Source organism: Pinus tabuliformis, chromosome 1_2, assembly GCF_031772625.1.
Source record: "Pinus tabuliformis cultivar Carrire ecotype Pingquan chromosome 1_2, CPIR1, whole genome shotgun sequence".
In the NCBI taxonomy this organism is placed as follows: Eukaryota; Viridiplantae; Streptophyta; class Pinopsida; order Pinales; family Pinaceae; genus Pinus; species Pinus tabuliformis.
The window spans coordinates 786,894,566-786,966,654 of NC_142298.1; the positions used below are offsets into that span (position 1 = coordinate 786,894,566).

Below are 72,089 nucleotides of genomic sequence, written 5' to 3' on the forward strand. Positions count from 1 at the left end.
ACAAATGTTTTGAAGGATAAGTAGGGGCAGCCTCCAAAGAAGGAGACTATATTGTTGTGACAAGGGGTAACCATCTTTGAGTAAACCCAACGATAGACATCGCCGAAGAAAGAGATTGATTTGTGGCAGCGAATAGAACCCTCTTCGGATAATAAGAAAGAAGCAAGCCTCCCTCAAATATACCAATGTTTTATCTTTGAGTAGTGTTCTTCTCTTGTCACAAATAGCTGTTCGTTAAAAGTTGGGCCGACGGGAAGACTGAGTACCGCGTAAGACCCCTTAAAATAACGAGAAGACTGAGTATCGTTAACATTAGATTAGCAAGATGACAAGTAGCTGTGAACACCCAAAGAGAAGCAGAGGTGGGGGAGAGGAGGGGCAGCCTCGAAATCCTATCCTATACCTGGGGGCATGCAAACCTTTTGGAGTGTAAGCTAGGGGCGGTTATTTATCTGGTTTTAAGATTAACCCTTTTCCGAACTTACATAAAGGAAGGATGAGTTGGAGCATAGCTTCGTGAGATAAAGCTCCTTAAAAAATAGCTATCTCACAGGAGGCATTCTTATTTTATGACTGGTATATCGAGCAGTTTTATCACATAGTTCATGCTCGTTAAAAAATAAACGCAAGATCCGAGCAGTTTTAGCGCATAGTTCATGCTCGTTAAAAAATAAACATAAGTTTATGAGCAGGCTTTCCTTTAGAGTTCAAGCTCATTCAGAAAAAATGAACCGGTAAATACCCTTTTGAGATCGTAAATTCATCAGCCATAAAAGCCTTGGTCGTGTTTGTGCACCGTCACCTCCACCGTCGTTTGGCCGATCATTCACTTCCATTTGTGTGTTTACCCATTTTGAGGAACAGCTGCGAGGAGTGATTTCACTAAGCCATCCTTGTGACACTGTCGTGATTGGAATATTCCAACCTATACCTGGAATCTGCTGCTACCCTGTTTATCACTCGTTCCTCAAAAGACGAGTCTTCTTTGAGCTCTTTTCACTGACTCGTAAAATATGAAAAGTTTGCCGAGTTTTGGCCTTCCAGCTCGTTAAAGCGACCGGAAAGCTATCCCTCCTCTATATTTTAATCTTTTCGGACCTGAGGGATTATTGCACAAAAAGATCGAGCGCTTGTTTTGTTCGGCTCGTTAAAACAATCGAAAATTCATCCCTTCTGTATTGTTTTATACTTTTTCGGACTTAAGGGATTAGATGACGAAAAAGGAATTATGGAGTTAACTTTCTGTACCTTTTCAGACTCTCTAAAAATGAAAAGGACCGAGTTATCCTTGTCGTTAGACTCGTTAAATTCATCAAATAGCGACAAACTTGTCTTTAGACGAGAACGAGTTTCCCTATCGCTAGGCTCGTTAAATCATAGCGATGGGCTTGCCCGAAGGGCAGGTTATAGAACAAGCATATGTTATCCTCCTCAAGCTTGACAAAAATAAAGAGGTACTGGTCAGAAATGACTGGGGAAAAATTGGGAGAACATCAAAGTTTAATGGTAGCAAGTCACTCTTGAACATGACACTTTTCCTCCGTACCACATCGGGTTGGGTTGTTTCATTCACCGGTCTCATCACCATGGTCCTCATCAAACCATCCACATTTGGGGTAATGCTACTGATCCATCGCATCGGTGTCGTTATATGTTCAAGAGGGGTTATTCTGAAAGTGTCAACCGTGTCCCATCCACTGCCATACATTATCCTTCATCCATTCATGATCGCCACCCTGAATCATATGTCACAGTTTGTTTTCACCTCCACTAAAATCATTAGCTCCGTTCCGTGTCATTGATGTGGGATTCATTAAGGCCCTCCTTTGACAGATCGCTTCTTGTCGACTTCAGCTCATTATCCAAGAAGTTGATCTAGGAACAACCCCATCAGTACTTTGAAGCTTGCATGCCTCAATGGCAAGTTTCTCACTTCCGGCGACAGGTATACATCAATGACCTTCGACCAGAAGATTTTGCGTGGCGTTCGACGCCAAGTCCTTTATTCACGCCACGTGAATTGTACTGCAGTACCTTGAGGGTCATTATCATTATCGGTGATTCCTCTCGCGCTTGTTAACGGTTTTCATTATTGACCGGTAATCAAGCGATGTCTTTCCATGTTCGACTTCAGCGCAATTCTCACATGGATCGACTTGTACTTAGAGTGAAGATCGAACGAGTTTGAAGACCCCGGATCTAGTTTCATCCATCCGGGCTGCGATATATATTCAGGAAATATAAAAGCATTTGTCATGTACATCATTGCAGCAGATGATCATCCTATTCAAAGGATGATAATTTCAGCAGAAAATTATCAGTCTACCATCAAACGATCGTCTGTCATATGTACCAAAATGTATTTATAAAGCTGAGCATGGGAATACCCGCCTCAGCTAGATCATGAAAACAGAATGAAAAATAATGTATTGTATTGTATTGTATTACAGGGCGCCTCCTCAGCACTGGAATGAACTTCGGACCCTCTAGATAAAGCATTTCACCCGATAAACGGCCTCATACTTTAGGGGGCAACTGTTATAGACATTTTTGTGCCTCGCGACATGGAGCATGAAATGTCAATAATTACAGGGATCCTCAGTCCCTAAACATGTTGTTCTTACCCCTAGAAGAACAAGGTCAGCAAACCACAGCACTTCAAATCAGTTCTCCACCTGAAAACACTCAAAAACAGGCTATTTTTGGATCATGTCAGCTGCTCCACTGAGCAACTGCGCTGAATGTCAACTGCTCCTCCTTGTACCTGCGCTGAAAGTCAACTCCAATGAAGGCTACCTGCGCTGGGCGAGATTGGCCAAGTGGCACAGTCATTCTGCAAGGTGTCAATTGCCCAGGAAGCTTCCAAACTGACACTTGGTTCAAGGGATTCGCCCTGTGATGAGTAAGAGGTACTTGATCTCCATGTGTAAGCAAGGATCTCCAAGTGGACTTAAGAACTGAAGATTAACTGAAGAGGGAAAGGACACAAGGCAGCTTTATGTCAGTCTCAAGCTGACTCATCCTTTCTTCTTCTATCCTATATATAGAGCTCTTCTATGAGGTCTAATCAGGCTGGAATTTTGTGCAAAGCAAGGAAGTGCTGTTGGTTTACAGTTAGAACTATTGGGTGATTGCTTTTATAGAGGTGAAGAGGAGACTTCTTGCTGCTGGGGAGGTGCTGCTGGATTGGAGCCATTGATGGTTGTAACCTTCTCAGAACCCTGTTATTTTTATCAATAAAGCTTTGAATGTTCTCCTATATACTTGTATTGCATTGATGTATTGTATTTACTTGTATATCTGATTCACTCTAATCCATGCATCAGTTATGAGTACATGTTTCTTGTAGTTTTCCTCTCTTGTTTGTGCAGGATCTGTGTGTAGCTGGACCGGCAAAGGGAGCAAGGAGCTGGGAACAAGAGACAAAGAGAGAGAGGATAAGGATCGACAAAAGCGAAAGACACCGGTTGGTCAATCTTTTCTTCCTTCTCTGTACTTTCATAAAGGAAAATATCATAGCTTTACTTTCAGTTGTTGCTAAAGACTATCACCTTTAGAGTAGGGATAGGGTCATCCGAGTCGGATACTTTTCCCCACAACAAGCCCCACATACCATCATTTCTTTCATCATTAAACAATGCAGTAAGATCATCTCCCAGACCATGAAATTTGTTTTCTTTCTGATTCACTCTCAAAGTAAGGGGAAGATTGTGGCCATATTCATGGACCATGGGAAGGGTTCCTCCACACATCAGAAGCAGGTGGATAAGGTCATGTAAGAATATAGGGACATCTTCTCCTCATCCATAGGGGTACCTTTGCATTGTCAGGTCAAGCATTCAATCGATATGACTCTGGAAGAACCTCTAACCAATGGGTTGATATACCATCGCTCTCTTCTAGAAAATGAAGAAATCAAACAACAAATATAGTAGTTTCTACAAAAAGGGAACATTTGACCTATTTCCTCACCTTGTGGGAGCCCAATTATACTCATATAGAAGAAGGATGGAATCTAAAGACTCTATATTGATTATCATCCACTAAATAAAATTACTGTCAGGAATAGGTATCTATTCCCACGGTTTGATGATGTTCTTGACCAACTTAAGGGGTCCAAGTACTTCAACAAGATTGATTTGAAGTATAGCTATCAACAGGTTCCAATAGTACCCATAGATGTATGGAAGATCGCCTCCAAATCCAAGAAGAGCCTTTTTGAGTGGTTGGTCATGCCCTCCGGGTTAAAAATGCCACTACAACTTTTATGAGGCTAATGGATGACATAGTGTAGCCCTTCACCAACTCATTCATGGTTGTCTATCTTGATGACATCCTCATCTTTTTTAAGAGTTGGGAAGAGAACTTACCACATATTCGACGGGTCCTTCAAACCCTGTGACAACACAAACTATGTGCCAACTTGGAGAAATGCACCTTTGGCATGAACTAGGTCCAATATCTAGGTTACATCATTGATGAGAAAGGTGTGCATGTGGATCTGGCTAAGATACAAGTCATTCACAATTGGCCAACCCCCACCACTGTAATAGAGCTTCACACTTTTTAGGCCTTACTAATTTCTATCAAAGGTTCATGTTGGGATTCTCTCATATCACTTGGACATTGAGTCAAGTTACTAAGGATAGAGAAAAAACAAAATTTTTCTAGTCTGAGTCCCAACATAAGGCATTCGTTGTGTTGAAGCATTGCCTTTTCTCTACAACAGTACTCACCTTGCCAGAATTGCAACAACTATTTTAAATTGAGACACATGCCTCTGACTACACCATTGGTGCAATTCTCACCCAACAAGGGCATCCGGTGGCCTATCACAATGAGACACTCTCTGATACAATTTGGAAACACCCCTCCTATGATAAAGAAATGTATTCATCATGCATGCTTGCCGAAAATGCAAACATTACATTTTAGGGAAGGAGATGATCATCCACATAGATCACCAACCTCTTCAGTTTATACAGACACAAGGGAAGTTATAGAAAAACTACCATAAAAAATGGTCCACATGCATGCAAAAATTTCGTCTAAACATTAAGTATAAGAAGGGTAACACCAATAATGTTGCATATTGCCTTAGTGGGCCACCAGTTGTGGTGCTAACCACCATTCTCGACTCTTGTGGGAATGATACTTCTATATGGCTACAACTTTACAAAAATGATCCAAAATTCGTCACCATATACCAGATGCTAATGGATGGCAAGCAAGTTCCAAAATTCCACCTCCAAAACGTACTATTATGCCACCTAAGACACCTTTGTGTTCCTTCGAGTTAGTGAGCCAAGATTATTTTGGAGGCGCATTATAATCGGGTTGCAAGACACTTTGGCATAAAGAAGACAATTTAAGTATTGTATAAGTATTTTTATTGGCAAAATATCTTACTGGACGTTGGAAAATATATCAAATCATGCATTGCCTAGGTCATCGCCAAGCCGACCATTAGGGGAATTTTGAGGTCTAAAATGGGCCTCCTAAGGAAATTATAAAATAATAGTGGAAATAATCAAATAACATCATATTACATCATCAAAATTTAGAGGGAAAAAAGAAAAAACTACTTTTTCAACTCGTATTTTCAACTTATCTCCCTATAAGTTTACTTAAATTTTGAGCAGGAACACTCGTTGGATGCAAAATTTGATTCCTCATCCAAGGGCTACCCATGTTGCATACTTTGATGGACCTTTCTATATGAAAATGAGAAATACATGAAAAATGTGATTTTAATCATGTTTTTTCATGTATCTCTCATTTTTCGTGTAGCAGGGTCCATCGAAAGTATGCAACATGGGTACTCTTTCGATGAGGAATTAAATTTTGCATCCAATGAGTACTCCCACTTGAAATTTGAGTAAAACATTAGGGAGATAAGTTGAAAATATGAGTGGAAAAAGTAGTTTTATTATTTTATTAACTTTTACATTTTTTTTACTTTTTTACTCCAAAAATGGTGAATCATCCCCCATGGTTGACATCATCATCTTGAATCCTATTGGTTCTTATAAAATTTATTTTGGTTGTACATTTTTCTTAGGAGGCCCATTTTAGACCTCAAATGTCCTCTAATGCATTAAGAAGGAAGGCTTGTATACTCCTTTGCCTACTCCTAGCCGACCCTCGGAATCCATCTCCATGAACTATATGTCTAGCCTTCCTTCTACCAAGGATGGTAAAGACTATGTATTTGCGGTCGTCGACATATTTTCTAAGATGGAAATATTGGTTGCCTACAAGAAGGGTATCATAGCAGAAGCCATTGCCAAACTCTTCTTTGAATGAGTGTGAGCACATTTTGGGATCCCATAGACCATTATATTATATTAGGATAACAAGTTCCTAAGTGCTTTCTAGTTGAGGCTTTGGTCAATTTTGGACACCAAACTCACCAAGTCAACTGCATTCCACCCCCAGACTGATGGCAAGACAAAGGTCATTAACAAGATGATAAAGCACATACTACACATGTAGAACTCTAAGAATACACAAACATGAGATGAGAGTCTTCCCTATGTGCAACATAGTTATAATAGAGCTCTCCATAGCTTGACTAATTGTAATCCCTTTCAAGTGGGCCTAGGATTTCAACCATTATATCCCATTGACATTGCATTGTCTCTTGCAACTACATAGGAAGAATATGCACATGTTCAGTCTTAAGCTGATAAAGCCACTAGGTTTATTGAACACATTTATCACATCCACCAACAGGTTCATGACATCTTGGATGAAGTCAATGCTAAGTACAACCAACAACATGATCGGCCTTAGGTGCCACATAAGTTTCAGGTAGGTGAAAATTTTTGGTTGCATTTGCAGAAATAATGGCTTACCGAAGCCCATCAAAAGCTTCAGCCACTCCAATACGAGCCTAACACCATCACCAAGGTTGTGGGAGACAACACTTTCGAGCTTCGTATCCCCCCATTCCTTGGCTTTCACCCATTTTTTCAATTTGGACAACCTTTGTCCATAGTTTCCACCATTGTTGGAAACACCGGACATTATTGAGCAATTGACACCAACAATTGCAACCCAGACTACATGGAACATGCCACAACTAATTGAATCATGGATACACAGATCAAGAAAAATCACCAACAGAGGATCCAACTATATCGGATTGTAAAATTTCGCTAGTTCCCGCACCAAGGCAAGTGGCTCACCAGGGACCAAGTTCAACAAAATTTTCCCTATCTCATGGAGGAACTCAATGCAATGGGGACCATTACTTCCTAAGGGAGAAGGACTAATCCAGGTGGATATTGGTGGCCACTCGCTTATTCAACTTGGAGCCCCAACATTGTTTCATTTCAATTTCTTTAATTCTAGCACAACTTTCTATTTTTTGTAGTTTTTTGGGTCCAGAATTTCTAGAGCCATTTTAAGGCCCTAAATGACATTTTTTTTGGAAAACATGCCAAGTTTGTAGCCCATTGGACAAGGGATTTTTGGTTAGATATTTTTTCCTTAGATAGATATTTTTGACGAGGTATCGTGCATGCCAAAATAGAGATCATATGCCCAAATTACGACCCCAGGAAGTTGGTGTTCCAACTAATCCCAACGGGGCACACAAAATTTTGGTGCTTCATATCCTAGTGTTAGGTTTTTGGATGTTTATAGTTTTCCGTTGTTTCTCAATAATAAAAATTCCCTTGATCCTCATTGTAACATAGTTAAGAAGGAATTTAGTCCTCATATCTCTTCTCAGAGATATGCTACCATCACCCAAGATAGTTTACAGGGATCAAATCTCTTGAGGTGCAAACCTTTCCTAAAGTTTTGAACTCAGAAAAAGAGTTTGCACCTTGAGATATTTGATCCCTCTTGCTTGATAGATCTGGATTTAAGATGGATCTAGGTTGGTGCTATGTTATGTTATGTTAAACAACACAAAAATAATGGCCAAAATTTAGGATAAACATGGAATACACTTTATTCACAATGATATACATATTTATTCAATGTCTTATCTTATGCTCCTTGGTTTTCATATTCCAAGTGGTCTCTTGGACTCCAATGATTGTTCACATTTCACACTATAAAGATTAGTAGATTAGGTGTCCAACATTCCCCCCAAATCTGAAGGGGTGTATATGAGTCCAAGAAGAGATCTGAAATACAAAAATGAAAAAATGCATGGCAACAATTGGCTAAATGTGCTCTCTGAAATGATTGTATAAAGTGGGAGAACTCAAGGTCTCAATCGATGATGGTTTAAGGTTGACCACCAACACTGGAATGTTTGGTGCAGTTCTTGGAATAGTTCCAAATATAACTAGAGGCTAAAGTCTTCTACTAGAGGAAGTGCTCCCTAATGATTTGAAAAGGGAGACCATTGAGGTCTCAACCTGGAATGCTTGATGCAATTCCTAGAATAGTTCTGAATCTGGTTAGAAGTTGAAGTCTTTTGCTAGAGAAAGTGCTCCTTAATGTTCTAGAAAGGGAGTCCATTGAGGTCTCAACCTATGGTGGTTTAAGGAAGGCCACCAACCAAAGGCATGCTCATGGGGTATTTCTTTGTCTCTGGCTACAACTTAAATCTTAGTATGGATAACTATGGCTTTAGACTCAAGCAATAGGCCCAGGCTCACTTGATTTATGTTTTAAGCTTATATATGATTATAAATTCCTCCATATCAGATACAAGGTGAGAAAACCCTTTTGGGAGAAAACCCCATGTTCTGTCATTAAGGTGTTATTCAAAAACTAAATGGTTATAATATATTTAGTGTTCTCAAAAAGAGTGTTCAACAATAACATATGGTCTTCAAATATATTTTGGTGTTCCTCCAACCTTAACACTCAATGAATAGGCATAACAAACCATAAGTCATTTATGGTTTTCCAATTCTCCATGTTGGAAACCACTGACAATGGTGAATTGTTGTTGCTTAACATTCATTGCATGCTAGTGATTTGCATTTATTATTATCCTCTAGTTTACTTAATATTTATTTGGTATTATTACATTGTACTTTTTTCATACTATTACTTAACAATCATTACTCACTCTATATGATAAATACAAAATGTATAACACACTCATCTAACACAATTTAATATAAACTAATTTTCAAAATAATGTAAAAGTTAATTATATTTCTTCTCTAAATAATTCACATAACAAAGTTATGTCGCATCATTCTAATAACTTTGTAACTGGTTTAAAAACTTATTATTAAATAAAATCAACTTTGTAATTAATCTCAAAACCTTATCACTAAATCAATTCATCATCAATTAATTATAGTTTATAGAAACATTATGAGATTTGAAGACCCTCACTATACCCAATTATCAATCAACTTAAAATCCAAATTTACAAGGAAAACAACTTTTTCTATGAAAAATATTAGCCATAGATTTATCTTGATAAAAATCCCCCAACTTCTTTGAAAATGTTGGTGTGTTTTTTTCTTAAAAAATGTTCAATACTATCAAATAATCTAAATCGCACCTGAAAAGGCTTCTCACTTTTCTCTCCAACACGACCCACTCTTCATCTTTCATACTAGTAGATTTGGTTTTAGATATTGCAACCCACATATCTCGATCTACAAGAAGATCCTTCATTTTAAGGTTCCTTGGCTCGAAGTTAGTGCCATTAAACTTCCGCATTCCTAATCTTGATGTGCTCACCATTTCTATGTGACAGGGTTTCATTTTTTGTAAGCTTCCACTCAAACCAAGATTTAAAAACCTTGTTACTAACACCTTGGATCTAGGGTGATCAAATTCTAATACTAACCAAAAGGAAGTAGAAGTGTGGAAGATGCTTCCTACACTAATCAAAGAGAGAAGAATGTGTAGAAATTAAATAAACATAGTTGTAGTAATAAACAACATATAGATATACAATTGACACTGGACCATGATTTCCATGGAAAAACCCTTTTGGGAGAAAACCCCACACTCTAACATTAAGGTATTATTCAACAACTAAATGGCTATAATACATTTAGTTCTCTCAAAAAGAGTGTTCAACAACAACATATGGTATTCAGTGATATTTTGGTGTTCCTCAAACCTTAACACTCAATAAATAGATATAACAAAACCATAAGCCATTTATGGTTTTCAATTCTGCATGTCGGAAACCACCAACAATTAATTAGTGAATTGTTATTGCTTAGCATTCATTGCATGATAGTAATTTGCATTTATTCTTTGCCTCTACTTTACTTATTATTTATTTGGTATTATTACTTTGTACTTTTTTCATACTATTACTTAACAATCATTACTTACTCTATATGCTAAGTACAAAATGTATAATACAATTAAACACAATTTAATATAAAATCATTTTCAAAATAATGTAAAACTTAATCATATTTCTTCTCTACTTAATTTACACAACAAAGTTATGTCACATCTTTCTAATAACTTTGTAATTAGTTTAAAAACTTAATATTAAATCAAATCAACTTTGTAATTTATCTCAAAACCTTATCATTAATTAATTAAAATTTAAATCAATTCATCACCCATTAATTATACCCATTAATTATAGTTTATATAAACATTATGAGATTTGAAAACACTCACTAAACCCCATTATCAATCAACTTAAACTCCATTTCTATACTCACTATCAGCCAACTTAAACCCTCATTATCAACCAACTTAAGCTCCATTTATATACTCATTATCAACCAACTTAAACCCCATTATCGACCAACTTAATCTCCATTTCTATACTCATTATCAACCAACTTAATCTCCATTTCTATACTCATTATCAACCAACTTAAACTGCATTTCTATACCCATTATCAACCAACTTAAACTGCATTTCTATACCCATTATCAGCTCACTTAAAACCCCATTATCATTATCACCCAACTTAAGCTCCATTTCTATACCCATTATCAACCAACTTAACCTCCAATTCTATACTCGTTAAATGTGGTTTGTAAAGCATTACAAAACATACCACCTTCGGATACATCACTATACCATTTAATTTATCAACCAAACTGGAAGTGACTTTACATTAAAATTAATGAGAGGTTGTCCAAAATCACGTGTCATCTGGAGACATCAGGCTAAGAATAATCGTACTGCTTTCAGAGACCGTGGGAAACATGTAATTTAATTGTGTTAAATTATGGTTCCATTACAAGCATTTCAACACATTCGATTCCCTACAACTATACAAACTTCGAGATAAGTTCGATTCCATTTCAAGGATTTCAGCACATTCGATTCCCTACAACTATACAAACTCGGAGATAAGTTCGATTCCATTTCAAGCATTTCACCACGTTCGATCGCCACAGCTGTAGAAACTTAAACGGAGTTCAAAATCGGCAAAGCATTTCAGCACATTCGATTCCCTACAACTATACAAACTTCGAGATAAGTTCGATTCCATTTCAAGCATTTCACCACGTTCGATCGCCACAGCTGTAGAGACTTAATCGGAGTTCAAAATCGACAAAGAATTTCAGCACATTCGATTCCCTACAACTATACAAACTTCGAGATAAGTTCGATTCCATTTCAAGCATTTCACCACGTTCGATCGCCACAGCTGTAGAGACTTAATCGGAGTTCAAAATCGACAAAGCATTTCAGCACATTCGATTCCCTACAGCTATACAAACTTCGAGATAAGTTCGATTCCATTTCAAGCATTTCACCACGTTCGATCGCCACAGCTGTAGAGACTTAATCGGAGTTCAAAATCGACAAAGCATTTCAGCACATTCGATTCCCTACAACTATACAAACTTCGAGATAAGTTCGATTCCATTTCAAGCATTTCACCACGTTCGATCGCCACAGCTGTAGAGACTTAATCGGAGTTCAAAATCGACAAAGCATTTCAGCACATTCGATTCCCTACAAATATACAAACTTCGAGATAAGTTCGATTCCATTTCAAGCATTTCACCACGTTCGATCGCCACAGCTGTAGAGACTTAATCGGAGTTCAAAATCGACAAAGCATTTCAGCACATTCGATTCCCTACCACTATACAAACTTCGAGATAAGTTCGACTCCATTTCAAGCATTTCACCACGTTCGATCGCCACAGCTGTAGAGATTTAATTGGAGTTCAAAATCGACAAAATTCTAAACACGCTAGAAGGAGGGCTTGAACCTCCGACCTTGTGGTAAAAAGCCACACGCTCTAACCAACTGAGCTATTCCAGCTATGTTATCACCGCTGAATTTTTCCGATCAGTATTTGAAGTCCTTACACCATAGATGATTTCCACATGGGCATACACGGTGGTTAGATGGATGCTTTGTACGATTTAAGGGTATTATTTCATGATATCTAAAACGTAGTGAAATAAATTTCACAAAATCGTTGGAGTTAGAGTTGGTGAAACCAAATTAGTAGTGGCGAAGTTTCAATGTCCTTGCCAGCCCCCCATATATATATATTTCAAATAATTTTAATTGTGTTACATATAAAATAGTTTTATTTATTGTTTGTTGTCATTAAGTTTATTGTTGTATAATTTATGAGGTGTAAATTAGTTAATTTGAGTGGAGTTTAGTAATTATTAAATTTCAAGTTCAAATTTTTTGGGAGGGGTCGAGGATGGAAACCACTTTCGAAGGAATTAAACTAATTTTTTTGTGGGATAAACATTGTATTTCCTTAAAAAATAAGATTTGCATGGATGTTCCAGATATGATAGGTTAGTGTTTCACTAGGGAGATCGAAGCATAGCCAAAATTGAATTCTTGACAGAGAGGCAAGTGAGATCATGCTTTACAAAAAAAATAGCAAGTATTTATGTTAAACAAATGGGTCAGATTAGCCTAAAGATAGAGCTATATAGTCCAAAAACAAAATAGCCATGAGCATACCAAAGCTAAGCCTAAGAATTAGATTCAACAGCGGCCACCTGAACAGGATCTTCAGTGTTGTCGGGGGTGCTACTTATTGGAGGAAAAATGTTGGGGTGTTGCTCAATATGACCCATACACTAATCTTCCCTTAAGATAACAATCGAGTTGCTCCAGGAAGTGTAAGATAACAACCCTGTGCTTGAAATGGTCCATTAGAACTTTTCCTAAGAGAAAATTCAAATGTCAATACAAATCAATGGTGTACATGTACTAATTAAACTAGCCACGGGCGTGCCCAATATCTGGCATGTAGTTAGCCAAATCTTTCAGGACTTTTGTATTTGAAAGTTGTTGCCGATGGGAAGCCCCTTCTCATTCCATGGAAGCAAGATCTTCCTAGATGGATCCTGGGGTGAGGTCCAGAAACCTAGCAGTGGATTCTTGAAGTCTGTGGTGTGCACATGTGTGTCCCTAAGAGGCTCACTCTTGATAGTATACAGCCCCTAGGTGGATGTTTGGTCATTGTCAGGGCATGACGAGGGACTAGACGCATATTTTGAGAGGAACTGAAGAGAAGACAAACAAGTGGGCAATGGCCTCAGGGGAAAGAGCCATGTAAGGATGGGGGGCACGAAAGTAATAAAACATAGTGAAATAGAAGAAGGTGAAGTAAAAACTCGTCAACCATCCACAAGAAAATGAAGAGGGGGAGGGGATGGGCGCGAGTATAAAGAGAGTCTACAAGGGAAGCTGGAAACAAGAGGTGAGTGCCCATTGACCAAGGCATAAAGGAGGGGATTCAGTGTTGTTGATAGAGGTGGAGAGGGGGATATAGATTAAAAATGAACAGTGTTAGGAGTACAAAAATCAGAGAGAGAGAAAGCCAATAAGGATTGGACTACAATTCTGAAATCAAAGATAGTAATTGAAAAAGAAAACATACATAGACCAGAAAAATTTAGACTAGGAGATGTTGCATGATTCCAAATTCCACAAAGGGTAATTTCAAATGAGTTGTTGCCACCTATGTGTGACCCAACATTCCAACCTGCATGCAAGGTTGATAAGCCAAGAAGCAGAAACAACAAGCTTGGACCTGCAAACTAGGGAGTGGTAGGGAAATCATTATTGTAATGTCGATGATGGTGAATAATTCGAATAAGACCGCAACTACTGAGAACGATAGTGGTAAATGTGATAGGGCCTCACCATAGTTCACTAACGTGACTCGTCCAGAGCCCCCCATTCTAAAAGCTTTGAGTTGTGGAAGGAGCGACAGACAACAAAGGGGTCTTTCTAGTGTTGGAATTCATATAGACTCACACTAGAATTAGAATGTGATAGGGCCTCACCAGGGTTCATTAAGGTGAGTCGTCCAGAGCCCCCCGTTCTAAAAGATTTGAGTTCTGGAAGGAGCGATAGACCACAGAGGGGTCTGTCACTATTTGAATTCATATAGACTCACACCATAATTAGAATCGATAATATAAGTAATGTTAGCTATGTTCATCTCCCACACGAGGGTAGGACCGTCCTGGAAAAATGACAACTCATCAAGGCATTTGTGGTGCATGGTCTTGGGATCAAGGATTCAATGTACCATTAGCCTCAAGGGAAGTGTTATTACTAGGATAAACATTCATTTTACTATGAGTGCATGCTTGCAGGTCCCACAACCACTTGACAGGGAGCAGTAGCCGTAGCTTTTCATCCCCCACCCTTTTTCCTTAAAAGCACACCATTCAAGACACCAATGTATTTTTTTATCAACTTCTAGCATTCATGTTTGAGGGGATACTTTGGAAAGATATTATGAGGGGATGAGACCATTGCCAAAGAGTCTAAGCATCCATGATTTTCTAATAAATCTGCCACTTTGTTTCGTATGCATCGAACATGGGAGGGGATGGTGACCAGAATGTGGACCATAAGGGTTGAGGCTTTGTAGATGAGTGGTTCTAATCTCAATCTCCTGGATACTTTGTGAACATGAGTACCACTCTATATTTTTTTTATCATGGTGATGATGATTTGAGAATTTCTCTCCACAAAGAGTTTGGAGTACCCCTGAGATTGTGCAATTTCCAAACTAGTGACAAGGTTGGTGAGCTTCATTGTATTATTGGTGTTTATACCCATAGAACTAGAATAAAGATAGAGTGGATTTCGTTTTTGGTCTCTAATGAGACCTTCAAAGCTGGATGGGTATGGGTTTCCTTTTGTTGCTTGATAAAAGTTGAGTTTGAAGAAGTCAGAGGGGGAAGGGGACAAGATTGAAGGGTTGACAATAGAAAGGGTAGGGGGAGAGGGTGGAGAGGGAAGGAGATTGGAAAGGAGGAGATGCCAACAACAGAGTAGTTGGGCTTCAAATCCGTGGGATTTCTAGTCAGAGGGGGACCATGGGAAGGCAAAGATGGTTTCTTTGATGTTAATCAAGATAAAGTACCAAAGAGAGTTAGCATACATAGAGAAGTTTTTAAATATTCTATGATTTCTCTCTTTCCAAATTTCCCAAAGTATAAAAATAGGGGCGAGCATCCATATATGGCTGAGAACTAAGTTGGAGAAATCACCTTTATGCCAATTGGAAATGATATTTGGGATACTGAGGGGGTCACTGTCAGTACAAGAGAGACTATTCTCAAGCCATTTCCATACATCAGAAGCATGGGGACAAGTGTTGAACATATGTTCCATGTTTTCTAAATGTTGAAGACATAAAGGGAATATGGATGGTCCTTGATAACTCTACTTTAATAAGTTATCACTAGTTAATGTTTTGTTTTACAACAACAACCATAAAAACAAGGCTATTTTTTGCCAAGAATGTTGCTTCCAAATCTTTTCCCATACCTCTTCTACAGGTATTGAGTAGTGGTTTGCTTCCAATTGGTAAGCCTCTTGTATAGTGAAGGTGCCATTTACAGTATATCCCCATCCAAGTTTATCCGCTTGATTGGATATATGAATTTTTCTTAGTTGGAGACTACCCTAGAATTATTGCTAGTGGTCTTCCTCTAGTTTAGATTACCAGAAGTTAGGTGGCAGCCATTGGCGCCATTGAGATGAGGGTTCAACATTATACCAATAGTAAACAAGTTCGGTATAGACTTAAGCTATCATTTTCCCTCTCATACCATTAAGCTGTTGGTTTTCTTTGAGTTTTGGGAGTTGTTTCCAGGAGTCGTTGTAGAACATGGCATAGTTTCCATCTTTGACTTCCCAAAAACAATGTTGTTGGGTTAAAATCATGCCTTTCTTGGCTAAGGAACATATATATGAGCCAGCAATTGAAGAGTTTACATAGATCAAATTATATGGGGAGTATGACGAGTGTATTTACGGTTCCAAATGAATGTCTATAGATCAGAGCCACCTTGAATCCATTTCCACTAGATTTTGGTTCCTAAGATTGTTGCCATGATTGTAGGGTCAAGTAGTTCGGGACCTTCTTTGAGTTTTGGTTTGTAAATATTATCCCATGCCACCAGGGCCCACTTGCGCTCTAGATTGGAGATCCCCCAGAGAAATTTACGCTAAATTTGCTTGAGCTCTCGAAGGATTGATGATGGTTCCACGAGTGTTGAGGATAAATAAATGGGAAGGGCTTGAAGTATGACTTTTAATAGGATCAATATTTTTCTATGGTATATTAAATAAAATGTATTAGTCACATATAATCAATTTATTAACAAAAGGCATATGCTCAAATAGATATAGAAACAAAATTTGATAAAATAAGGAAACACATTCACATTGTTGAAGAATCTAGGGCAAAGTAGTGTAAAGTGATTCTTCACTACTTGATAACAATTTGTGAATGTACTTTTACAATTTATATTCTTCTTCTTATTAGTGTGTGTGTTTCATCAAACTGCTACCAAAACAAAATAACAATAACACAAAGTTTGGCTCTTTGCCAGGGACAAAACCTCTCCACTATTGAGAGGAAAACCCTTTGTAAGTTTTCTCTTATTGAAGCTTCTTATTTGAACAACTACCAAACCATAGACCCTTGACTAGGATATCCTCCAAGAATGAGTCAAATCCTTCCTCTTTCTGCACTATAACTTCCGACACATGGACCTCTATCTTCCAATAACTGTAGACACATTATATTTTGTGTTCTAGTATGGTCTTTGATCTTTTCTTCCTTTGTTGAAGTTGGAGTCTTTATATTATAGAGTAATGACATTCTAGCCTTGCAACCGAATCCTTTTCTCTTGACAACTATAACAGACCTAGGGCAGCTGTAATGTAGCCCTAATTCTTCGTACGTGTGGTAGATTATCTTCATTAAACCAAGTCAGAATTGCCTTCTATCCTTTGCGTATTTACCTTTCTTCCACGCTTGAGAGAGGGGCTTGTAGGTCTAGTTTACACCCAAAATAGTGAGGAATGATGAACTATTCTTTTCTACTACTATGGCTATAGGAAGACCCTGTCCATTTTGCATGTGTGGCTGTAAGTTTACCCCAGGAATAGTCCTTAATCTTCGGCTTCTTTCTCCCTTCCTTTGCTGCCCTAGGAGGCTTTCTTTCATCCTTTTGTTGACCTCTTTTCCTTGTGTTGTACCCTCGCTGATTTCAGAGGAATGCGTTGTCCTTTTGAGGAGTGGACAACCTCTATAAATAGAGGTTTGTCCCTCCTCTTCAAGCTGACTTGATTGTCCATTAGGCCGACTTGACAATTTCACTATAATTCATCTTTTATACATTATTATGCTGCTTAGAGACTTCGTTGATGCTAGGAGATGATTTGACTATGCTTGGAGGTGTTCGCATGACCTTGTACATGATATAACATGTCCTCAAAGGGTCTCATCATAATTACATTTCGACTTTGACTTTATGGAAGAAATTTAAAATGTGATTGACCTATTTTCAATGAGCAAGAAGATCATTGACAAATACTATAAAAAATAATTTATCTTTTATTGAATAAATACAAATATCAAAATTACATTTATGAAGACCGAACCTAGTTACATTTCCTTCAATACACCCTCTTAACTAGGGAGGTATTCATACAACATTACAAGGTGTTTGACAATTTTCAACTTGAATAATTCACATAAGAGAAACTATATTAGAAATCCATGTCTTATAACATCATATCCATCAACATTGTCATAGTGCAAGACCTTGACTAATAGCTCCATCTATTTACGAGACCATGAGCTACAATGTTGGCTAGACCAATGATTTATAGACACCTTCATCATTGTCTCTCAAGGTACATACCCACTCGGGTGTTCACCGAGTATGACCTTATAGGACAATTCTTATCTTGGGTTCCTAGCCCTCAAAGAATATTAGTCCTCTTGCCTACTCTTGTCTTGGATGCCCTACACATCCTCAAATAGTATCAAATTCCAGATGATTACCCAATCCTCCCATTCTTTCTTCCCAAGTGAAGACAATAATTTTGTGTCTATCTTGTGTCTTCATTTCCATTCATGCCCTTCATCTAGACTTATGGGCATTAGTCCTGGTCTAGTGCATGACCCATGAAATGGAAAACACAATTGTCACTCCTTTGTAGTCAGGGGTGATCCAAAACTCCCTCTTGATCAGGAATTTTCAGAGCTCCCTATTAACTGGAGATTGTTTCCTTCATCAACAACTTCTTCTTCGTGGTTCCTTCAGCTGCTTGATCTCCTTCCTTTCTTGATGTCATGAAGTCTTTGTTTGAACTTCTTCTAGGTAGGGCAACATCCATTGATCACTTTCCTTCTTGGTTTGTCATGTCATTGCTTTGTGGAATGTGACTATCAGGTTTTTATTTTCATCTTGGCTACTCCTTTGTCATCTTTGTCCATGCTTTGGAATACTCTCCTCATGGATGATTCATAGTAGTTGCTAGGTTACATGCTTTGACCTAGTAGCCTATCATGACTTCATCCTGATATGGACTCAACATTGCATTTTCTCTTGTTGGAAGGCTTCCTCATCACAACATCTCTGTAGAGTAGAATCAGTTATTTGTACCTTTATATCTCCAAGGCCTTCATAGGTGTCAAGGGTCCTTTCTTTCTTTATCAGAGTTGTCCTGACTTCTTTTGGGAGATATCTTCAATGCATTTTGTCAGATATTGATTCTTAGTAATCATGGTGGTCTTCACATACTTGATATCTTTCTTCATGTGCTTCTACCCAAATAGATAGGTCAACCATCTAATGCTTATTGTGAGAGCATTCCTTCATTGCTTGATTTTTTTACTTGTCAACATTTCTTCTTGCTTCTTAGTCAGCAATCTTATGCTCCTTATTTGAGCATATTATTTTGTTGACCTTCATTACATTTTGGTACATGCCTTCAAGCATGTTCTTGGTGAAAGAGATTCATTCATTCTTGATCATGTTATAGAACTATACCCATGACTCAATAATATACGAATAATAACATGACTTAAAATTTAAAGCATACATACCTCATCTTGCTTCTCCTTTGATCATACTTTGGTGTGGCCCTTCTTGCTTCATCTTAGCTTGCCTAAATATCATCATTTTCTTGAATAACATGAATGGGATTTCCAATGAGACATCTGCCTTGGTTCATGAACCTTCTTTTGAAGATTCCATCATAGAATCTTAAAGATCCTAGCCTTGCAAATGTTTCCTTTCTTTTGATGATGTAGGTCTTCTAAGATTCTAATCTTGATCAATTTTTATTTCATCATGTATGAGGTCTATACTAGGTATGCTTCTTCTACATGAATATCTTGAGATATATCTGCGATGCTCTTATATTCTAGAAGATATTTATACTTATGCATTTGTGTTCTTATCATAAATGATACATCTACATGAGTGTCTAGAACTCTATGTATATCCTGTTGCTAGATTCTAGAGGATGATTCTAGCCATGCAATTTTAATGTATTCCTACATGCTCCTATCCTACTCAAAACTTTGAAAGAAGTCTAGAAGTAAAGAGTTTGACCTAGTCATAGCAGAGATCCGGAGGATCTTCCTTCTTTTTCTTATTTCCTTCTTCTTTCATCTCTTGAGTTATGTGAGCTTCTTCCCTCTTCCTTTTGTTGTTGTCCTTTTTAAGCTTAGGAAAATTCCTTTTGTAGGGTCCATATTCTTGGCATCCAAAACATTGGATTTTGGACATGTCTTTGTTGTTTGTTCTTTGTGAACCAAACTTGCCAAATTTACCCTTTCTTTTGGCCATGGTAGCAAGTGCTTGCTCCTTTGATCCCAAATCTTCTTTTTCCTTTATATTGGTTTCCTTTGTCTTGCATAAAGATCACATTTCACTGAGAGTGGTTTCTTCCTTGTTTACATATATGCATGATGTGAAGTTTCCCCATTCCTCAGGTAGATCATTGAGTACTACAGTTGTCATCTCTCTACCAGACATGACTTCCCCAATATCTTGAAGTTGATCTCTCATTTAAGAGATTTTCATGAAGTAGGGAGCTATTCCTTTGTTATCTTCATTTTGTATAATTCATTTCTCAGAGATATTACTTCTCTGGTTTTGGATACCAAGAGTAGCTCTACCAACTTATCACAATTTTCTTTTTATGTCTCAAACTTGGAGACATAAGGAATGAGAGAGTCTTTGATTGATTCCATCAGAATCCCTTGAGCTCTTATCTCATCCCTATTGGACATGGCTAAGGATTGAGTTTGTTGCTTAGCAGGAATAGTGATATTACCTTTGACATGCTCTAGGAATTCATTCTCCTTGAGTAGTAGATCAATCCTCTTCTTCCATGCAAGAAAGTTAGTGGTACCTACCAATTTATTGCTTTCCTTGCAAAAATGCATTTATGTATATTAAGAAGGGGACATGTACTTACTTGATAGATTTTGAGATGTAATGGATTTTCTTCCTCCTTTAAGACTTGATGGCTTGTCTTCCCTAGATCTTGATGTTCTTCAAGTTGCCTTCTCCAAGTTGACTTGCTTGATGAAGATATTTTCTTGAAGATTTGTAGTTTGATGTAGGTCCTGCTTCAATATTCTCTTCTTTGTAGGTGCCTTTATAGAAGGCTCTTCTTCTAGCTTTGTAGACCTTCTTGATGAATGATGGATTGTATACCCTTTTTATCCTTGAAGTGATTGAGGATTTCAGGCTTGATGCTTCAATTTTATAGATACTTCCCCTTGATGAGTGTTCTTGAGTTGCCATATCCTTGATGTGTCACCTACCCTCTGATACCATGTTAAAGAATCTAAGGAAAAGTAGTGTAAAGTGATTCTTTGTTACTTGATAACAATTTGTGATGCACCTTTACAATTTACATTCTTCTTATTATTAGTGTCTATGTTTCATAAAAATGTTGCCAAAACAAAATAACAAGAACACAAAGTTTGTCTCTTTTCTAGTGAGAAAACCTCTCCACTCTTGAGAGGAAAACCCTTTGTAAGTTTTCTCTTATTGAAGCTTCTTATTTGAACAGCTATCAAACCCTAGACCCTTGACTAGGATATCCTCCAAGAATGAGTCAAATCCTTCCTCTTTCTGCACTATAACTTCTGGCACATGGACCTCTATCTTCCGGCATATATAGACACCTTAGATTGTGTGTTCTAGTATGGTCTTTGATCTTTTCTTCCTTCACTGAAGTTGGAGTCTTTCTATCTTAGAGTAATGACCTTCTAGCCTTGCAACCGAATCCTTTTCTCTTGACAACTATAGCAGACTTAGGGCAGCTGTAATGTAGCCCTAATTCTTCGTACGTGTGGGAGATTATGTTCATTAAACCAATTCAGACTTGCCTTCTATCCTTCACTTATTTACCTTTCTTCCACGCTCGAGAGAGGGGCCTTTTAGGCCTAGTTTGCACCCAAAATAGTGAGGTATGATGAATTGTTATTTTCTAATGCTATGGCCACAAGCATACCCTATCCCTTTTCCCATATGTGGCTGTAAGTTTACCCCAGGAATAGTCCTTAATCTTTGGCTTCTTTCTCCCTTACTTCATTTCCCTAGAAGGCCTCCTTTCGTCCTTTTGTTGGCCTCTTTTCCTTGCCTTTTAACCTCGTTGATTTCAGAGGAATGCATTGTCCCTTTGAGGAGCGGACAACCTCTATAAATAGAGGTTTGTCCCTCCTCTTCAAGCCAACTTGACTGTCCATTAGCTGACTTGACAATTTCACTATAATTCATCTTTTATTCATTATTTTGCTGCTTGGAGACTTCGTTGATGTTAGGAGAGGATTTGACTATGCTTGGAGGTGTTCCCATGACCTTGTACATGATGTAATTACATGCCCTGAAAGGGTATCATCATAATTAAATTTTGAATTTGAATTTCTAGAAGCATTTTAAAATGTGCTTGACCTATTTTCAATGAGCAAGAAACTCATTGACAAATACTATAAAAATAATTTCTCTTTTCTTGAATAAATACAAATATCAAAATCACATTTATGAAGACTGAACCTAGTTACATTTCGTTCAATACACATGTCTCTGAAAGTTTCTCTTCCTTGCAAGTAGTCACAAATACTTAAAACTTACCCCAAAAAAGATATGAATATCAATACTATATCTAGGCACAAATATTATAATTGTCTCCTTCACTTTACTTTCTTTGCAAGTAGTACACATGCTTTGAAATGCACACACACACACATATGCATTAATTTCTTTGAGTGATACATTATACAACCTAGTACATGAGAGCGATGTGTGATTCCATTTGTGCTCAATGTGGAGTTGATACATGTCTTTTTAAAATAAAACTAAAATATTCTCTAAATTAAAAAAATGTGAGCTATAATACAAAACAAAATATTTTCTAAATAAAAATTAATGTCGGACATAATAAAAAACATACACATACACAATTATTTTTAATTAAAAGCATTATAAAACATCAATAACTCCACTCTCGCTATGTTATCTGGGTTAATTGTTGATATTACAACATGTGGTAAAATATTTCACTCTCAATCTCATCCATAAAAAAAATATTGTGATATCCATGTTAAGTAATATAATTTTATTTCAAACTTTAAAGAAAGAGAAAAGATAATTAAAAGTAAACAAGTCTTATATTTTCAGATTCAAAAGTAAGGAAAGTGTATGATTCTTATATCTTTAAAAAAATTCTAATATAATACTTAGATAACTATGTGAATATTCATTCATGAATATATTAAAAAAATCATTTACTTTTTAATAAGAATGAGATGTGTAATTCATTCAATTCTTAATATAGAATTAATATATGGAAATGTATTAATAATAATAGTAATAATAATAATAATTCAATATGAGTGACAAATTAAATATTTTAACACACCCAATAAGATAATAATGAGGTATATTTCAAAATATATTAATAAAAAAAAACATTTTAATGGGATAATGTAGTCAATTTCAATTTCAACATATATGTTATATGACTAAAAAAAAAAAATATGTATATATTATAGAAAATAGTTATAAAAATAATTTCCTATGGTTAAAGCATTTAAATAGTTTTATTATTACACATTTTGGTCCATTTTCAAGCATTTTCCAGCCAGATTTGTCTAAAATCTAACAATGATTTAATGAATTGCAAGTTTAAGTCGTGTAGTCTACACAATCCAAGTGCCAAAGAGGATTTTCAAGGCATTGAATCCATTTATGTATTAAAATATTCAATTGAAGATTTGAATGCATTTATGCATTGCAATTTAAATAATGAAAAACTACACATGGTGTGTGGTAAGAAAAATCACAAGACACCAACTGGTAAACAACGATATATATTTTTTCTATTTCAACCCACTACTCATCCATCTGTATCTCATGAAACTAAGTTTTCATAATTTGTGTTGTTAGAATTGGATTTTCCTCATAAATAACATTATAACTGGTATAGATCCATCTTAACAATGGATCTATCAAGTGCGGAGATGGATCAAATCCCTTGAGGTGCAAACCTCTCTTAGAGTGAAAAATTTGAGAAAAGTTTTACACCTCAAGAAATTTGATCCCTCTTGGTGTTGGCATTGTTTTGTGTTGGAATTGATGTCAATGGTGATGCAGTAGGGGTTTAATGATCTGGATCTTGGGGGGAGGCCCCAATATCTAAAAAATGAAATTCCAGTAGAAAAGAGGAGAACACACAATAACAAAACCACAATTTTTTTTTTTATTAAAATAGATAAAACTGTAAAGGCTACATTGTGGTGGAAAATCTGCGCTTTTACAAAGTGTGACTTGCTACTTATAATTTTATTTTGTTACAATACCAAAGGTAAATTCCGTGAGTGGGTAAATAACATGGGTGAATGAATACCATGGGTGGATGTCATTTACAATACCATGAGTAAATTCCATGAGTGGATAAATACCATGGGAGGATGAATACCAAGGGTGGATGCCACTTACAATACCATGGGTGGATGCCACTTACAATACCAAGAGTAAATTCCATGGATGGATAAATACCATGGGTGGATGAATACCATGGGTGGATGTTATTTTCCATTCGGATAATTCCTTCCTCCTGAAGAAGCAATGGTCCCCATTGCGTGAAGTTCCCTCTTGAGAAACCTTTATTGAATATAAAGAGCCACTAAAGAGAAGGGTTTTTTTGTAGTTAACCCATAACCATGATGAACGAAGATCCGAGGATAGAGATACCCTTTAATACTTGTGACCAATTGTGATACTGACAGTGTGCGGCCTAGAAAATGGACTTCGATGAAGTGTGGGTTTGTGGATGACCCATAACCATGAAAAATGAAGATCCGAGGATAGAGATACCCTGTAATTCTTGTGACCAACTGTGACTAACAATGTTCAACCTATCAAATGGACTTCGATGACAAAGATTTTGTGAGGTTTACCCATAACCATGATGTTGACTGTTAATGAAGTAGCAGTTGCCTACATAGCCTGAGGCGGGAGTGCACGTATCCAAAGAACCTAAGACATATGATACTATGTTGAAACTGATGAATGTGAAGTAGGTGATTACAAAAGCGGGGTGGGAGGGCACATCTCCAAAGAGAACCCACTCCAAATGTTGCTCCGGATATAAAAAAATAATTTAAAATGGACATAACCCGATCAATATACCTCAAAATATTTATTATAACCTGTTTTTGGAAACATAATGACCATTCTGCATCTTCCCATGTGTTTGAAATCCCTATCTGGACACTTTGGAAACTCAGATTTACTCTGCAACCATGCCGCTGTTACAAAAATTCTAAAAACATAGATGATTTTAAATCAACGATATCTCCCTCATCCGAACTCTAATTCGACCATTTTTTTTTGTTTGAAATTGGCTATTTTTTCAAGAGGAGCTCAGATATACAACTATTTTTCTGAAATTCTACACAAAAAATGGAAACAAATGATAAGATAGTCTTCATCCATGAATTGCCATCAGAAACATTTATGCAACACAATTGATTTTAAATTAGCAATATCTCCCTCATCTAGACTTTGATTCGGCCGTCTTGCTTTTTTTAATTTGGGTATTTTTTGCAAGGAATCTAGATATGTTATTTTTTTTTATAAATTTTGCACCAAAAGTTTCATATCTTATCTGCAAACTCGTCGCCCAAAACAATCCTACAAAAAAATGAAAAAAAAAAAAAAAGAAATCTTCCCGCTTTGCCGAAGAAAGTGCTATATGGATGTCGTAGCACATGCATGAAGTTTGTTGAATATTGCTGCAAAAATTTGAAACTGAAATATGCGTCAAACCCTCATTTTCATGGATTCATAACTTGAATCTGATACCACTGATTCAGATCATGGGGGGAGGCCCCCCAAGATCTAAAAATTTGAAATGGCAAAAGAAAAGAGGAGAAGACATAATAACAAAACCATAAATACACCCTTTTTTTATAATTAAAACAAATAATAATTATAAATTCTACATTGTGGTGGAAAATCTTTCCTTTTACAAAATGTGACTTGTTATTTATAGCATTTTTCTGTTACAATTCCACATGTAAATTCCATGGGTAGGTAAATAATATGGGTGAATGAATACCATGAGTGGATGTCACTTACAATACCATGGGTAAATTCCATGAGTGGATAAATACCATGGGAGGATGAATACAAAGGGTGGATGCCACTTACAATACCATGGGTAAATTACATGGTTGGATGCTATTTTCCATTCGGATCATTTGATCTTTAAGACAAAATACAAATATGTGAGTACTGGCATAAATTCCAAGGGGGTGCTAATAATATGTCAAAGATAAATTACTAATGAATTTTTTATTAATAACAAAATTTACGTTGGGTAATCATGTCAAGTTTGTGTAAATTACATGGAGTTGCCTTGTAGAGCATGAGTAAATTACGTAATATATCCATTATAAGCCTAGATAAATATTGGAAGACATGCAAACCAAATTAACTCGTTTGATGTCTAAAAAACTATCATCTCCGCTATTAGTATTTTCCCATGGTTTTAGGTTGACTCATTTTACCATATAAATGCCCATGGTATTTTTTGTCGGTTGGATATAGTAAAAGGCTCAAATATCTTATATAAATCATGACCGAATGGGATCAAAATCATCAATTAGAGGTGTGTAGACACATGCACCCAATGCTTATCAACCTAATGACCAATATTCGAGGAGACAGTATGGAAGTCAGGCTTGAGATGAATAATGGTGTTTCCTCTGCTCAAATCCAATGAAGGTGAATGGTCACACTATTATCTTATTTGTTTTGTTGCAATGCAAGTATGTACAATTGTAATAGAGTGATCGATAAGGTAGCTCGTGATCATGGATGCAACTCACAATATGATGCTATGATAAATCAATGAAGTACAATGTGTTCTGGTTCGTATAATTATGTAACAAAAGCGTGATCGATGAAGTAGCATGAGTGTTCTGTTGAAATTGCGTAATATGGTCTAGTGCAATTGAGTCATGTAATGAAAGCGAGGAGTTCTAATGAGATGTGTATTCTTGGTGCGAGTTCATATACTTTGCAACTACAATTTTGGTCAATCAATCTTTATTGTAATTAATCTGACAAATAATATCGAGATCAATCTTGTGAATATGATCATCTAATCAAAGGGTGTGAGTTCTGGATCAGTGCATTGGTATATGTCTATGTTTAACTATGTGGTTGAGTGAGAATTTCTCTCAAAATTGAATGATGAAAACAAGGCTAAATTGATGTGATGGTTTGAGCATTGGAGTAATGAGAAATGCTTAAAGAAGGACAAGATCAATGCTCTACATAGTGTTGCTAGTGATTGTGATGGTTGTTTGACAATTCTGGTGCAATTAGGGACTATAAGAATGTTCCTTAGTCTAGTGTGAACAAGGAGAGAAACCAAATATCTAGTCAGGTGTATGTGGAATTTTTGAGTCAATTTGGTAAGTTAATTCAAAGAATGCAAATTTTCAATCTAAAGATCGATTAGATGTGATCAATTATGTTAATCTAGGGTGATTCTCTTGATCTGGTGGTGATCATTCTTGGCATAAAGGTCCCTTAGTTAGCATCAATCTACTAATTTCCAATGCATTAAGTCATATTAGGTCTAAATATTGATAGTGATGTGCAATGAGTGTTGTTCTGCACTTAAAACAATATGATATGAACAATGTGCATGTTAGTCTGCAATTGAGATATATAATATGGTTCCTTTTTATTGGTATGGCAATTTCTTTCCTAGTATAGTACAATTATAAGTTACAAATCTGGTGTTTTTGAGCAATCAAAACATTGAAGCAACATTTTTAATCTGGCACATTGTTAAGAAGAATTCTTGGTTTAATTAGTGTCGATTTGAATGCTATGGTTTAGATCCCCCATTTAATTTCATTGAACCTGTTGTTGGACATATAAGAGTTGTTGTGACTGTGTGTTGGTATGAGGATATGAATATTGTTACTATCTTGCAGATATTTCTTTTCATTTGAAATGTTGACAATAATGAATTGTCTGCTATTGAGTTAGTATGGTGGTTATATTGTTGGTTGACCGACATGGGTTTGAAATTGTGATGACAATATTGTTGAATAAGATTGTTATTAAGATTAGAATGTTGATGATGTTGAATGAGTATTGATGGAGTTTTCTTTGTGATATGATTGTATGCCTAAGTCTCGTTGTTTAATCTAAGACACTATGTTTATAGAGATGTAATATGCTTGATGTAAGTTTAATGTCAATGTACTGCAAAGTTTTGAGGCTATGCTCCTAAAGGGAAATGGATTCTCACTAGTAGGCAAAGAACATTTCAGGATCAATATTGTTGTTTCTTTTATGGGGTTTTGAGCAGAGATGAGCGTTATTTTATTTGTAATGAAGTATACTAACTGAATTTAGAGCTATGTTAAATGTTTTCTTTCTTCTTAAATGAATATCAATGTTTGTATAATGGGACTATCCTCGAAGTGTTATAAATTCTGTTGCTAAAAGTTAGTTGCTGAGGTGTTGAGGAAATCAGAGCTAATATTTGGTCTTATTCATTTGTTTGAGGGAAAAAGTGATAACCTTAAGATAGATATTTGATGAGATTGTTTGCCATAGATTGAAGTTTGTTGATGATGATGCCTAAACTGCTATAATGTATGGTTGTGATAGGAAAATGAGATCAGTGGTGCTAGGGATGATTGACAATGTTCAGAATTTGTATGTTGTCTGAAGTTGCTCACTGTAATAGTATGGATGAGATTGTTGACTAATTTGGTTTTAACTAAATACCTTGTTACTATATTACTAATAATAAAGTGTCACTAACATAGTTTCTTGCTATAAAGATGTATGGAACAATGCATGATAGGGTATGATATGAGTTTTGGTAGCGGCTACAACCACCCTCCAAATTTTTTCCTTAGATTCGTTTTGGAGCCTCCCTACCAACCATCCTCAGTAGCATGCCTTGCCTTGTCAAGTACACAAGATTCAGTGATTTTCTAGCAAATTGTCAGCTTGTGCATGAGAGCTTGTTGCATCCCCCTCACATGTTGTTTCTCCGGACTTGGTCTAGTTGTAGGTTGAGCAACTCCCTCAAGAAATTTCACAATTATGGAGGGGAACCAACATTCCCTCAAGAAATTGCACAATTATGGAGGGGAACCAACCTTCCCTCCAGAAATTGCGCAATTCTATCTGGCAGCCTGCTGGGCTCTAGAATTGCACAAATCTGCTTGTCACCCTTCACTGGAAAAATTGCGCAATCCAGCCTAGCAGGACTGCTCTGCCAAAAAATTGCAGAATTCTGGGAAGTAGTCAGCTGCTCAGCCCAGGAATTGTGAAATCCTTCTAGGCATCCACCCCATCTCCCTCTCAGAAATGCACAAATTTTCCCCTCAGGTGAGCAAGCTATTGCATGTGTCATTGAGTTGGTCGGTTCCACCTGGGATCGAGAAAACTTGACTAGTATGCATGGGTTGCTTTTTCCCGAAATAGAAAAAAGAAACATGCAAAAGACATCACTAGATTCTAGGGAGGTATTTTTAGCAGCTGGAGGTTACATGTAAGGATCTTTTTAGAATCTTTCCTCCAAGTGTCGCTTTTTCCTAGATTTGTGGCATGCACGTCATGAGCCTCAAACTTTTTTACTCAACACTTCAAAGCTCATTTCTTCACATCGATCTTAGAGCTCTAACATCCCACAACACATCCAGGATTCTTTGACACATCCAACTCAGTTATTTCTGAGTAAGTCAACTTAACTTGTCTTTTGTAGCATTTTTGTCACTTTTTGTGTCAGATTGTGTGAGTGTTTTTTTCTTGACTTCTGTGAACGCATGCTATTGTTTATATGCATACCATCTTGTAATAACACCGTTTTAGTTTTCGTTATCATCTCACTACTGTCACATGCATGAAATTGTTTTGCAATAACAGTTGTCAATTCAGTGACTCGCTTCACCCACATGCATGTTATTCCATTTTTTGAATCTTTCATTCACTGTTTGCATGCATGATCATTCACTCCTACTTACATTCAGTATCGCCATGCATTCACATTCAAATTTGCTTTCAGTTTCCCATCGACGGGTCTGGGCAGCCTTGGCCTGAACTCTGCCTCACCAAGACAACATTGCGTAATCCTAAGAGAGAAGGCTCTGTCTTCCTCTCAGAAAATGTGTATTTCTTCCCAGTGACTATCCTCCAGTCTTTCATTCTGCAATTCTGAGGGACAATGACTTCTGGCCCAAAAGATTGCATATTGCAATCACTGGGCTTGCAACCATTGCCAACTGAAATTGCGCATTACGCAATTCCAGTAGCCATCAGGCTAGCTTGGATTACACATTGTGCAATTTCAACAGGTAGCCAGCCTCCCCAGACAGCTTAGACTACCTTTTGCGTAGTTTTGGCAGCCACTCTCCAAACCTCCCAGGAAAAACTGCGCAATCCTTGCCAGTCAATCCCCAAGTATGTTGCATGTCGTTACTCAATTTGCTTTGGTTTTAGCTGACAAATGTTTTGTCATGCATGTTGCTATGTCTCCAGATCTAGCAAGTGTTCATCTGCCTCTTAAAAGTTCAGGATCAATGGCCTCCAAGAGAGCAGGATCGAGGGACACTGACGGAAGTGCAACTAGTGAAGCAATTGTGTGAGTTTCTATAAGTCTATCGATCTATGAAGACACTAAGATGATTGTAGACAAGGACATCAAGCTGAAATGGCAAGAGGTTAATGATGCATTTACAGGCACATTTTGGGAATACCTCGAAGACTGCCAAGTCTATGTGAACATCCACAAGTCTGTCTTGTACCAGATTGCATGTAGTTATCCCCTGCTCCCATGCACGGACATGATACATTGGATCATCTCGCACACTGATCCTGAGACGATGAGTGTCAGTGGGATGGAGATTACTACCTTTAGGGCACATGATTATGAACAAAGGTATCATGTGTTGAAGCCCTGTGATCACCATGGAGACTCTCTTCAGCATACCCAATAGCAATGCCAACTCCAGAGACATTTTGAAGAACTAGGTGGAGGAGCCAGCTAAATTTAGGATGACACCCAACCAAGTATACAAGACGAAGATACTGCGGAAGGTGTATCAATACTTGGTTATCTTTGCATGTAGTCTATATGGCCAAGAAAGCATGGAAACCTTCCCACAGAATTGGGTGATTGCATTGGACCAACTAGCCAGAGAAGGCAAAGCATGTCACTATTCCAACATGTTGGCTCACTAGATGAAGGAACATGTAACAAGGGCTCGATAGACGCCCAAAGGTATGTAAGCAGGAATCCACAAGTTCGCCTACATCTTGGATGAAATATATGCCTATCAGGAGTTCCCGGACTTGAAGTGGGCATGGACACCGGCACAGACCTCTATGAACACCTATTGTAAGATGTTGTTCGAATGCAGCTTCAAAAGAGTTATCACACTGTTGTCCGATCATTTTGTCACCCTGGTTTACAAGATGATTTTCGAACAGGATCCACCCTGCATGTTGATGGTGGCAATGGAGGCATTGATCAACATAGTTGATTGGTATGCCTCACCATCCGGCACCTTCACATGGATGTACAACGCGAAGAAGCCTCTGCATGTTCTACCGAGGTTTTCCTTGGACAAACTCGTCATGCAGGAAGTAGCGTATCACATCTCGACAGGGTTATCAACTAGGTTACACCAGAAGAAGAAGGCACATTAGCCCACTCTTCCATTACAGATCGAGTTTTACGAGATACGAAATTTCAAGCATGCAGATGTCGAAGCAAAGGAGATGAATAAATATCCATTCGATGCCGAAAGTTACAATCCATATGACCCGCATTGTCTTGTGAAAGACCACTGCACGAGAGCACAATTTAACTGGATCCAAGGGGCATGAGATTGGGTGGAGGAAGCCCCATGGAGATATTGTTACAACACCTCTAGACTCAATGAATCGGTCGGCCTCACTATAGAAGGGATAGTGAAGCAACATCTCAGAGAGCACCAGAAGCAGCAGCAGTAGAGGTAAACATACCAGTGTGCAACAAGGGAAAGAGGAAGATTGTCGACAACATGGAGGAAGAGAAAAGTTGCAAGTTTTGAGCAGACCCACTTGTGCAAAAATCAGATTTGTTAATAGAGGCAAAGAGGCAACAACACGATGAGAGAAACACACAAAGGTAGAGATGGAAACAGAGAATGGAGGAAACAAGGAAGGAGTTGCATGAGTTGAAGGAGAAACTCCAAAAGGAACAGGAGCTGCGCAAATAGGAGAAGGAAGCGCAACAGGAATAGGTACAACATGGGGTGCAACTTGTACAGACAGATGAAACTGCACCTGTACAAATAGTAGACTCATCAAAATAGATGGCATCAGGGAGACAGGGTGAACCAACGTAGGACTAGGACTTCACTCAAGATATAGAGCAAGCACTTGAACAGATGGATATCGATATGGAGCAATAGGATTTAGATCAAGACATTGACCTCATGCCTCACCACCAAGAGGTCGATCCACCAGCTTCATCGCATCCCGAAGAGGAGCAAGTCCCAAGCGACCAAGGAGACATTGAGATCCTTGGAGGTTAACTAAAAGGAGAGATTACAACATCTCATTCGACAAGTCTCAACATAGAGTTGTGAAATCTTATAAAGTTTCAACTTCGGATGATCATACATCTCTTGTGTAGTTTGAGGAACGAGTGATTGTGTTTGACGTGCGTAAACATTCAACAACATTGGCTGATACTACCAGAGCATATGCCGAAACCACTAGCTCGAGTGTTCACTTCTTGATAGCTAAGAACGAGCGAATGGATAAGGAGCTACAGATGGCCAAGCAAGGAGGAGAATTGGTTACAACATCCACTTGAGCAGAATTGAAGAAGGCAATACTAGATGAAGTATTATCCCTTGACACAGTCATGCAGGCATTGTATTCCAAGTTTGGTGTTGTCCATAAGGCAGTTGTCCATCTCAATGGTTCATAACAGCGATGTGCTAGGATAGCATGTATCTTGTCAAGCGTGCATGTTGTTGTTGATTACATGAAAACAAGGATGATGAGATATAAGGGAGCCCCATTAAACTTGCATAAGATGATGAAGCCTAGCGTCGTCGAGATGAAGGCACACATCTAGTGGGCCCCAGTATTGCAGCAATAATGCTGCAACTCCTGGAACTCCCTTCTTTAATTTTATCAACCCGGTAGTTCGTAACAAACTTGGAAGCGACGGTGTTGTATGCACAAGTACTAGCTCTTGCCACAGCTGTCACTTGGTCAGCTGGCACAAGTCCGCTAGGAGCTTAAGCCAACTTCTATGAGATCTTAGAAGAAGCTTTTTAACTGATGAATGAAAGCTAACTCAAAGGGGCTAATTTATTTGCAGAAAGAAAATGGAAAGTGGAAAGGAAATGCAAACCCTAGCAAACCCTAATTTTACCAGCTAGCCCTACTGATGCGAAAAAGAGGATGCAAGCTACTGAAAGTGATTCCATTGACTTCTAGGAAGGTAAATACATGTGTCTAAGTTATCACTATCTGAAGAAAACATCTTTTTGTTTTTTTGACTAAGTTGTCACAATTATCATGCATACAATTTAACTGTGTTTTACTGTGCAGAGGTGGATTGGCAAGAGGAAATGCTTGGAAGAGGTCGGGAAGGTTCAGAGAGGGCCTAAGGGGTCCCTAACACCCTTCCAGAGAGTTTCACAGAGTTTGGCTATCAAGAAACCTCATTCGTGAGCTTCTACAGGAAGTCTGCAGGGGTTCTACAGGATGTTTCAGGAATTTCTACAGGATGTTTAAAAATTGGATTTTGGAGGATGGGTGAGTGAGGGAAGATGCATGAATGGATATGGAGGTAGGATAGGGGTCTGAAGTGGCCCAGGGACTGGTGGATGGAGTGGTGAGAAGGTGTAGATAGCTAAGTTGGCTCAAAGAAGGCTGAAACAATGATGTACAAAAACTACGGTTATGTGAGCAAAAGTGGCAAACGTGAGGTAAGGATTCTAAGTAGAGGGTGGAGTGGATGGTGCTGATGGAGAATAAGCAAATGAAGGAGTGGTACAGGTGCTCTGCAAGTCGTTTTTCCAATCTGAACCAGCAAAGACTTGTAAATTCAAAGACCTAGTTACATTGACCTAATTTGCTAGCTGTCAGTAAAGAGAATGAACAGAAGTGTGACCTGAAATGAAACCATGTATTTTAACTCATGCAACTAAGCAAATGAAAGTCTGAACTTGTAACCAACTTCTACACATGAAGATCAAACGCTAGTGATTGCATGGCAAAGCAAAATCAGTGTTTTTGTGGGCAGCAAAGTCATCCTAGTCACAGCTCCTGATCCCACTGAGGGAGAGGTGAAACCACAGATGTTTGTTGGCCCCGATCTTGAAGCTTTTTCTGTTAGCAACTGATCAACTAAATCTGAGCATGAAAAGTTATTTTACTCATCAAAAATAACCTAAATAACAAAACAAGATTCAAATCTAAATAGCAGATTTTATTCTAAGAATGCAGCAAAGACACATGAAAGTAAACAAAGGAGGTACTGGGCACTTGAGATGGGCCTAACCCCAATATCTACAACCTCCTAAGAGAGATTTAGAGCTAGTGCAAATCTGGATTCATCTTTATTGATAAAAAAAAATGTTACATTCCAAAAACTGTCCACAAGGAGAACTTGAAAATGTGTTGAAAGCAAAGCTAATCTACTGCCTAAAAATCGAACTACAAAATGACTACAAAATGAATACAAAATGACTAACTACTGGCTAACCAAAATGAGGCCCTAAGCCTTCTTATTTATACAAATTGAGGACCCCAATAGTCCTCCTAAACTTTAGGGACTCGACTGCCCAAAACTTGCAGTTAACAGCAGTCCTACTTGACTTGCTTCGCTGCCCTTGTGTTAATTGATTTGGTGGCCCTTGAACTCCGAGCTGATGTTGGAGAATTTGAGGTAAGGGCCCATAAATGAAGGGAACATCTTCTTACAAATCCTCTCCCTTGTTCTCCCACGAATTTGGCTGCCAAGTGCTCATTAAAACCTTCAATTTTGTCTCCAAATTGACCAAAAAGGCTACACAAAGCACACATTAGACTTGTTGGCATAATGACTAACCAAATTCACTCTATTAGCATAAATATAATCAAAAACATGCAATAAACTAATGAGAATGGTGGATTAAGTCAAATTAGGAGGTTGAATGAGCCCATATAATTATCCATTTTTGGGGCTCATCATCACCCCCCTACTGAAAGTGTTGCTCATCCTTTGAGCAACCAATATATCTCCTCATATTTGATGGCCCTGGTGGCTTCCCTGTCATGCTAAGATTCTGAATCGATGTCCTCTTCTTAGTCATGAAACCATGCTTTTCTCTTTGCTTCTTCCCACTGCATGTGCTTCTTTTCCTAGAGAATTCTCAACTTCCTGTAGAACTGTCTCAGCATCCTGTAGAACTGTCTTTGAGTCCATTATCTGAATTCTCTCTCTCCAAGCGAAGGTTTTTGGCTTTCTCCTTCATAGGTGATGGACATCCTTGAAGGACGCTCCTCCTTTTGTTTAGCTTTTGTGTCCTTAATGACAATTTTCTCCTTTGTTTGTGGTTTGGGTCTGCCCACTTTGATCCGTGTGCTCCTTCTCGCCTTAAAATACATGGAATTCTCCCTCTTTCACTTCTCCTTCTTCTTAGGGGATGTGCTTAGGGTGGCCAGCACAACTGCTGCCTCTCTAGCTAAAATCTTGGCCAATTTCTCCTTCTGCTGCCCTTTCCCCAAACTTCCTGTAGAAAGTCCTGTAGTGGTTGTTTTCTGGCTTCCTGTAGAAGCAGTTTTTTGTCTTCCTGTAGAAACAGTTTTCCCTAATTTGCCTTGCTTGGCTGGGGGTGCCTTGTATTCGACTTGTGTTTTGGTTGCCTTGGGTGTGCCCTTACTTGTTTGGACTTTTTTTAGTCCTCTCTGCTCTATTCTGAATTCTTTTTTCTTGGGTGTTTGTGCCATTGTTCCTCCCAGTTTTAGGCTTCAGCAATTTGGCCTTTACCCCTTTTCCTCTCCGTTATTGCCTTGCCTAAATGTCTTGCGTTTCTTCATCATTGGTTTTCTCATATTTTTCAATGTGTTCTTCTTCCTTGCCATCCTTTATTTTTCTTCAGCACTTCCACTAACTCATCAACATTAGTTCTTTGAGTATCCAACCTTGTCCTCCCCCTCTCGCTTTTATTTGGCTCCTTGTATTTCTCTTGATCATGTAAAAGATCCCACCTATTCATTTTATGATTGTACTATGACAAGACACAAACTTATTGTTCCTGGTTGGTTAATTACATGCCTTGAATGGTCCAACCTATGACTGATTTCCACCTTACACTTATTTCATCTCATTAGTCTTATGGTCAATGTTAAGTCGCACCAATGTTTGCTAAACCTTCATTTGTACAATTTTGGGCACCTTCAATTAATCCTTCTTGCTGTAGCCGGTTGTCAGCTGCCAAGCCTGATCCGTCACAGTAAATAAATTTTTCATTCCCAGCCTGATCGCTTTTATAAGCACTCTCAAAGTATTGTTCCCCTGTTCTCGATTTAGACAGCTCCAAACTAGCTTGGATCTGTGACATAATCTTCCTGTCTCTCCTTTGATGTGAGACTCTAATTCCATTCTCCAAGTCCCCTACCAACTTTAAGATTTCCATCCCTTTACAATCCTGGATCACCAGCATCAAATTTTGATATGATCCCTTACTCTGTTTTAACAATTATTTTCATGCATGCAAAAGACCCTAACCAAGTTTTTCTTCGGTTCTCTTCTTTTTCTTGGTAGAAAGAGATCTCAAGGACATTAAAAATTCTTTAGCTATCTGGTTATGAGAGGAAGAGTTTTGCTTCTATAGATAGAGGACAGAGACCAAGTTTTCTTCTCAGGACACATTCAGATATGGAAATTTTAAAATTTACATCCACAGGCTGGCTCTCACAGCTTCATATGCCTTCCTTATAAGAGAATTTTATACCGAGAACGTGGAGAGATGCAGAAAGCTGAGAAATTCCATGCAACACACAATCACACTGCTATTTTTGACTTACAGGCAAACTAGTCTCTAGTTCTCCTGCTCCATACAGTTCAATTCACCACCTTTCAAAATATATATCATGCATGGAAGAGTGTTTTCGAGCCTACCCTTCTCAGAACTCCAAATCTGACAAGGGAAATCTCAGGTTTGTTTGTTCCAGAACGCTGTGCCATACTTCCTGTAGAAGACCCCCCCATTTCCTGTAGGTGGGTTTAAAAAAATGGCCGAGAAAGCTTGTTTTGCTGCTATGGGGCTGGTATGGAGCTTGTTGCGGCTGCAAGGATTATGATAAACTGGAAACAACAGCGGTGAGAGTTCAATTCGCTGTTTTATGAAGATTTCCGTTGATGGAGGGTGAGCTGGCCAACTACAGGTTGGCCCCATGCAGACTATTGGTTCCCATTGCAGTGTTTAACTGTTTGTTCTCTACCTGTAATCTCATCCATCAATCACGCTGAAGTTTAACTGGTCATCACTACCTGTTTTTCGATTTCCTCTTGAGATGGTTGAGCGCACGTGTCTCATTCACCCACCAAAACTATGCATTGGAATCAACTGAAACTGCTCAGGCATGTTGCCATCACCCATGTACAATTCCCCGTAAAACAGTTTTTCAAATGGATGCATGGTTTTCAATTTAAGGCAAAAACAAATTTTGTTCTATGTATTTTTTCTTCAAAGTAGTCTGCAAATTTTTGCATGGTGAAAAAGAATGAGTTGGGCTGTGATGCAGGCATGGAGATGATGGAGGAGGAGTTTGAAAATTGCAGGAGGACTTCTGAACCCTTGAGGAAGCTACCATGTTCGCCAAACTACTTTTTTCAATCCATTTTTAACTTCTTGTAATTTCTACAGGAACTTCCTGTAGAAAACACAGTTTTGAGGAAAGAAGCACAATGACATGGAAAAAATGATGGAAAAGGGTGAGGGATGGAAAAATGGATGTGTGCAGGCCTCATGGACATATTCCCAACCTTCGGATCCTCTTCAGAGATCAATTTGGCTTTTTTGTAAGCTTCCTGTAGAAGACACAAAACTTCCTGTAGAAAACACAGTTTTCATAAAAGAAGCACAATGAGGTGGAAAAAAATGATGGAAAAGGGTGAGGAATGGAAAAATGGATGCTTGCAGGCATAACCAATAGATTCCAAGATTTAGATTCCCTTCCAAAATCGAATCTGGCTCGCTTGAAGGTTCTACAGGATGTTTCCTGTAGAAATACAAAACTTCCTGTAGAAGGCACAAAAATTCCTTTGTCTTTGTTTTGAGTGATCCTCTTGACCTGCAATGTCCTTCTTGCAACCTACAATTATCCAATGGAAATTAGGTTTATTTTTATTTATCTTTTTCTCCTTTTTTTTGAAAAACAACTAGGGCGCCTCATGGAGGTTTTCACCCTAATTGCCTGCCCTGGGCGCCTCCAAGGGAGGTTTTCACCCAGAGATCTTATTCTCTTTTTTCCCAACCCATTGACCGCCTCATGGAGGTTTTAAATCAATGAGTCAATCTAAGGTGCCTCCGAGGAGGTTTTCACCTTAGATTTTTATTTTCATCTTATTTTCATTTTTTCATTTTTTTTTTCTACCCTACCTTACTTGAAAAACAAAATTCTTTTCAAGTATAAGAATACTTCCAATGGAGCCATGTGCACATCGAGATTAGAGACAAAATGATGTGGAGGCTTGAAATGCATGCTTTGACAGCTATCTGGATCTCAGAGACCAAATGATTTGACTTTGAAGGGATCAAACATAGCTGAAGAAGAGAGTACTGTTGCAACTTAGTGACTGTCTGAAACCATATTTCAATATAGCTATGATATCCTTGGTCCTTTTGCTGATCTGGATCATGTTTCATGTCACCTTCTACGATGAATTTCTCGTCTTCCTCTTTTTGCTGATCTTTCTCTTGAATACATGGAAGATTTGATGGTAACCATGAAGGAGCTTTCTTGATCTCTGATTTTGATCTCTTCTCTTCATCAAGAGCAGCCCTTGGTTCTTTAAACCTTTCTTTTGAATATTCTTTTACCTTTGGTCCTTCAATGTTGTCAATATAATCTCTGTTTTGCAATACTCTTCCTGAGCTATGGTGAAGTTCATCGAGCTCAAGAGGAGTCATTTGGACATTTTGTGCCTCAGCATTGTAATTGGATTGAGCTACTCCATTGTATGGTTTTGGGAATGGTGGTACGGGTAGCTGAGTGGGGATGTATATTTGAGATGGATGTGGATGGGGTTGTGGTTGGGCAGGCATTTGGGGTTGCCTTGGTGGAGCAGGAGGCAATGGTTGTGGATGAGCAGGTGGTGGAGGAAAAGAAGCGGGAGGAGTGTTGTATTGGGGCCTCCACCCCTGATGAGGTGCATTCCACTGAGGTTGTGGCTGAGCATAAGAGTGAAATGAATGAGTAGTTGGTTGGGCATAATATGGATCTATGAAGGAACAAGGAGGAGGTGTGAACCAGGAAGGATGAGCAGGGGGACCCCAAGAAGGCATGAAAGTGGCTTGATAGGGGTCATAATAGGTCTCGGATGTCCCTTGCAATTCCTGCTGATAAGATCTAGGTTCATGTGGCCTCCTTCAGTTTATATAGTAGAGTGATTCAGTGGCTCCTTTTGCCCTCTAATATGCAGCTTTGATTCCAGGCAAGGAAGGGAACTGATTCGTAGGATGGTATTCTTCACAGACGAAACACACTTCTAGGGAGTGCATTGGACATTTGTTCCTAGGATGCTTTCTAGTGCACCTAGGACAAAAGATGACCAAAGCCCTCTTGGCTTCTTCTTGCTTCTTTTGGATCCGTAAGGTATCCAGTTGCATGGCAAGAAACTACCTTACCTCACTCTTGAAATCTTCCATCTGATTTGCAAATTCGTTTTTGGACAAAGTACTGCTCCCAACATTTCTGCTTGTAGCCATTTTCTCCAGAGGAATGTTTTCTTCTTCTTCTCCCCTTGAGGTTCTTCAAATATGTATTGTTGTCCACCTAGGGGTTCTTTAATCACAGCCATCGAAGAAGAAAGAAGGTTGGCTGTGTGAAGCAGTGGGGGTGTTGTGCAAACATTTTCTTCACTTATCTCTACTCCTACGAGGCATGAAATGAAATACTTTTGGTTGATTTTTGTTTTTTCTACTTCTACCCGCAAAACTGAAATAGATTGAACTACAACTAACTATCTTGCTGAAATGAAAATGCGGAATTGAAATGAAAGCAGGAAAGGACTAATCTATTTTTCTCAAATGAAATTGCAGGAATGAAATGCTAGGCTACGCTTGCGGAACTGAAATTCTAATCTACGCTTGCAGAAATGAAATTGCGGAATTGAAATGCTAATCTATGAAAGCGGGAAATTCTAATCTACTTTTGCAGAAAGGAAATTGCATAATGGAAATGAAATAAACTACTTAGCAGAAGGTTGTAGTGGAAAATAGAAGAAAAGCAGTAATCACCAATACTCTGACACTTCCCCGGCAACGGCGCCAAAAATATGGTGGGCCCCAGTATTGCAGCAATAATGCTGCAACTCCTGGAACTCCCTTCTTTAATTTTATCAACCCGGTAGTTCGTAACAAACTTGGAAGTGACGGTGTTGTATGCACAAGTACTAGCTCTTACCACAGTTGTCACTTGGTCAGCTGGCACAAGTCTGCTAGGAGCTTAAGCCAACTTCTATGAGCTCTTAGAAGAAGCTTTTTAACTGATGAATGAAAGCTAACTCAAAGGGGCTAATTTACTTGCAGAAAGAAACTGGAAAGAGGAAAGGAAATGCAAACCCTAGCAAACCCTAATTTTACCAGCTAGCCCTACTGATGCGAAAAAGAGGATGCAAGCTACTGAAAGAGATGCCATTGACTTCTAGGAAGGTAAAATGCATGTGTCTAAGTTATCAATATCTGAAGAAAACATCTTTTTGTATTTTTGACTAAGTTGTCACAATTATCATGCATACAATTTAACTGTTTTTTACTGTGCAGAGGTGGATTGGTGAGAGGAAATTCTTGGAAGAGGTCGGGAAGGTTCAGAGAGGGCCTAAGGGGTCCCTAACACCCTTCCAGAGAGTTTCACAGAGTTTGGCTATCAAGAAACCTCATTCATGAGCTTCTACAGGAAGTCTGCAGGGGTTCTATAGGATGTTTCAGGAATTTCTACAGGATGTTCATAAATTTCTACAGGATGTTTAAAAATTGGATTTTGGAGGATGGGTGAGTGAGGGAAGATGCATGAATGGATATGGAGGTAGGATAGGGGTCTGAAGTGGCCCAGGGACTGGTGGATGGAGTGGTGAGAAGGTGTAGATAGCTAAGTTGGCTCAAAGAAGGCTGAAACAATGATGTACAAAAACTAGGGTCATGTGAGAAAATGTGGCAAAAGTGAGGTAAGGATTCTAAGTAGAGGGTGGAGTGGATGGTGCTGATGGAGAATAAGCAGATGAAGGAGTGGTACAGGTGCTCTGCAAGTCGTTTTTCCAATCTGAACCAACAAAGACTTGTAAATTCAAAGACCTAGTTACGTTGACCTAATTTGCTAGCTGTCAGTAAAGAGAATGAACAGAAGTGTGACTTACAATGAAACCATGTATTTTAACTCATGCAACTAAGCAAATGAAAGTCTGGACTTGTAACCAACTTCTACACATGAAGATCAAACACTAGTGATTGCATGGCAAAGCAAAATTAGTGTTTTTGTGGGCAGCAAAGTCATCCTAGTCACAGCTCCTGATCCCATTGAGGGAGAGGTGAAACCACAGATGTTTGTTGGCCCTTTTCTTGAATATTTTTCTATTAGAAACCGATCAACTAAATCTGAGCATGAAAATTTATTTTACTCATAAAAAACAACCTAAATAACAAAACAAGATTCAAATCTAAATAGCAGATTTTATTCTAAGAATGCAGCAAAGACACATGAAAGTAAACAAAGGAGGTACTGGGAACTTGAGATGGGCCCAACCCCAAGATATACAGCCTCCTAAGAGAGATTTAGAGCTGGTGCAAATCTGGATTCATCTTTATTGATCAAAAGAAATGTTACATTCCAAAAACTGTCCACAAGGAGAACTTGAAAATGTGTTGAAAGCAAAGCTAATCTACTGCCTAAAAATCGAACTACAAAATGACTACAAAATGAACACAAAATGACTAACTACTGGCTAACCAAAATAAGGCCCTAAGCCTTATTATTTATACAAATTGAGGACCCCAACAATCCTCCTAAACTTTAGGGACTCGGCTGCCCAAAACTTGCAGTTAACAGCAGTCCTACTTGACTTGCTTGGCTGCCCTTGTGTTAATTGATTTGGTGGCCCTTGAACTCTGAGCTGATGGTGGAGAATTTGAGGTAAGGGCCCATAAATGAAGGGGACACCTTCCTACAAATCCTCTCCCTTGTTCTCCCACGAATTTGGCTGCCAAGTGCTCATTAAAACCTTCAATTTTGTCTCCAAATTTACCAAAAAGGCTACACAAAGCACACATTAGACTTTTTGGCATAATGACTAACCCAATTCACTCTATTAGCATAAATATAATAAAAAACATGCAATAAACTAATTAGAATGGTGGATTAAGTCAAATTAGGAGGTTGAATGAGCCCATATAATTATCCATTTTTTGGGCTCATCAACATCCAGAGTTAGATATGGAACTATGAAGATCTCTCGTAGCTCATCGCTAGCCTACAGGCTTCCCATGCACGTGTATTCAAGAGTATCGCCATTGTTGTGTGCACACATCTGATCCCATTTATTGGGACACTCACCTAGGTGAAGACAAAGGCATAGGTCTGAATGGATCTTGACTCGTACTTTGACGAGTTGTTGCACATAGCCACCAGCCCAGACTTGTCAATCAGCGCAGACACCATTCACAAGTATGTTGCTAGTCCAGTTGCACTCAAGACAATGATGTGCATGATATTAGACGAGTTGGACGGAGGAGACCGAGCAATGTACCCAGATGCTATGGAGGCAAGAGTTCATTTCTAGAAACATGTCACCTTAGAGTACACGGACACCATCACGGACTACCAAGATTGGCATCAATTCGCTATTGTCGACCACCGTGAGGATGTTGATGAGCTGGTCTTCCAAAAGTTGTCTGAGTCATAGTGATGTCTTGCATGGCTTTCTCAAGCCATTTTGTCTCACATGGGTACATGTGCATTGTAATGTAAATTCTTGCCGAGTGTAAGTTCAAGAGTCGATAGTTGGATGTAGCATTCATAGAGTAGATGAAGAGTCATGAGGGTAGATGAACTGTCACAAAGGGGAATGTCCAGAGACACCCCACCCTTTGCTATATATAGTCCCTCATAACTCATTGTATAGGCTTTTGGTCAGCCAAGCTTCCAATAGGAGTATCTTAGAGAAAGCTTGGATAGTATTGTAACGAGCCTTAGCCTCTCCACAACACAAAGCTAATATATCTCTTTGGAGGAGCAGGCGGCTGTGACTGTAATATTCCACTATTGGAACTAGTGTTTGGACATGGATGTATTGTATGATTGGAACTTACACTTCTTAATATAACATAGCCAACATGTTTCTTGCATATGTCATATTGTATTTCAGCTATGTTTTTTACTCTAAATGATATATGTATATGTTTTCTTACGCATGCATGTGTAGCTATTTTATGTATATGCACATATGAGTCTTTCTTAAATGTGTTGTTGGTTCAACCATCACTTTGGATTGCTAGCTTAATTTCCTTCCATGTTGTGATGCATCTTTGCTCATGTGTTCCCTTCTTAACTGCGTTATTTCAAAGGTTTCCAAGGGGTGCACTCCCTCACCCTCCGTGTGTTAGAACTGCTAATGCACCTTCCTTGACTTACTGCATATTTCACAACCTTGCTACCAACAAGGATATCTTACTTGCCTCTGTCTGAAACAACGGTTAAGGCATTACCGGATGACCCACTGCTCAGACTCCTACACCAAATGGTCTAAGGTCTTAATGGGACTTATTACTAGGGAGATCCGCTGACATGTTGGCAGGTCCAAAACCGTCAACATTTTTGGTGCTAGAAGGAGGGAAAGATGACAAGCTCTGTCCTCTCATCCTGTTTTGAGCCTTTGCACATCTATCATGGAATATTGCACACTCAACCCTCCACGATGTTTTTCACATGCCAAACCTGTCCACATCACGAGGGAGTTCTTTGATCTCTTGTCTAAATACACGTATGATGGTGAAGGCGAAGTGGCCTGGCTTGTGTTCTTACATGACTTCCTTGCCATGCTTGACGAGGAAGATGGATGTTTTGACGAATAGGCCAGTCTGCTGCTTGCATACACACTTCGTGAATCCCCACATCGATGGTTGTGCAGCCTACCGACTAATAGTGTGCACTCACTTGAGAACTTCTGTGATCTCATTGAAGATACTTTCTATCATTTTGATCCAGAACATCTTGACCACAAACTGTTACAACAATGGAAGGCTTCGCATGAATCGCCTATGGATTTTTGGCAATGCTTCCGTGATTTGCAGTTTCAAGCTTCGAAAAGCTAGATGAAATTTCCCTATCTTTGGGATAGATTTGAGTATTGTCTTAACAAATCAGTCCATCCCAAGAAGAAATATGAGCCCAAGCCCTGCTCAGCATACTTCAGTGATGGAGTTACACAATCACAGAGGGATACAGTCACTATCACAAGTGACTGTCCGTCGTGCCCTCGTCAAACAACTCCACCACTATAGAGTAATGCGGGAGATCAGGCACACACATCTCTTCAACTGTCACATCCTCCTAACATCACTTCGCTTAATTTTCACGTAGATTTGGTTGTGATTCCATCGAGTTTTCATATGCATTTTGTACCACAACCTTCGTCTTCTTACTCGAATGATCCTCCAGATGATACTATCTTTTGTTCTTCCACTTTGGACTCTACACTTGTTGTGAACAAGGATCAAGAAACTGATGTAGTTGGTGTTGCACAACCAACATGTGCTGTCATTCATGAAGAGTATGACTGGGAGCTTGAGCATCAACACTCGGTGAAGCATGACTCCCTTCTGTCTGATCCCCATTCGTTATTTCCTAACATCTTTTGTGAACTTTCCATCCATGATTTCACATGTGTATCTTCATCTACGGATGCACTGTTATAGACATTTTTGTGCCTTACAGCATGAAGCATGAAATGTCCATAATCTAAGGGATCCAAAGTCCCTAAACATGTTGTTCCTACCCCTAGAGGAACAAGGTCAGCAAACCACAGCACTGAATATCAGTTCTCCACCTGAAAACACTCAAAAACAAGCTAATTCTTAATCATGTCAACTGCTCCACTGAGCATCTGTGCTGAATGTCAACTGCTCCACTATGTACCTGCGCTGAATGTCAACTGCAAAGAAGGCTACCTACGCTGGGCGAGTTTGGCCAAGTGGCACAGTCATTCCTCAAGGTGTCAATGCCCAGGAAGCTTCCAAAATGACACTTGGATCAGGGAATTCGACTGGTGATGAGTAAGAGGGTCTAGATCTCCAAGTGGAAGCAAGAACCTCCAAGTGGACTCAAGAATTGAAGAATAACTGAAGTGGGAGAGGACACTAGTTAGCTTCATGCCAGCCTCAAGCTGACTCATCCTTTCTCCAAAACTCCTATATATAGAGCTCTCTCATGAGGTCTAGGGAGGCTGGAATCTTGTGAATGTAAGGAAGTGCTGTTGGTTTGAGTATAGAACTATTGGGTGATTTGCTTTGAAGGGGGTGAAGAGGAGATTTCTTTCTGCTGGGAGGTGATGCTGGATTGGGCCTTTTATGGTTGTATCACTTCCTGAACTTTACTTCTTCCATTAATAAAGCATTTGAGGTTCTTCTATATGCATGTGTCTCAATGGTGTATTGTTATGCTTGTATATTTGATTTATTCTAATCCTTGAATCAATTATGAATGTATGCTTCTGTAGTTTCCCTCTTTTTCCATTTTGCAGGATCTTGGTGTAGCTGGGCCAGTGAAAAAGTAAGGAGCTGGGAGCAAGCAGCAAGGAGAGAAGATTGGATCAATCATTAGCGAAAGACATCGGTTAGTGGATCTCTTTCTCCCCTAGTTTACTTTCATAAAGAAGAAATCTTAGATAGCTTTGCTTCGATTGTTGCTGAGGTACTATCACCCTTAGAGTGGGATAGGGTCATTCCGTATTGGATACTTTTCCCAACAACAAATTGGCGACTCCGCTGGGGACTGGATCTTGTTGGTTGTTTGTGTTTTTGCTATTCATTTCATAAACACAGGGAGTACCGAATCGAACTGCATTTGGATCTTTCAAATGCAAAGTAGAGGGCAGCTACTCTAGCTCAGTTTCTAGGCATGTTTATGATTTGAAGAGCTGATCCACAAGGACTCTGAACAGCTCTTAGTGATAGCTTTTCATCCTCCTTTTCATCCTTTAGTGTGTACTTGATTGATAGCTTCTGATTTGGCCAAAAACTGTGAATTTTTTAGCAATCTATGACCCGGAAACTGAGAAAAACGAAAGTTTATCTCTTCATTGCAGGCACTGTGAAGGCAGTCTGCATTTCATCGTAGGTCCCGAAGGGGCTACCTGCGCTGAAGGTCAAACTGCCAGTGTACTACCTGCGCTGAACCAGTTTTGCCTAGTGCTACTGGGGTTCCCTCCTGTTCATTGCCCAGTTTTCATCCTTGTTTTTGCAGCCTGTTATCAGTCAATGTGCCTATCTGAAACCAACTTTCCTTGCCACTATTCCGCCTCGGTTGTATAAAGAAACTGTATTTGTTCTTTGTGTATTTCTTATATCATTTGCAGTTTCCCATAACGAAAGTAAACTAGTCTTGTTGTGGCCTCTTAGATCTAGACCTGCGATAAGTGTCGTTTTGATCTTAAGAGTTAGTTTGTTTGTTGTTCATAGTTGATTGAGCTTTTTCTTTCGTCATATGGTTTGAATTTATGTATTTCTAGTGTCGAAACAAGTAAATCTTAAGGTGTCTTTTGATTTTGGACAAAAGCTTGTTTGCTTTCACTTGAAATTGAATTCAAAGTTATACAACAGCTTTCTTTTTGTATTGCACCAACATTAAGAAAGAGAAAAGAAATACCTGCATTGTGCATGTGCATTTTGACAGCTTGTATGTTGATTTAGGAAAAAGTGCATTAGTGTGTGCTCTATGATCTGTGTGAAAAGATGATGTATTTCTTTTCCCTCAGTAGTTAAGATTTTCAAAGTTGAAAGATTGAAAAGCTTGCTTATCATCTTAGACTACATTTAGGAAGTTGTATTATACATCTCGTGGTGATCCATAAAGGCAAACTGCTAAACAAGATCAACATTAAAATAAATTGAATTTACATAACAACACTTTGAAACATAACGCAAACACATAGAGGTCTAAGATAGAGACGTGTTCCGGCGTCGTTAAACGTGATATCTTAGCGTTGAGTGGTTGGGTGATTCCTCCACGGTGAAGCGATAAGTATCAATACGGACTTGTGCTCCCACGTACCGTCACGTATATATTGGGAGACCCCTATAGGAACAAAGCCTTTATCCATAGGAAGCCATGTCGGCCGCCCTACTGATCGCAATGCAGTGAACACAGCATTCACGAAGATCAACCACTCGTACCGTAAAACGTATTCTGTGGTTTTGCGAAAAGTTTGGCACACCCTCTGCCTAGATCTCCAGAGCAGTTTCTTTTGGCCTTTTTCAAACTCTATAACTGAAAAAGTCCATCCGAGCATTTTTCACTTCGGGCTCGTTAAAACATCGAAGGAGACTAGAGTCATCTTTAGCTTTTTCTCGACTCTTAAAAAGTGAAAAAGCAAGTTGTGTCTAAAGTGTCGTTATAAAATTTATTTTAAACGGAACATAATCACCTCCTATTCCTGCGTTGATCTGTAGGTTGAGAACATGGAACGCCCCAACCAAGGAATTTCACATGATGGAAATCCTAGTCCTTTCTCCTCTTGGGGAGAAGTTGGTGCGCCCCACATGGCCACATTGTCGCTTCCAGGACTGACAATCGGCCTGCCAATTTGGCTGTTCTCAACCAATGTAGTTCAGAACACCATGGTTCCTGAACAGTCGAGTCAACAGTTAGATCAGTCTAGAGCTGCCCACCAGCCTTCAACTTCCTATAACTCTTCCTCCGATCCTTCATCTTCGCAAGGTAGAGCCGGCAAAAGCCAAGCTCCCATGGAGAAGAAGGAGAAGAAGAAGAAGGAAAAGAAGAAGAAGGAGCCTAAGGCGACTGGGGGCAAGCAAAAGACATCTGACAAAAATCCACACACAGCACAGGCCGGGCCTAAATCGCCATGTGTCATATGTAGAGGAGACCACTTCCATAGAGATTGTCCCTGTATTCCCCGGATACTAAGGGACTGGTCCCATCGTTTGCACAATTCGGGAGCATCAACCTCTGATAGCCATGTTGAATGCTTACCGTCAACCAGCGAAAGTGAAGGTTCAAGACAAAGAGGGGGAGCAAGATCCCCCTGCAGACTATGTGAAGGCGATCACGCCATCCACCGTTGTCCCTTCTTAGACGAAGCGAAGAGAGTTTTGGAAGATCGTCCGGTTTCACCGTTGAGACTTCCTCCTGGATACAAAAAACTCGTGCCGAGTCCTTCGTTGGTTGAGAATACAGCTGGCCCGCTCAAGTGGTCAGCTGAAGCGTCAGTCATTGAAAATGAACCTACTGAATCCAGACCGGACGAAAGTCCAAAGGTCGAAACGGCAGTTGACCCGGTTCCGCCTTCAGAGGTTTCATCTTCAAATGACACCGTCACTGAAGATTCATCTTCAAATGACATCCTCACTAAAGAGAATAAGGATGACACCATCCAGATTCTTTTCATCAACACAGACTCTGATGAGCATCAGGGCAATGCGCCCATTCCTTTATCGCAGGAAGGAACATCGTCAGGGTCATATCCGGCCGTGTATTCGGTCCCAACACCAAGCAAACTGGTTTTATCCTTTGATTGGAATCAACTAGGCAGACCCCGGTTGCCAGCCAGTATACCATTCAGAATCATAGTCCAAATTTACAGGATGGTAATGGCTGGCACTATCATTGATGGGGGGCATCTGTGAGTATCCTTTCCTCTATTTCTTGGAAAGCACTGGGTTCCCCGGCGCTTTTGCCTGAGATAAGAAATCTCTCGGGTTTCGATAAAGGAACCAGTCGACCATTAGGGATCCTCCCCAATGTGCCTGTTACATTGAAAGGGAAGACCGTTCAAATGAACGTGATGGTCGTTCAAGGACCCTTGGATTATAACCTACTCCTTGGACGAGACTATATATATTGCATGGGAGAAGTAGTCTCCTCACTCTTTAGAGTAATGTGTTTTCCACACGAAGGAAGAATGGTCAAGCTCGTAGACCAACTTTCATTTCCGGGATCACGCATCGCAAATAGTCATATACCAACCCTGAATGGTCTATTCAATCAAGAAATGTCTCCACCCCCAGTCCTCCTTCCCGATGAGTGCGAGTGATTCGGAAAGATAGGACTGGAACCCAGGGGGCATGCATCCTGGTCTGCTTCGGGCAGAGGAAACCCTGGGTATAAGGTAGAATTTCCGCGAGAGAATATGACTAGTCTGTACCCCGTCCGTGGATGGAAGAGGGGTTGTTCTAGAATAGGATTGTTTTGTCAAGGTTACGTGTTTGACAAGAGTCATTCACCCTTGTCTATTTCGGTAGACAGTGCCGAGGAAGTGTTTTGTTTGAAAGATTAACGAAACAATCTTTGGGTAACCAGAAAGAGGCAAGCCTCCCTCAATAACATTAATTTTTTGTCTTTGAGTAGTGTTCTTCTCTTGTCGCAAGTAGCTGCTCTCTTGTCGCAAGTAGCTGTTCTCTTGCGATCTTGCAAAAGATCTGTTAAAAGTTGGGCCGATGAGAAGACAAGTATCGCGTAAGACCCGTTAAAAAATAACGAGAAGAGTATCGTTAACATTAGACTAGCAAGACGACAAGTAGCTGTGAACACCCAAAGAAAAGCAGAAGTGGGGGAGAGGAGGGGCAGCCTTGAAATTGTATTTTATACCTGGGGGCATGCAAACCTTTTGGAGTGCAAGCAAAGAGCGGTTATTTATCTGCTTTTTGGATTAGTCGTTTCCGAACTTGCATAAAGAAAGGATATGGAGTAAAGCTTAGTGAAGATGAAACTCCTTAAAAAATAGAGATCTCACAGGAGACATTTCTTATCTTATGACTGGTATTTCGAGCAGTTTTAGCATAAAGTTCATGCTCGTTAAAAAATAAACGCAAGATCCGAGCAATTTTAACGCGGTCTTCATGCTCGTTAAAAAATAAATAAAAGCAGTGAGCAATGTTTCCCCCAGAGTTTAAGCTCATTTTTAAATAAAAAATGAACCTATTTCGGTAAATAACCGCTGTGATCGTAAATTTATCAGCCATAAAAAGCCTTGGTCGTGTTTGCACCTGCCACCTCCACCGTCATTTGGCCAATCGTTCACCTCCATATGATTGTTTACCCATTTTGAGGAACAGCTGCGAAGAGTGATTTCACCTAGCCATCCTTGTGACACTGCCGTGATTGGAAAATTCCAACCTGTACTTGGAATCTGCTGCTATCCCTATTTATCACTCGTTCCTCAAAAGACGAGTCTTCTTTGAGCTCTTTTCAACTGACTCGTAAAATATGAAAAGATTGCCGAGTTTTGGCCTTCCAGCTCGTTAAAGTGACCGGAAGAGCTATCCCTCCTCTAGATTTTAATCTTTTTGGACCGGAGGGATTATTGCACAAAAAGGTCGAGCGCTTATTTTATTCGGCTCGTTAAAGTTATCGAAAACTCATCCCTTTTGTATTTTTTTATACTTTTTCGGACTTAAGGGATTAGATGATGAAAAAGGAATTTTGGAGTTAACTTTCTGTACCTTTTCAGACTCTCTAAAAATGAAAAGGACCGAGTTTTCCTTGTCGTTAGACTCGTTAAAATGATTAAATAGCGACAAACTTGTCTTTAGACGAGAACGAGTTTCCCTATTGCTAGGCTCGTTAAAACATAGCGATGGGCTTGCCCGAAGGGCAGGTTATAGAACAAGCATATGTTATCCTCCTCAAGCTTGACAAAAATAAAGAGGTACTGGTCAGAAATGACTGGGGAAAAATTGGGAGAACCTCAAAGCTTTAATGGTAGCAAGTCGCTCTTGAACATGACACTTTTCCTCTGTATCACATCGAGTTGGGTTGTTTCATTCACCGGTCTCATCACCATGGTCTCGCCAAACCATCCACATTTGGGGTAATGCTACCGATCCATCGCATCAGTGTCATTATATGTTCAAGAGATGTTGTTCAGAAAGAGTCAACCGTGTCCCATCCACTGCCATACATTATCCTTCATCCACCCATGATCGCCACCCTGAATCATATGTCACAGATTGTTTTTACCTCCATTAAAATCATTAGCTCTGTTCCGTGTCACTGATGTGGGATTCATTAAGGCCCTCCTTTGATGGATCGCTTCTTGTCGACTTCAGCTCATTCTCCAAGAAGTTGATCTAGGAACACCCCCTCAGTACTTTGAAGCTTGCATGCCTCAATGGCAAGTTTCTCACTTCCGGTGACAGGTATACATCAATGACCTTCGACCAGAAGATTTTGCGTGGTGTTCGACGCCAAGTCCTTTATTCACACCACGTGAATTGTACTGCAGTACCTTGAGGGTCATTATCATTATCGGTGATTCCTCTCGCGCTTGTTAACGGTTTACATCATTGACCGGTAATCAAGCGATGTCTTTCCATGTTCGACTTCAGCGCAATTCTCATATGGATCGACTTGTACTTAGAGTGAAGATCGAATGAGTTTGAAGACCCCGGATCTAGTTTCATCCATCCGGGCTGCGATATATATTCAGGAAATATAAAGACATTTGACATGTACATCATTGCAGCAGATGATCATCCTACTCAAAGGATGGTAATTTCAGCAGAGAATTATCAGTCTATCATCAGACGATCGTCTGTTCTATGTACCAAAATGAATTTATAAAGCTGAGCATGGGAATGCCCGCCTCAGCTAGATCATGAACGTAGAATGAAAAATAATGTATTGTATTGTATTTTATTACAGGTCACCTCTCAGCGATTGAATGAACTTCGGATCCTCCTGATAAAGCATTTCACCCGATAAACGACTTCATACTTTAGGGGGCAACTGTTATAGACATTTTTGTGCCTTACAGCATGAAGCATGAAATGTCCATAATCTAAGGGATCCAAAGTCCCTAAACATGTTGTTCCTACCCCTAGAGGAACAAGGTCAGCAAACCACAGCACTGAATATCAGTTCTCCACCTGAAAACACTCAAAAACAAGCTAATTCTGGATCATGTCAACTGCTCCACTGAGCATCTGCGCTGAATGTCAACTGCTCCACTGTGTACCTGCGCTGAATGTCAACTGCAAAGAAGGCTACCTACGTTGGGCGAGTTTGGCCAAGTGGCACAGTCATTCCTCAAGGTGTCAATGCCCAGGAAGCTTCCAAAATGACACTTGGATCAGGGAATTCGACTGGTGATGAGTAAGAGGGTCTAGATCTCCAAGTGGAAGCAAGAACCTCCAAGTGGACTCAAGAACTGAAGAATAACTGAAGTGGGAGAGGACACTAGTCGGCTTCATGCCAGCCTCAAGCTGACTCATCCTTTCTCCAAAACTCCTATATATAGAGCTCTCTCATGAGGTCTAGGGAGGCTGGAATCTTGTGAATGTAAGGAAGTGCTGTTGGTTTGAGTATAGAACTATTGGGTGATTTGCTTTGAAGGGGGTGAAGAGGAGATTTCTTTCTGCTGGGAGGTGATGCTGGATTGGGCCTTTTATGGTTGTATCACTTCTTGAACTTTACTTCTTCCATTAATAAAGCATTTGAGGTTCTTCTATATGCATGTGTCTCAATGGTGTATTGTTATGCTTGTATATTTGATTTATTCTAATCCTTGAATCAATTATGAATGTATGCTTCTTGTAGTTTCCCTCTTTTTCCATTTTGCAGGATCTTGGTGTAGCTGGGCCAGTGAAAGAGTAAGGAGCTGGGAGCAAGCAGCAAGGAGAGAAGATTGGATCAATCATTAGCGAAAGACATCGGTTAGTGGATCTCTTTCTCCCCTAGTTTACTTTCATAAAGAAGAAATCTGAGATAGCTTTGCTTCGATTGTTGCTGAGGTACTATCACCCTTAGAGTGGGATAGGGTCATTCCGTATTGGATACTTTTCCCAACAACATGCACCCATTATTGATCACTCGCAGGACACCCCTGATGTCAGTCCATCATCTGAAAATGGAGAGGATAAATTAATCATTGAAAATCCACTTGACGTTTCATCTTCCTTTTCTAGAATCACAGAGGATGAATTTGTTCGCTTCTCATCTAACCCTCTATTTGATTTATCAGATCATGAGGATGCCGATGAAGTCATTGATTTTTCTGATTGCAGTTATCGTGATCTATTTACTCCCATATTCGATCACAATCATGATTCTATCGCAGTTGATTTTTCAAAACCACATGTGTATGATGATCTATCTGACGATGAAGTCAAAGACCCATATACTGTCGAGGCACTTCAACCCAAGCTGATGGTTACGTCAGGCCCTTACTATCCTGAGGTTCGTTTCACTTCTGATCAAGAGATTTTTGAAACAACCAAGGCTCCTCATCACTCATTTGTATGCATTGAAGATAAATATCACACACAGATCATGCTTCCTCCACTCGAACTGCACAATCCCATTGCTCATACATTGGAGGAATCTCACATTGCAAGCACACGTGCACGACACAAGTTGTCTTTGTTTCTTTCATTTTCTTTCATGTCACAGTTAAGGGTATGCATATATTTCATAGCTGCACGCAGTGTCACACAGCACCGCGATAAGCCCATGGACTGCATGTCATGTACTTGCACTCACTTACATTCTGTGGGTGCATTTAAACATGGAGTGTGTTTGTCTTCATTGTTATATCTTTCTTTCTTATTGGTTCACACAACCGGGTTGCTTGCAGGCTGCATTAGAAATATCACTTCACGTGATCAGGCCCATGCACCGTTAGCTTAGGAGTAGGAGTAGTGTTTTCTTTCATGAGTTTGTTTGCTTGCATGCCTATTTGATTTCTTTCTTTACATGTTTGATTGTTTTCTTTCTTGTTTTCTTACTCACTTTGCTTTCGTATTTACTTCTGCTTCTGCTTTGCTTTTTTTTTGTTTGCTTGTTTTTTTCGTAGGTTAGTTTCGCATGAAACCATGCACGACTCTTGAAACAAGTTGGGTAAAGTACAAGAGGCATTTTGAAGCTATCACTAATTGGTTATCTGTCATCCTGCATCTGTGTGAAGAACTTCCTCTCCATTGTCAGATGATGGATTGACATCTGGGGTGTCCTGCGAGTGATCAACAATGGGTGCATCCGTAGATGAAGATACACATGCGAAATCATGGATGGCAGGTTCATCAAAGATGTCAGGAAATAATGGAGGGGGCTCAAACAGAAGGGAGTCATCCTTCACTGAGTGTTGATTTTCAAGCTCCCAGTCATACTCTTCATGAATCTAAGGCAAAATTTTAGAGGGTGGTTGTAGCCACTACGACACTTGATGACACATTGGTAGAACTCAGGCTCTTTGATTGGACCTTGTTCGTGAAAAGCAAGTCTAACACCTCTGGAAGTATTGTTCAGTTCTTAATTCATCTTGGTTTCCACACTTGCTTGATTGTAAGATGTAGCATCTGCCAAGCTCTTGGTCGATTGACACACATTCCAAGCCAAGGCAACATAGTTGTTTCGATTGGGGTTGAGGGGTATATGGGTGCACAAGAAGTATAGCGTCAGAGTCTTACTTTCATCTCTAGTGTTGCTTCACTGCTAGCAGGCCTAGAAAATACCCCAGCGGAGTCATACAGGAACAAAAGCATCGTTCCACTGCTAGTGAGCTTAGTCAGTATCCCGGCGAAGTTACTTGCATCACCTCTCTGCGCAAGAAGCCTTTCTCTTCTTTCGCCTTATTCATTTTCATTTTTTCATTTTCATTTTGGAGTTACTTGCATCACCTCTCTGCGCAGGAAGCCTTTCTCTTCTTTTGCCTTATTCATTTTTCATTTTTTCATTTTCATTTTCATAACTGTGCATAACACTTATTCATTTGAGAGGCGAAAGAGGGATCTCGACTTGTTGAGAGTAGAAGAGGTTGTTCCTTCAAAGAAGTAGTTTATTATCTAACTCTGATGTGCCTGTTAAGGTTTTCCCCCTCACCTTACTCTACTTGATTGGGTTCAGAATTATACAATTTATTGAGAGAGCTGCTCAGCCTGTAGCTGGACCAAGTCCGGAGAAACAACCTGTGAGGGGGATGCAACAAACTCTCATGCACAGGCTGATAATCTACTAGAAAACCACTGAAGCTTGTGTACTTGACAAGGCAAGACATGTTGCTGAGGATGGTTGATAGGGAGGCTCCAAAACGAAGCTAAGGAAAAATTTTGGAGGGTGGTTGTAGCCACTACAACACTTGGCAACACATTGGTATAACTCCAGCTCTCTGATTGGACCTTGTTTGTGAAAAGCAAGTCTAACACCTCCAGAAGTATTGTTCAGTTCTCAATTCGTCTTGGTTTCCACACTTGCTTGATTGTAATATGTAGCATTTGCCAAGCTCTTGGTCGATTGACACACATTCCAAGCCAAGGCAAAACAGTTGTTTCGATTGGGGTTGAGGGGTATATGGATGCACAAGCAGTATAGTTGTCAGAGTCTTAGTTTCATCTCTGGTCTTGCTCTGCTGCTAGCAGGCCTAGACAATACCCCAGCAGAGTCACGCAGGAACACAAGCATCGCTAAGCTGCTAGTGAGCCTAGTCAGTACCCTGATGGAGTTGCTTGCATCACCTCTCTGCATAGGAAGCCTTTCTCTTCGTTCGCCTTATTTATTTTTCATTTTTTCATTTTCATTTTCATAACTGTGCATAACACTTATTCATTTCAGAGAAGGAAGAGGGATCCCGACTTGTTGAGAGAAGAAGAGATTGTTCCTTCAGAGAAGTAGTTTATTATATACATCTGATGTGCATGTTAAGGTTTTCCACCTCGCCTTACTCTACTTGACTGAGTTGACAAGGGTTAACCCAAAAACAACCGACTAGAGTAGATGACACTAGTTAGCACATTGTTGGGTGTGGAGCCTGATTATCTTTTGTATTCAAAGGTTTCAGCCAGATGTATACCCCAGGAAGATTGTACACCCCTCCATGCAGGGGAGTGTGGGGGGGACTTGTCCCCCCCGCGGGGGTCCGGGGGCCAGCGGTCCCCCGGCGGGGGTTCGAGGGCAGTGCCCCCGAAGCTAAAAATAGATGTAAAACTACCTTGTAAAAGTCTAGTAATTTCTAGTCAATCTGGGCCATTCATTAGTTGAATGATTTGACGGTAGAAGTTATGTTTAATTTAGGGATTTTTTCCCTATAAGGCAACCCTTCACTATATATGAGGAAATTGTATTGCGTCTATGTAGATCTGTATTCTGAGTAAGGAAGAGAGAGGAGATTGAGAGCAAAGAGGGTGTTACAATGGATTTGTTGTAGTTTGTATCTCTTCATTTTGCTGGATAATATAATAAAAGAAGGATTGGCTGTTTCTTCGTGGACGTATCCCAAACTAGGTGAACCACGTATATCTCTGTCTCTCTTGTTTTATGCATTTTCTGTGTTTATATTTCTGCAATATTTTATGTGTTCCATTGCTTCGTAATATATAATTTACTGACAACTGGTATTAGAGACAAAGGTCTATTTGGCTGATAAACTCGTAGGAGAGAAGGGTTCTTGGTTTGAGTGGGAGCAATGGCGGAAGATGGTAGGTTTAGGGTCGAAAAATTAAATGGCCAAAACTTCTCGCTGTGGAAGATGCAAATGGAAGATTATCTATATCAGAAATATCTGTACCTACCATTGGGCGGAAGAACAAAGATGCTGACTGGTATGACAGATGAAGAATGGAATCTTCTCGATAGAAAGGGACTCAGAACAATACGGCTGTGCCTGGCGGCGTTGGTAGCATTTAATATTTCAAAGGAAACGACAACAGAGGGTTTAATGTCAGCATTGGCCAAACTATATGAAAAACCTTTGGCCTCAAATAAATTATTTCTTATGAATCGTTTATTTAATATGAAGATGTCAAAAGGTGGATCTGTTGCAGACCATTTAAATGATTTTAATACAGTTACAAGTCAATTAAGTTCTGTAGGGGTAAATTTTGATGATGAAGTTAGGGCTCTATTATTTCTTTTCTCATTGCTAGAAAGTTGGAATGGTTTAGTTATGGCCATTAGTAATTTTGTCTCTAGATCTAGTACTTTAAAGTTTGATGATGTTGTCGGTGCAATCCTTAGCAAGGAAATGCGACGAAAAAGCTCCAGTGAGACATCAGGTAATGCTTTGACTATAGAGACTAGGGTAAGAAAAATGGAAAGAGGAAAGAGCCCAAGATATCGCAGTAAGTCAAGAAAAGGCAGATCCAAGTCCAAATCGGGGATAGTGTGCTAGAAATGAGGGAAGAAAGGACATCTGAAGAAAGACTGCAAGTCTCGGAAGGGAAAAGAAGGAGATGCGCAACAAGAAAACAATCATGAAGCAAATGTAACAGGTGATGTGTTGCAATATGCTTTGATTCTTTCATTAGAAAATATTATTGATGCCTGGGTGGTAGATTCAAGGGCCTCATTCCATGCCACACCTGATAGGAAACATTTTCATGATTATGTTCAAGGAGATTTTGGACAGGTTCGATTGGGTGATGATAAACACTATAAATTCGTTGGAATGGGTACCGTTTTCATAAAATAGCAAAATAGAAATCAATGGATATTGAAGGAGGTAAGGCATGTTCCAGATCTGAAGAAAAATCTGATTTCAATAGGGCAGTTGGGAGGTGAAGGTTATGTAAGTACTTTCACAGATAAAACTTGGAAGGTCACTAAAGGATCCTTGGTAATAGTGAAAGGATGAAAGGTTGGTACATTGTATTTATGCAATGGTATTTCTAATTATGTAAATGCTTTAACTTCTACAGGAGAATATATGGCATTGTGGCATCATAGGCTCGAGCACATGAGTGAGAAGGGGATGTAGATTCTTCACTCAATAAATTTGTTGCCGGGTTTGAAGCATGTTGATTTAAAAATCTGTGAAAAATTGTGTTTATGGAAAACAGAAGAGAGTCAGATTCCTTAGAGTTGGGAAAGAAAAGAAGAGCGAAAAATTAGAGCTTGTGCATACAGATGTATGGGGACCTGCTCAGGTATCATCTCTTGGTGGTTGTCATTATTATATTACTTTTATTGATGATGCAACTAGAAAAACCTGGATTTATTATATTCAAAATAAATCTGATGTATTTGATACTTTCAAGAAATGGAAAGCTTTGGTTGAAAATGAGACAGGAAAAAGGTTGAAGTGTCTCAGATCAAACAATGGAGGTGAATATTGCAGCAAAGAGTTTGATAGGTACTGTTCAGAGAATGGAATTCGTAGAGAGAAGACAGTTCCAGGAACACCACAAGAAAATGGCGTGTCAGAAAGGATGAACAGGACAATCATGGAGCATGCAAGGTGCATGAGATTGCATGCAGGATTGCTTTTACATTTTTGGGCAGATGTTGTAGATACTGTTGTTTATCTAATAAACAGAGGGCCTTCAAGTTCCTTGGATGGTGGTATTCCAAAGGAGGCATGGACAAGTAAAAAGGTAAACTACTCATTTTTAAAGACTTTTGGTTGTGAAGCCTTTGTCCACATTAACAAAGAAAATAGAACAAATCTCGAGGCAAAATCAAAGAAATGTAACTTTATTGGATATGGTGTTAATGATTTTGGTTCACTTTTATGATTATGAAAATCACAAAATCATTAGGAGCAGAGATGTAATATTCAATGAAAAGATCTTGTATAAGAATCAGTTGCAGGAAAAGAAACAGGAAAAAGAAAACAGAGAATACACAGTGCTTGATGATATCACAGGAAAAGTGATGGTGCCTGAAAATCATAATGATCAACAGCTAGAACAACAACCACAACAACAACAAGCACCTCAAACACCTGAAAGTGGTGTTATAAGATCTACCAGGATAAGTAGACCCCCTGAACGATACTCTCCTTCATTATATTATGTATTGTTAACTGATTCTGGTGAACCAGAATGTTATGAAGAAGCAGTACAGGTAGAAACCAAGAAGAAGTGGGAGCAAGCCATGAAAGAAGAGATGGACTCCTTAGCACATAACCAGACTTGGGACTTAGTCAGGTTACCTGCAGGTAAAACATCATTGTAGAATAAATGGGTTTACAAGTTGAAGGAAGAAGATGGAGGTAGAAAAAGGTATAAAGCTAGACTTGTGGTGAAAGGGTTTGCACAAAAAAAGGGTATAGACTTTGATGAGATATTTTCTCCTGTTGTGAAAATGACTTCAATTAGAACTATTCTAAGTCTATTAGATGCTGAAGATTTACATCTTGAGTAGTTAGATGTAAACACAACCTTTCTCCATGGGGATTTGGAGGAAGAGATATATATGCAGCAGCCACAAGGATATGAGGTAAAAGGGAAGGAGAAACTAGTGTGCATGTTGAAGAAGAGCTTGTATGGCTTAAAACAGGCTCTAAGGTAGTGGTATCTAAAATTTGACAAGTTTATGTCTGAACAAGGTTATACTAGATGTCACTCTGACCATTGTGTTTATCTCAAAAGGCAACATGATGGCAACTATATTATATTGTTATTGTATGTATATGACATGCTTGTTGCAGGTTCTAATATGTAGGAAATAAATGTGCTCAAAAGGAAATTGGCAAACTCATTTGCAAAGAAGGATTTGGGTGTTGCAAAACAAATCCTTGGTATGTGAATAACTAGAGACAAGAAGAATCGCAAATTAACATTGTCTCAAAGTGAGTACATAGAAAAGGTGTTGAAAAGGTTTAATATGCAGAATGCAAAACTAGTTCATATACCTTTGGCTAGCCATTTCAAATTAAGTGAGGAGGCGTGTCCCAAGACTCAGGAAGAAATGGCTCATATGTCTAAAGTTCCATATGCGTCAGCAGTTGGAAGCTTATTGTATGCAATGGTCTGCACAAGGCTTGATATTGCACATGCAGTGGGAGTTGTAAGCAGGTACATGAACAATCCAGGAAAAGAACATTGGATGGCGGTGAAGTGGATTCTCAGGTATTTGAGAGGTACCACAAATCAAGCATTATGTTTTGGTGGTTCAAACATTTCTCTACAGGGATATGTTGATGCAGATGTGGCAGGTGACAGAGATAACAGGAGGAGCACTACAGGATATGTATTTACTGTAGGTGGAACAACTTTTAGTTGGGTTTCAAAAATCCAAAGTGTTGTTGCACTTTCAACAACAGAAGTATAGTATGTTGCTGCTACAGAGGCTAGTCAAGAAATGATTTGGTTACAAAGGTTTTTGGATGAATTGGGTCAGAAGCAAGATTTGGGCAAGTTATATAGTGACAGCCAGAGTGCAATACATCTTGCAAAGAACTCTTCATTTCATTCCAAGACTAAACATATACAGCTCAAGTACCATTTCATACGGTCAGCATTGGAAGATGGATAGTTGAAGCTGGAAAAGATACACACTAGCTGGAATCCTGCAGATATGCTAACAACAGTTGTAACAAGTGAGAAACTGAGAATATGCTTAGTTTCAATTGGTATTCAAGTATGATGAAGAATATGAGAAATAGCCAGGTCCAAAGTGGAGTCATTGTCTAGTAAATGAAGCAGCAATGGAGTTGCTATAATCAGTCTCCAAGTGGGAGATTGTTGGGTGTGGATCCTGATTATCTTCTGTATTCAAAGGTTTCAGCCGGATGTATACCCCAGGAAGATTGTACAACCCTCCACGAGGGGGGGTACAGGGGGGACTTGTCCCCCCCGCGGGGGTCCGGGGGCCAGCGGTCCCCCGGCAGGGATTCTGGGGCAGTGCCCCTGAAGCTAAAAATAGATGTAAAATTGCCTTATAAAAGTCTAGTAATTTCTAGTCAAGCTAGGCCATTCATTAGGTGGATGATCTGACGGTAGAAGTTATGTTTAATTTAGGTTCTTTTACCCTAGAAGGCAACCCCTCACTATATATGAGGGAATTGTATTACGTATATGTAGATCTGTATTTTGAGTAAGGAAGAGAGAGGAGATTAAGAGTGAAGAGGGTGTTACAACGGATGTGCTGTAGGTTGTATCTCTTCAGTTTGCTGTATAATATAATAAAAGAAGGATTGGTTGTTTCTCCATGGACGTAGCCCAAATTGGGTGAACCATGTATATCTGCGTCTCTCTTGTTTTATGTGTTTTTTGTGTTTATATTTCTGCAATATTTTATGTCTCCCATTGCTCCATAATATATAATTTACTAACAGCGCACTAGAGTTGTGTTTTCACCAAGGTTCACTTCGAACAGTACATATTTTCCATTGCCGTATCATGGGCCAAAGGTAAAAAGTTATTCACACAAATGCAGGATGACAAATAACCAAGTAGTGATAGCTTCACAAGGCCTCTTTTACTTTACCCAACTTGTTTCAAGGTTCATGCATGGTTTCATGCGAAACTAACCTACGAAAAAAAAGGCAAACAAACAACAAAGCAAAGCAGAAGTAGACGTAAATACGAAAGCAAAGTGAGTATGTAAACAAGAAAGCAAACAATCAAACATGCAAAGCAAGAAAGCAAATAGGCATTCAAGCAAACAAACTAAAATAAAAGACTACTCCTACTCCTAAGCTAATGGTGCATGGGCTTGATCTCGTGAAGTGATATTTCCAATGCAGCCAATGATGCATTGGTTGACCCATGTTGGTGAAGGCTTGGTCCACGAGCAACCCGGTTGTGTGAACCAGCAAGCAAGAAAGATATAGAAGTGAAGACAAACACACTCCATGTTTAAATGCGCACACAGAATGTAAGTGAGTGCATGTACATGACATGCAGTCTGTGGGCTTATCATGGTGTTGTGTGAAACTGCATGAAGCTATGATGCATGTGCATCCTCTTGACTGTGAAATGCAAGAAAATGAAAGAAACAAAGACAACTTGCGTCATTCACATGTGCTTGCAATGTAAGATTCCTCCAATGCATGAGCGATGGGATCATGCAGTTCGAGTGGAGGAAGCATGATCTATGTGTGAGATTGATCTTCAATGCATACAGATGAGTGATGAGGAGCCTTTGTTGTTTTAACAATTTCGTGATTGGAAGTGAAACCAACCTCAGGACAGCGAGGGCCTGATGTAACCATCAGCTTGGGCTGAAGTTCCTCAACAGTCTATGGGTCTTCGAATTCATCATTAGATAGATAATCATACATAGGTGGTTTCGAAAAATCAACTGCGATAGAATCATGATTATGATCGAATATCGGAGTAAATATATCATGATAACTATGATAAAAAAAAATCAATGACTTCATTGACATTCTCATGATCTAATAAACCAAAGAAAGGGGAAGATGAGAAGCGGATAAATTCATCCTCTGTGTTTGGAGAAAATGGAGATGAAAGGTCAAGTGGATTTTCAATGAATAATTTATCCTCTCCATTGTCAGATCATGGACTGACATCTAGGATGTCCTGCGAGTGATCAACAATGGTTGCATCCGTAGATGAAGATACACATGTGAAATCATGAATTGAAGGCTCACCAAAGATGTCAGGAAATAACGGAGGGAAATCAGACAGAAGGGAGTCATCCTTCACCAAGTGTTTATGCTGAAGCTCCCAGTCATACTCTTCATGAATCTAAGGTAAAATTTTGGAGGGTTGTTGTAGCCACTACAACACTGGATGACACATTGGTATAACTCCATCTCTCTGATTGGACCTTGTTCGTGAAAATCAAGTCTAACACCTCCGGAAGTATTGTTCAGTTATCAATTCGTCTTGGTTTCAACACTTTCTTGATTGTAAGATGTAGCATCTGCCAAGCTCTTGGTTGATTGACACACATTCTAAGCCAAGACAACATAGTTGTTTTGATTAGGGTTGATGGGTTTATGGGTGCACAAGCAGTATAGTAATCAGAGTATTAGTTTCATCTTTGGTGTTGCTTCGATCCCAACAGGCCTAGACAATACCCCAGCGAAGTCACACAAGAACACAAGCATTGCTTCACTGCTAGTGAGCCCAGTCAGTACCCTGGAAGAGTTACTTGCATCACCTCTCTACGCGGTAAGCCTTTCTCTTCATTTGCCTTATTCATTTTTCATTTTTTCATTTTCATTTTCATAACTATGCATAAGACTTATTCATTTTAGAGGCAGAAGAGGGATCCCAACTTGTTGAGAGCAAAATATGTTGTTCCTTAAGAGAAGTAGTTTATTATATACCTTTGACATCCCTGTTAAGGTTTTCCTCCAATACATGAGCGATGGGATTGTGCAGTTTGAGTGGAGAAAGCATGATTTGTGTGTAAGATTGATCTTCAATGCACACAGATGAGTGATGAGGAGCCTTGGTTGTTTCAACAATTTCTTGATTGGAAGTGAAACAAACCTCAGGACAACGAGAGCTTGACATAACCATCAGCTTGGGCTGAAGTACCTCAACAGTTTATGGGTCTTCGACTTCATCGTCAGATATATCATCATACACAAGTGGTTTCGAAAAATCAACTGCAATAGAATCATGATCATGATCGAATATCGAAGTAAATAGATCATGATAACTACGATCAGAAAAACCAATGACTTCATTGACATTCTCATGATATGATAAATCAAACAAAGAGGTAGATGAGAAGCGAACAAATTCATCCTCTATGTTTCCAGAAAAGGTAAATGAAAGGTCAAGGGGATTTTCAATGAATAATTTATCCTCTCCATTGTCGAATGATGGACTGACATCCGGGGTGTCTTGTGAGTGATCAACAATGGGTGCATCGATAGATGAAGATACACATGTGAAATCATGGATGGCAGGTTCACAAAAGATGTCAGGAAATAATGGAGGGGGCTTAGACAGAACAGAGTCATCCTTCACTAAGTGTTGATGCTCAAGCTCCCAGTCATGCTCTTCATGGATCTAAGGCAAAATTTTGGAGAGTGGTTGTAGCCACTACAACACTTGAGGACATTAGTAGAACTCTAGTGCTCTGATTGGACCTTGTTCATGAAAAGCAAGTCTAACACCTCCAGAAGTATTGTTTAGTTCTAAATTCATCTTGGTTTCCACACTTTCTTGATTGTAAGATGTAGCATCTACCAAGCTCTTAGTCGATTGACAAACATTCCAAGCCAAGGCAACACAGTTGTTTCAATTGGGGTTGAGGGCTATATGGGTGCACAAGCAGTATAGTCTTCAGAGTCTTAGTTTCAGCTCTGGTGTTTCTCCCCTACCAGCAGGCCTGGACAATACCCCAGCGGAGTCACGCATGAACACAAGCATCACTCCGCTACTAGTGAGCCTAGTCAATATCCCGATGGAGTTACTTGCATCACCTCTCTGTGCACGAAGCCTTTCTCTTCTTTCACCTTATTCATTTTTAATTTTTTTCATTTTCATTTTCATAACTATGCATAACACTTATTCGTTTCAGAGGCGGAAGAGGGATCCTGACTTGTTGAGAGTAGAAGATGTTGTTCCTTCAGAGAAGTAGTTTATTATATACCTCTGACGTGCCTTTTAAAGTTTTCCCCCTCACCTTACTCTACTTTACTGGGTTCAGAATTGTGCAATTTCTTGAGGGCATTGCTCAACCTGTAGCTGGACCAAGTTCGAAGAAACATCCTGTGAGGGGGATGCAACAAACTCTCATGCACAAACTGACAATCTGCTAGAAAATCACTGAAGCTTGTGTACTTGACAAGGCAATACATGCTGCTGAGGATGGTTGGTAGGGAGTCTCCAAAATGAACCTAAGGCAAAATTTTGGAGGGTGGTTGTAGCCACTACAACAATTGATGACACATTGGTAGAACTCCATCTCTCTGATTGGACCTTGTTCGTGAAAAGCAAGTATAACACCTCCGAAACTATTGTTCAGTTCTCAATTCGTCTTGGTTTCCACACTTGCATGATTGTAAGATGTAGCATCTGCTAAGCTCTTGGTCGATTGACACACATTCCAAGCCAAGGCAACATAGTTGTTTTGATTTGGGTTGAGGGGTATATGGGTGCACAAGTAGTATAGTCGTCAGAGTCTTAGTTTCATCTCTAGTCTTGCTCCTTTGTCAGCAAGCCTGGACAATACCCCAATGGAATCACGCAGGAACACAAGCATCGCTCCGCTACTAGTGAGCCTAGTCAATACCCCAGCGGAGTTACTTTCATCACCTCTCTACATAGGAAGCCTTTCTATTATTTCACCTTATTCATTTTTCATTTTTTCATCTTCATTTTCATAATTATGCATAACACTTATTCATTTCAAAGGCGAAAGAGGGATCCTGACTTTTTGAGAACAGAAGAGGTTCTTCCTTCAGAGAAGTAGTTTATTATATACCTCTGACGTGCCTGTTAAGGTTTTCCCCCTCACCTTACTCTACTTGACTGGGTTGACAAGGGTTAATCCAAAAACAATTGACTTGAGTAGGTGACACTAGTCATCGCGCTAGAGTTGTGTTTTCACTGAGGTTCACTTTGAACAATACGTATTTTCCATTGACGTATCATGGACCAAAGGTAACAAGTTCTTCACACAGATGGAGGATGATAGATAACCAAGTAGTAATAGCTTCACAAGGCCTCTTGTACTTTACCCAACTTGTTTCAAGATTCCTGCATGGTTTCATGTGAAACTAACTTATGAAAAAAAAACAAGCAAACAAACAACAAAGCAAAGTAGTAGAAGAAGAAAATACGAAAGAAACGTGAGTAAGCAAACAAGAAAAAAAAATCAAACATGCAAACAAGAAAGCAAATAGGCATGCAAGAAAACAAACTAAAAGAAAAAACTACTCCTACTCCTGGATAATGGTGCATAGGCTTGATCTTGTGAAGTGATATGTCCAATGCAGCCACCGGCACATTGATTGACCCATGTTGGTGAAGGCTTGGTCCGTGAGAAACCTGGTTGTTTGAACCGGTAAACAAGAAAGATATAATAATGAAGACAAACACACTACATGTTTAAATGCGCCCACAAAATGTAAGTGAGTGCATGCACATGACGTGCAGTCCATGGGCTTATCACGGTTTTGTGAGACACTGTGTGCAGCTATGAAGCATACACATCCTCTTGACCGTGAAATGCAAGAAAACGAAAGAAACAAAGAAAAACTTATGTCGTGCACGTGTGCTTGCAATGTAAGATTCCTCCAGTGCATGAGTAATGGGATCACGCAGTTCAAGTGGAGGAAGCATGATCTGAGTGTGAGATTGATCTTCAATGCATACAGATGAGCGATGAGGAGCCTTGGTTGTTTCAACAATTTCCTGATTGGAAGTGAAACCAAACTCAGGACAGCGAGGGCCTGACATAACCATCAGCTTGGGCTAAAGTTCCTCGACAATTTATGCATTTTCGACTTCATCATCAGATAGATCATCATACACAGGTGGTTTCAAAAAATCAACTGCAATAGAATCATGATCATGATCGAATATCAGAGTAAATAGATCACGATAACTACAATCAGAAAAATCAGTGACTTCATCGGCATTCTCATGATCTGATAAATCAAATAGAGGGGTAGATGATAAGCGGACAAATTCATCCTTTGTGTTTCCAGAAAAGGTAGATGAAAGTTTAAGTGGATTTTTAATGAATAATTTATCCTCTCCATTGTCGGATGATGGACTTACATCTAGGGTGTCCTTCGAGTGATCAACAATGGGTGCATCCATAGAGGAAGATACACATGCAAAATCATGGATGGCAGGTTCACCAAAGATATCAGGAAATAATGGAGGGGGCTCAGACAGAAGGGAGTCATCCTTCACTGAGTGTTGACGCTCGAGCTCCCATTCATACTCTTCATGAATCTAAGGCAATATTTTGGAGGGTGGTTGTAGCCCCTACAACACTTGATGACATATTGGTAGAACTCCAGCTCTTTGATTGGACCTTGTTCGTGAAAAGCAAGTCTAAAACCTCCAGAAGTATTGTTCAGTTCTCAATTCGTCTTCGTTTCTGCACTTTCTTGATTGTAAGACGTAGCATCTGCCAAGTTGTTGGTCGATTAACACACATTCCAAGCCAAGGCAAAATAGCTGTTTTGATTTGGGTTGAGGGGCATATGGGTGCAAAAGCAGTATAGTCGTCAGAGTCTTAGTTTCATCTATGGTGTTTCTCCACTACCAACAGGCCTGGACAATACCCCAACAGAGTCACGTAAGAACAAAAGCATTGCTCCGCTGCTTGTGAGCCTAGTCAGTGCCCTGGCAGAGTTACTTGCATCACCTCTCTGCGCAGTAAGTCCTTTTCTTCTTTCACCTTATTCATTTTTCATTTTCATTTTCATAACTATGTATAACACTTGTTCATTTTAGAGGCGGAAGAGGGATCCCAACTTGTTGAGAGCAGAAGAGGTTGTTCGTTCAGAGAAGTAGTTTATTATATACCTCTGATGTGCCTATTAATGTTTTCCCCCTCACCGTACTCTACTTGACTGGGTTGGCAAGGGTTAACCCAAAAACAACCGACTAGATTAGGTGACACTAGTCAGTGCGATAGAGTTGTGTTTTCACCAAAGTTCACTTCGAACAGTACGTATTTTCCATTGATGTATCATTGACCAAAGGTAACAAGTTCTTCACATAGACGCTGGATGAAAAACAACCAAGTAGTGATAGCTTCACAATTCCTCTTGTACTTTACCCAACTTGTTTCAAGAGTCCTGCATGGTTTCATGCGAAACTAACCTACGAATAAAAGCAAGCAAACAAACAACAAAGCAAAGAAGAAGCAGAAGTAAATATGGAAGCAAAGTGAGTAAGCAAACAAGAAAGAAAACAATCAAACATGCAAAGCAAGAAAGAAAATAGGCATGTAAGCAAACAAACTAAAATAAAACACTACTCCTACTCCTAAGCTAACGGTGCATGGGCCTGATCTCGTGAAGTGATATTTCTAATGTAGCCACCGGCAGATTGGTTGACCCATGTTGGTGAAGGCTTGGTGCGTGAGCAACCCAGTTGTGTGAACCAGTAAGCAAGAAAGATATAACAATGAAGAAAAATGCACTCCATGTTTAAATGCGCCCACAGAATGTAAGTGAGTACATGTACATGACATGCAGTCTATGGCCTTATCACGGTGTTGTGTGAGACTATGTGCAACTATGAACCATAGGCATCCTCTTGACTGTGAAATGCAAGAAAATGAAAGAAACAAAGAAAACTTGCATCGTGCACGTGTGCTTCCAATGTAATATTCCTCCAATGCATGAGCGATGGGATCGTGAAGTTCGAGTGGAGGAGGCATCATCTGTCTGTGAGATTGATCTTCAATGCATACAGATGAGTGATGAGGAGCCTTGGTTGTTTCAATAATTTCCTAATTGGAAGTGAAACCAACCTCAGGATAGCGAGGGCCTGACATTACCATCAACTTGGGCTGAAGTGCCTCAACAGTCTATGGGTCTTCGACTTCGTCGTCAGATAAATCATCATACACAGGTGGTTTCGAAAAATCAACTACGATAGAATCATGATCATGATTGAATATCAGAGTAAATAGATCACGATAACTACAATCAAAAAATCAATGACTTCATCGACATTCTCATGTTTTGATAAATCAAACAGAGGGGTAGATGAGAAACAGACAAATTCATCCTCTATGTTTCCAGAAAAGGTAGATGAAAGGTCAAGTGGATTTTCATTGAATAATTTATCCTCTCCATTGTTGGATGATGGAATGACATCCGGGGTGTCCTGCAAGTGATCAATAATGGGTGCATCTGTAGATGAAGATACACATGCGAAATCATGGATGGCAGGTTCACCAAAGATGTCAGGAAATAACAGAGGGGGCTCAGACAGAAGGGAGTCATCCTTCACTGAGTGTTGATGCTCAAGCTCCAAGTCGTACTCTTCATGAATCTAAGGCAAACTTTTGGAGGGTGGTTGTAGCCACTACAACACTTGACGACACATTGGTAGAACTCCAGCTCTCTCATTGGACCTTGTTCGTGAAAAGAAAGTCTAACACCTCCAAAAGTATTGTTCAGCTCTCAATTTGTCTTGGTTTCAACACTTGCTTGATTGTATGATGTAGCATCTGCCAAGCTCTTGGTCGATTGATACACATTCCAAGCCAAGGAAACACAGTTGTTTTGATTGGGGTTGAGGGGTATATGGGTGCACAAGAAGTATAGTCATCAGAGTCTTAGTTTCATCTCTAGTGTTGCTTTTTTTTCAGCAGGCCTGGAAAATACCCCGGTGGAGTCACGCAAGAGCACAAGCATCGCTCCATTGCTAGTGAGCCTAGTCGGTACCCCAACGGAGTTACTTGCATCACCTCTCTACATAGGAAGCATTTCTCTTCTTTCGGCTTATTCATTTTTCATTTTTTCATTTTCATTTTTGAGTTACTTGCATCACCTCTCTACGTAGGAAGCCTTTCTCTTCTTTTGTCTTATTCATTTTTAATTTTTTCATTTTCATTTTCATAACTGTGCATAACACTTATTCATTTTAGAGGCAAAAGAGGGATCCCGACTTGTTGAGAGCAGAAGAGGTTGTTCCTTCAAAGAAGTAGTTTATTAAATACCTCTGACGTGCGTGTTAAGGTTTTCCCCCTCACCTTACTCTACTTGATTGGGTTTAGAATTGTGTAATTTCTTGAGGGAGCTGCTTAGCCTGTAGCTCGACCAAGTCCAGAGAAACAACCTATGGGGGGGATGCAATAAGCTCTCATGCATAGGCTGACAATCTGCTAGAAATTCACTAAAGCTTGTGTACTTGACAAGGCAAGACATGTTGCTGAGGATGGTTGTTATGGAGGCTCCAAAATGAAGCCAAGGAAAAATTTTGAAGGGTGGTTGTAGCCACTACAACACTTGATGACACATTGGTAGAACTCTAGCTCTTTGATTGGACCTTGTTCATGAAAAGCAAGTCTAACACCTCCAGAAGTATTGTTCAGTTCTCAATTCATCTTGGTTTCCACACTTGCTTGATTGTAAGATGTAGCATCTAACAATCTCTTGGTCAATTGACACACATTTGGTAGAGGGAATTACTCCCCTAGGGCTTTTTGGGTGAAACCCTAGCAGACTGAAAGTTGTCTATTCAAAGAAACATGCATTCATACAGCCATTATTCTATTATAAGCAAATTCTATGATAAGGGTACGTACCTTCGGTCCTACGTTTGAGAAGGCCTTTAGGGTCCAAACCCTTCTTGGAGTTCCCTTCTTCTCTTTTGTCCTGCAAAACAAATAATTCAAAGAACACAGCAGTACATGGACAAAAACTTATAAAGAAACCATCTTCATGTTACAAAGAAAGGTAGTTAGTTATGAAATCCAAACAACCATCTATACATGAATTCAAAACATGAATATCATTGACATAAAGAAGATTCAATTCGGGAACCAAGACATATGTTTCTTTTTATTATAGACAAATAAAGTACATAAAAAGGAATATGTTCACCTGAGTCACCTTCAGCAGGCTCTAAGCAAAGCTTCCTTCCAGATCCGTTCCAACCTCAAGCCTCTAACAAAACTCCTTCCATGACTCTCTCCATGATGTCATAAATGGTGGATGAACATCAACACACAAGGAAACAAAGGTTTCCTGTACAAAATGGGGGAAGTGCAGAAGGCACAAGGGACTTCAGACCTGGTCAAGGGGAAAATCTCAGCATAATAACCTTTCTCTCTATTCTCTCCTCCGTTAGGCCTTCCCTTTGAGGTCTTTTTATACCATCTCCAAAGTAGTTTTTTAGTTAGGAGTTGGTTGGGAACAGTTGGGCCACGGGCACTAACAGGTAATCAGCAGGTAAAACCCGCGATCTCCGCCCGAAAAGAAGGAATTTTATATTTTTTTAAGTGTTTTAATACATACACGCGGGTTGGCTATACACAGACCCGCGTATACACGCGTTTAACTTAGGGCAATGTCGCGTATAAGGGATAAAACATTGTTTTTTAAATTTTAGGACCAGGTCTGGAAGGAGGGGTTGCCCTAGGCCATGAGTACAGCATCACAAACCATAAGAGTGAGATTTGGAGCTATAACAACATTCCAAGCCAAAGAAATACAATTGCTTCGATTGAGGTTGAGGGGTAATGGGTGCACAAGCAATATAGTCATTAGAGTCTTAGTTTCATCTCTAGTGTTGCTCCGTTGCCAGCAGGCCTGGACAATACCCCAGTGGAGTCATAGAGGAACACAAGCATCCCTTTGCTGCTAGTGAGCCTAGTCAATAGCCCGATGGAGTTAATTGCTTCCCTTCTCTGCGTAGGAAGCCTTTCTCTTCTTTCGCCTTATTCATTTTTCATGTTTTCATTTTCATTTTCATAACTATGCATAACACTTAATCATTTCAAAGGCGGAAGAGGGATCCCGACTTGTTGAGAGCAGAAGAGGTTATTCCTTAAGAGAATTAGTTTATTATATACCTATGATGTGCCTATTAAGGTTTCCCCCTCACCTTACTCTACTTTACTGGATTGACAAGGGTTAACCCAAAATCAACCGACTAGAGTAGGTGACACTAGTCAGTGCACTAGAGTTGTGTTTTCACCAAGGTTCACTTTGAACAATACGTATTTTCCATTGATGTATCATGGACCAAAGGTAACAAGTTCTTCACACAAACGCAGGATGACAGATAATGATAACTTCACAAGGCCTCTTTTACTTTACCCAACTTGTTTCAAGAGTCCTGCATGGTTTCATGCGAAACTAACCTACAAAAAAACAAGCAAACAAACAAAAAAGAAAAGCAGAAGCAGAAGTAAATACGAAAGCAGAGTGAGAAAGAAAAAAAGAAAGCAAACAATCAAACATGCAAAGCAAGAAATCAAATAGGCATGCAAGCAAACAAACTAAAACAAAACACTACTCCCACTCCTAAGCTAACAATGCATGGGCCTGATCTCGTGAAGTGATATTTCAAGTGCAGTGACCGACGCATTAGTTGACCCATGTTGGTGAAGGCTTGGTCCGCGAGAAACCCAGTTGTGTGAACCAACAAGAAAGAAAGATATAACAATGAAGACAAACACACTCCATGTTTAAATGTGCCCACAAAATGTAAGTGAGTGCATGTACATGACATGCAGTCCGTGGGCTTATCGCTGTGTTGTGTAGCACTGCGTGAAGCTATGA

At 39.4% G+C, this 72,089-nt stretch overlaps 1 non-coding gene across 1 annotated transcript; it reads right to left on the bottom strand.

The window, feature by feature from the left end:
- Window positions 1-12,120: 12,120 nt before the first annotated feature.
- Window positions 12,121-12,194, bottom strand: TRNAK-UUU (transfer RNA lysine (anticodon UUU)). The gene has a single exon. It is a non-coding gene; the product is annotated as a tRNA-Lys (tRNA).
- Window positions 12,195-72,089: the final 59,895 nt, after the last annotated feature.